We start from the raw sequence: 72,089 nt of genomic DNA, 5'->3' as shown, positions 1-72,089 counted from the left end.
AATTGAAGAGGCTGTTAAGTCAGGAGAACTCACCCATTTGGTAAAAGGGGTTCGAGACAAGATGGCTGAAGGCAAAGGGAAGGAAGTAAACATGGTATATTCTGACGAAAAGGTCCCTTACAAGAAGCGACGGTTGGAAGATTGGGAGCTTCAGTGTGTCTGCTTCCCCCCAACAAGGAAGGACCCACTCCCTGGTCCCCTTGTGGTTGAAGCCACCGTGGGCACCTTACAAACGTGTAAAGCATACATAGACACGGGAGCAGCCACTGAAATTATGTTTGAGAAATTTTTCAACCAGTTGAGTAATGAGGAACGTTCAAGGCTTCAACCCTCCGGGACCTCCATAAAAGGTATCGCCGATGTAACCCTGAAGCCTTTGGGGCAAATAACCCTTGATGTCTGTCTTAAGGAGGGATCAAAGGAAAGAACCCGATCACTAACCTTCGTGGTTATCAACATCCCTTCCAACTATGACGTAATCATAGGGAGGCCCGGACTATGTGCATTCTACATGGCAGTGTCCGTTGGCCATGGCACTGTCAAATTTCCCACCGAAAGAGGGATTGCAACCCTTCAACCCTCTCAGGAAGCTTATCTAATCGAAGGGGAAAGTTCGAATGGTGAGAAGGACAAGCAAGGGTTAGTCATCAACCCTAAATACCCCGAGCAACGAATAAGGGTCAACCCCAACCTTTCTCAAGAGACCCTTTCATACCTTGAAAAGCTGCTGAAACATCACAGCGATGTATTCGCCTGGTCTTCCGAAGATATGACTGGGATCCCTCGAAGCATTGCTGAACACGAGTTAAGGATACCACCCAATGTAAAGCCGGTGGTTCAAAAGAAAAGAAGCTTGGCACCCGAGAGAAGCCTGGCAGCTTGCCAGGAGGTTGAAAAGCTTGTGTCAGCTGGCATTCTCCGAGAGGTCAAGTACCAATCATGGATTGCAAATCCTGTTATGGTCAGAAAACCCGACAACTCTTGGAGAATGTGCATAGATTTTAAAGATCTTAACAAGGCTTGTCCCAAGGATTGCTACCCGCTCCCAGAAATTGATCTCAAGGTTGATTCTCTCACAGGGTATCCGTTTAAATGTTTTCTCGATGCATACAAAGGTTATCACCAAATCCTTATGAAGAAGGAGGATGAAGAAAAGACAGCCTTCCACACAGACAAGGGCATTTTTTGTTACCAAAAGATGCCTTTTAGCCTCAAGAATGCGGGTGCCACCTACCAACAACTCGTCGATAAAGCCTTTGAAAACCAAATTGGTAGAAACATGGAGGCATATGTCGATGACCTGGTGATCAAAAGCAAAACGGAATACCAAATGCTTGACGATATCCAAGAAACCTTCAAAAACTTAGAAAGATTAACATGAAGCTCAACCCGGAAAAATGCTCGTTTGGATTTGATGAAGGAAAATTCCTGGGTCACATCGTTGGAAAGCAAAGTATCAAAGCCAACCCAAACAAGGTAAAAGCTGTCCTCGAAGCTAAACCACCAAGAACCAAGAAGGAGGTTGAAAGCTTGAACGGGAAGCTTGCAGCCTTGAAGCGTTTTACCTCGAAACTGGCCGAAAGGTCTCTACCATTCTACAAAACGCTCAAGAACTGCTCAGATAAAAAAGATTTCAGATGGACCGAAGAAGCCGAAGAAGCTTTCAATCAAATGAAGCAGCACTTAGCTTCCCTACCTGATATCGCAGCACCAGAAACTGGGGAGCTCATATCGGTGTACCTTTCAGTTGCCGACGAAGCCGTCAGTGCAGTTCTCACTATCGAAAGAGACAAGGCTCAGGTACCCGTTTATTTTTTCAGCAAGACTCTAAAACTAGCTGAAACAAAATATCCTCCCCTTGAAAAACTCGCTCTAGCCCTGGTCCAAACAGCCAGAAGGCTTAGAAGATACTTCCAAGCACATCCTATACAAGTGGTCACTGACCAACCTGTCAAGAATGTGCTTGAAAAACCTGAGAACTCAGGAAGGTTGGCAAAATGGGCAGTGGAACTAGGTGAACATAACATCACCTACGTCCCACGAAAAGCCATCAAAGCTCAGGTCCTGGCTGATTTCCTAGTCGAAGTCCCAAGCCAAACAATTGAAGAAGTGAACACCACAACCGCTGAACCCTCCAACCCTGAAGCCTGGAAATTATTCACTGACGGGGCTTCAAGCGTTGAAGGGTCAGGAGCTGGTTTAGTCCTAATCAACCCTGAGGGGCTGGAATTCACGTATGCTCTCCGTTTTAATTTTCAGACCACCAACAACGAGGCTGAATACGAAGCACTGATCGCCGGTCTACGGCTGGCCAAAGAAATGAAAGTCAAAAAGCTTGAAGTGTTCACTGATTCACTACTAGTATCAAGCCAAGTTAATGACAGCTATGTCGCCAAGGAGCCAAACATGAGAAAATACAGAGAAAAATCTAAGGAGTTAATGAACACCTTCCAGGCATGCAACATCAAACAGATTCCGAGATCCCAAAATAAAAAGGCCGATGCCTTGAGCAAATTGGCATCTCTCACATTCGCCCACCTCACGAAAAAGGTGTTGGTTGAAGTGTTGAAGGCCCGGTCGATTGATGAATTGGAAGTACAAGATGTGGTCACCGAGGAAGATCCAAATTGGATGACTCCTATCAAAAAATTCCTTCAAAACAATGAACTGCCTAATGATCAAACGGAAGCTGAAAGGGTAAAGATCAAAGCAAGACAATATGTGTTGCAAGGAGAAACTCTCTATAAAAAAGGTTACCTTGCACCATTGCTAAGGTGTGTAGGCCCTGAACAAAGCAAGTATTTGGTTAAGGAAGTGCATGAAGGAATATGCGGAGCTCATTTTGGAGCTAGGTTGGTGGTTGCAAAGCTCATGAACCTGGGATATTTCTGGCCTTCAATGCATCGTGACACCGTCGAGCAATTGAAGAAATGTGATGCCTGTCAAATCCACTCCCCAATACCAAAAAGTCCCAAACATGACTTGGTCCCCATAACCTCAGCATGGCCATTCCATAAATGGGGAATGGACATTGTTGGACCATTCCCTCCAAGCAAAGGGGGAGTAAAATTCCTGTTGGTAGCAATTGACTACTTCAGCAAATGGCCAGAGGTTAAACCCCTTGCCAAGATCACATGAAAGCAAATCATAGACTTTGTTTGGGAGAATATCATATGCCGCTATGGGCTGCCAGGGGTAATTGTCACCGATAATGGGAAACAATTCGCTGAGAAACCCTTCAGCCTTTGGTGCAAGGAGTACAGGATCAACCAAATCTTCAGCTCAGTGGCTTACCCGCAGTCAAACGGTCAGGTTGAAAGGACCAACAGAAGCATAGTGGAAGGCATCAAAACAAGATTGGGGAGGTATGAAAGTAATTGGCTGGAAGAATTGCCCAGCGTCCTATGGGCAATCAGAACAACAGAAAAAGCAAGTCACAAAAAGACACCTTACAGCTTGGTATTTGGATCCGAAGCCGTAATCCCCGCTGAAATAGGAGTTGTAACCCAACGAATTGTCAACATGGATCCCGAGGTAAACACACAAGAGACCATGTTGAACTTACAACTCCTAGAGGAGGCCCGAGATCAAGCAGCAATACAAGAAGCCAAATACAAGCAAAGGATGGAAAGCTACTACAACAAGAAGGTCAAGAACGAACGATTCAGGCCAGGGGATCTAGTCCTCAGAAACAACGAAGCAAGCAAAAAAGAAAATCAAGGGAAACTAGGCCCGAAATGGGAAGGTCCATACACCATCCTCGAAGCACACAAAGGAGGGTCCTACAAGCTGGGAGATCTAGAAGGCAAAAGGCTCCCAAGGCACTGGAACGGAAAAACCTTGAGAAAATTCTATGTTTAGAAAGTTTGGTTTGTAGCAAAACAAAAACCTTTTGTAAAAGCAGATGTTGCTTGAATGAATGAAGTTACTTTATCAAACTTGTCTTTCTATCCTAATATCAGGTTGAGAACCTAGCAAAAAACTCCATGGCAAGGGCCATGTAAGGGGATGAGCTCCCAGGCCATATCGCTCAATAGGTTCAAGGGTTGAATGGACCTATATAAGGGGTGAGTTCCTAGATCAATACAACTCCATGAGACTTATCAAAGAAAAACAACAACGTCTCATAGACAGGTTTGAACAGCCTACACCAATCGTTCCTTAAGTCTAAAAAATGTACTCAATAAATAGACTTACGAAATCAAACAAATTACAACGAAATAAAGAAAAGGATAGATACTACGTCTTGATGATAAACACTAAGGCAAAGTGACTGCAGCACTGAACCCTTTAAAGTGTAAAAAACATAAAGACAAAGTAAATAAAGACAAGACAAGAAAATAAAAACAAGGGACAAAAGATAAACGAACTTATCAACTAAACATGCAAACCAAACCAAAAGCTACCCAAATTTCAAGCCAACAGAAAACAAGCTTGAAAGGTTAAAGGCTTCAACCCACTAACAACTACACAAAAAGCCTGAAGGGTTGAAACCTCACAAGGCAAACCAAGCAAATGGAGCAAACAAAAATAACACCAACAACAACCATCATGTCATAGTTAGGAAGGCCATGAAAGACCTTCAAAAGATAGTCAAAGCAAGCCCTAGTGACTTGCAAATAAAACTAGTGTTCAATGGCCATACAGGCCTAACCAACCACAGGAACCTTAAGGGTTCCCAAAAACCTAACATTGTTTAAAACATTACAGACATTAAAGTGTTTGCTAAGAAAGCTACGAATAAATATCAGTTAACAGAAGGCTTGGAACCTTCAGCTTTAGACTTCTTGGCTTTCTTAGTCTTCTTCATCTTAGCACCTTCTTCACCACCAACCGCAGAGGTCTCTAAACCAGCATCCTTTGAAGCCTCAGGCAAACTCGAGAGGGTATCATCACTATCCCCAGAGTAGGACCTTTTCCTTGACAAGGAACCCAAAACCTCAGCACAAACTTTCTCATTCAACCCCTCAGGCTTCAATTCCTGTAAAACAGACAAAGGCTTACCAAAGCAAGATGATACCTCATGAATAAAGGGGTAAGTTAGCCTTCCCATCTGCTCAACAGAAGCCTTGAAGATATCAGAAGCCTCGGGGCGAAACATGGGTGACTTCTCCAAGGGTTGTCCAGACTCATGAAGTTTGTAGCCAGCAGTAAGGCCTTGATGCTTCCCCAAGTTCAAAAGCTTGGTGTAAACATCACCAAGGGCAGAGTTAAATTCCTTGGAATGCAAAAGATAAGTCACAACCTACTGGAAACCATGCTCGATCAACCATTGATTGTCCGCAGTCACTTGACCAAATGAAGCTTTCAACCCTTCCTTTTCTTCACGAAAAGCCTGTTGCTGGACAGCTAAGGCCTCTCGATCAGCCTTCAACTTCAACAAGTTAGCTTCAAAGCTCTTCCTCAGGTCACCCATCTCAATATCATGCATCTTCTTCAAACCATCAACCTCCTTCTTCCACGCTGCCTCCTTCTCTGCAAACCCAGCTATTTCCTTCTTCATTGATGCTAGGGAGGATTTCATCTTATCCTTCTTCTTAGAGAAATCCTCATACTCCCGCATCCTTTGGCGAAACCGAGTAATCCCTTGGGGAAGCATGGCAGCAAGGTTACAAGTGGTTAAAACCATGCGAGATAACATAAAGTCATCGTCCATCTCAGCAATGGTTTCACGAACAGAGGGAGGAGCAAGATGACTAAGAGCATCCTCACAAACGGCAGCATCCTTGAAGGTATCATCATTCTTCACTTGCCAAGCAGGCACATAAACACCTTCAGGGTCCAACCCTTCAGCGTCCCTGCTTGAAGATTCCTGAACAGGAACAACCTTCTTGCCTCGAACCTTCTTGCCATGAACAACCAACTCCTTATCTTGTTCAACACCCGCTTCAACCTGATCCTCCGAAACCTCAATATCATCAGTCAAATCCACTGGCTCAGTGGAAGTGGATTGAGGACCAGCTTTCAGCAAACGACGAGAGGATCGGCGACTTGACGACTTGGGGGCAGTAGACTTGGTAAAACCCTTAACGTTGGCAACACTAACATAACCCGTGCCCTCAAACCTTTGCTCGGAAGTCCTAACAACAACATTCTCACCCGGAACAGACGGGGCATCTTCAAACACAACGTCGGACGTATCGTCACTCTTGATGAAGTCCAAAGCAGACATAACTGGTAAAAACAAAACAAAAGAAAATAAGGCATAAGCAAAGTAAAATAAGAAAAGGCATAAGGGAAAAAATGCATACCAACGCCATTTCTCATTAACACCGGATCCCGATCGGCTTTTCCCCAAATATTACTAACCCCTAAAAGCACTAACAAATGTTCGGGAAAGGGACGAACCCTCGAAGGGCACCCCCGAATGGCTGAAAGAAAGGCATCATTCAACTCTGACTCAGAAGGCTCCGGATCATTGAGAACAGCATCCGGACGCCTCCACACCATTTTGAAAGGAATGATAGAATCAGAAACCCAGAAAAACTGATCCTTCCAGGACCCAAGCGTTGTAACCATGGATGAAATAAGACAAGTATCAACCTTTGATGTCTCAAAGGTGAACCAATCACCATTTTTGGCTAAACGAAAAAATCTCCGAAAAAGCAACAAAGAGGGATCATACCCAAGAGCACGACACAACATTTCAAAGTGCAAAACCCTAGCCATCCCCTTCGGATGAACTTGCCCAAAAGAAACACGATAATATTCAAGCAAGTTCAAAACGAAAAACGAAAAAGGGTAACGAAGATTAGACCACTGAAAGTGACGACAATACAAAGCAATCGAACCAGGATTTGGTTTGTCAACAGAAACATCGCAAGCAGGGGCAGTTGGATTAAATTTCTTATCAATACCATATTCAAGACAAAACAGGTCTACCTCCTCTTGTGTCATTCGAGAGAATGACCTCGCTAAATCCTTAAGGGCACCCATGATTGAACAAAGTAAAAGTGAAAATGGAGAAGAGAAACTAACCTGAGGAAGGAAACTGTGAATGATTGTAAATAAAATGAAGAAATTTTACAACTTTAAAATAAATATGAGAGTAAAGTAGGGGTAATAAAGGTAAATAAATAATTCCTGCAAAACCGCCGCCTGACACATGTCAATCAAATCAACTGTCAAATCATTTCAAATTCAAAATTCAAAAAAGTAACTGCCTCAAACCTTTCAAGCCTCCAAGTAACGAACCCTTGAAGCCTTTAAAAGACATGCATAAAAGTCAGAAGTCTTTGAGCATACTACCCCAAAAACCTCTGACTTGGGGGGCTGACGACGGGGATAGCCCAAGGATAAACAAAATGATTAATATGCAAAGAGCTTAAAAGGTTGAAAGGTTCATCGGATGAAAAGCTGTAAAATGAGGAAATCGAGAAACTGTAATCAGTCATGTCTAGAAACTCGTCCCACCAACTCATGCTCACCAACTCACAAAGTCAGAGCAGGTCTGCACAAGCACACTCTATTAACCAGGGGTCCAAAGCCTTCAACCCCAAAAGGGGAAACCCTCCATTTGCAAACAGGTTTCGCTAGTATAGTTTATGCTATTTTAGGAGATGTCTTCCACTATAAGAAGACAGCTCATGTACACTTCTAAGACATTCCGAAAAGGCAGAGATTCCTTAATCTCTAGTCATTCAAAGAGTTCTTTGTCACCTCCAAACAACTCTTCATCACTTTCATTCTATTTGCTTTCTTTTCTGGATTCGAGCTGGCCTCGGAGAAAGAACCTCAAAGCAAATAACAAGAACATACTAGTGAACCTCCTTCCACGTTTTGCAAACGTGGGGGGACCCCGCGACCTGCGTTAGGCAAAACTGAACCCTTCAGCCCTTTTGCCTAACCAACTTAGCTACCATCCTTGGTCCCGTGTTTGTTGCATCAACAATAACGATCTTGTATTTTTTTTTTCTTTAGTTTCCCCTCTTGTTGCATTCTTAGGTTTGGTTCTCAATAAACTGAACAGTATAGTTTGTGATGGATTTGGGATTTCGGTGTTTAAAATTGAATTTCAAACCTTTTTATGTAGTTCTTTTATAAATTCACTCTAATGACTGAGATCATAAAGAGTGTGTGTGGAAATGTGGCGTGTAAGCTTTTTTACGCCGGGCACACTGGCCCAAGAATGGCGTGGAGGGCGGCGTAAGGGAGGATATTTTTCACCGGCGTGGAGGGGTTTATGGGTTATGACATGGCGAGATTTGATTTGCTTTGGCATTATAGCCGTTGAACGGCTAGTTTGAATAAAAAAAAGTTTTTTTTTTAATTTAAAATAAAAACATATATATTAAACCCTTTTAACCCAAATTTTTCAAAAACATACAACATATCCAACCCATTTCTCTATACTCGGATATATTTTCACTCCCAATTTTAACATCATTTTAAAAAAATGGAAGGCTCAAGTTCGTCATTTTCATCTTCATTGTTTCATCTTCGCTTAAAAACCTACTGTTATTCTCACCCGATGACGAGAGATTGGCACTAATAATTTAGCGGTTCAGAAAGTTGTTGAAACTATATTGGAACACGATCGAATCACCGCACATAGTTTACTATAAGTGATTATTTTTACCCAACGAGACAAATATTGATAGTACTTTTAGGCGTCGTTTTCGTATGAGCCGCGGTTCAATTCTAGGAATATCAAACGATTTATCAAGTAGATGATATGAATATTTTCAACAAAAAACGGATACGTGTGGCAGTCATAGATTTAGCACGTTGCAAAAAGTCACAACCGCGATTAGACAATTGGCTTATGGCACGACTTCTGACATAATTGATGAATATATAAAAATGTCGGAATGAACGGGGAGGGAAAGCCTCCGTTTTGTTTGTGAGTATGTATCTACATTTGAAAAAAATTTGAGAAAACTTATGTTTAGTGACATACTAACAAATTTTGGAGGCTCATGAAGTGCGACATGGTTTGCTCGGGATGATTAGTAGTTTAGATTGTATAAAATAGAAGTGGGAAAATTCCCCAACTGCGTAGCACGGGCAACACACAAGTGGATATCATATAAAACAGCTATGATGCTTGAAGCGGTTGCATCACAAGATCTTTGGATTTGGCATGCATTCTCTGGTATGCCTGCTGCAAATATCGATTCAAAAAATCTTAATCAATCTTTCATTTTCAACGACTATATAAACGGTGAAAGTCTCTTTTTTTTAAACGATACGGAGTATAAATACAGTTATTATCTAACGAATGGTATGTACCAAGAATATGTCATGTTTGTAAATCATTTACAAAGCGTACAACATTAGATGAAAAGAGGAAGAAGTTTAATGGTGCTCAAATGGCGGCATGAAAAGATATAAAACGAGCCTTTGGTGTTTTCCAGAAAAGATAGCACGTTTTGAGCATACTGAGTAGGATTATGGAAAAAAAACCTAGAATTTGAAATGTGATATACGTGTGCGTAATTTTACATAACATAAATTTTGGAGGATTGGAGACGCGCAATTTGCTAGTACTATGAGGAGGGGATCCAAATACTATAGAAATAAGTGATGAAGCGAGACAAGCGTCAAGCGAACCCAAGGGATATTTATAACAATATTACACATCACAACCTTCGAGCGGATTTGGTTGAACACATAGCGTTCCATGGAACGACACTGACAAAGATGATAATTAGAAGTTTATGTTATTTTTTTAGGTTTAAGTAATTTTAATTTTAACTTTATGTAATTTTTTTAACTTTATGTAATTTTTTATTAATGTTATTTATCTAATTAATATTAATAATTTTGTTTTAAACTTAATAGATTTCTTTGTTTTTTAAATATAAAATAAATACAATAAAGTGTATGTTATGTGTTACACTATGTCACCCTTTCACGCACCATCTTATCCTGTCTCTTTTTGCACCACGCCACTTTTCTGAAAAGTGCTGACGTGACTGTCACATGGCGCTTTATGCCCTCTTTTCAAGCTCTCACACTCCGTGTAATTTTAAAACTATTTAGAGTTTTTAAACCAAGCCAGGGTCAAGTCAAGGTCAGCTTGAATTTTAAACGAGCCAACTAGGCTAAGCTCAAAATACTTTGTCAAGCTGATTGGTGCCACGTGTATGTCCTTATGTACCTTTTTGTCTCCTGTATGATTGTCCATCATGCAGTATGATTAGATACAGCATGTTGAACGCTTATTAGTCACTGCTCTGCTACTTGTACCTTTCGTACTTGTCCGATGTTTACCTGCGCTTCTTGCCTCCACGCGACCCCGGGTATATCCCACGCAATTGGCGCAAGGACAAGGAAGCCAGGTCCTTTGTCCAGTGAGTTAAGTGTCGAAACTGACCTTGTCTTGGTCCTGACCTTGTGCGCGACTTGGAACACATCTGTTTAGTTGGCGCAAGGTCGGGAAAGTTATCAAGTAGGTTTAACTTGGGTATGGTCTCGCGCACGATCTGAGGCTCACTCGTATGGTCGGCGCATAATTTAGGACCATACCCCTTCATAAACCCGCGAATAACTAAATAGTTAAGAACATATCTTAATTTTGAAAAGTTAGAGCTAGATGTCGAATATAGTATGTGATCATAGAATGAGAAAAAACAAAAAACATTTTTATTGGGATAATTAGAAAAAACAAATACTATTTAGGGAGGCGGTGGCGCCAGAGACAAGATCGGGGTGGTAAGGTGGCACACTCCCTCGTCAGGAACCCACCCCCCCCCCACTTGCAATTTCGATGCCCACGGGAACTCCTCGTTCTCCCCGAGCTCAAAAAATCTGACCGTTGGCTCTTTTGACCGTTGAATGGTCATCAAAATAATTTTTTTTAATTCTATTTAAATTCTTTCTCCATTTAAATATCACACACTTCAAATCCTTTTCCAATATGTTTAATAAATCTTCATTCTTAAATTTATACTAAACAAAATCATGGATCCGAGCCGACCGAACCCGCTTCCATGCTTTCCCAACACACCCGCTACTCCCTCGACCCAATCCCCACTCGTATACCCCACGATACCGACGGATTCGTATTCGATTGGTGGTTTTAGCCAAGCACAAAACGCGTGGCAAATGCAATACCAACAACACCACCGTGCTATGCAATGTAAATACAACCACAACCAAGCCAAATGCCACTGTCCCAACCATTGAATCAAACTGAACCCGAGCACAATTTTTCTTTAGGCATAGACGATTGATGTATTGTAAAATACATAGTTTATTCGTGTATAGTTTGTATAGGTTTTCGTTAGTTATAGTTTAGTTTTCGTTAGAATTTGCGTACTTCTGATCCAATTGTGTTTTGTAGGTCTTTGCGTTTGAAACTGCTAGAAAATGCATAAAACGTATTAAAACATGGAAAAGATAAGTCCTGGAACGTGTTGGAGAGCTCGGGAGCTGAAACGGAGTTAAATTACTGGAAAAAGGTTCTCTGGCGGGCCGCGATACAAGAAAGGGAGTCTCTCGTGGGTGGTGAGAGACCTAAAGATTTGAAGACGTCTATTACTCGGTGGCGGCCCGCGATCCATCACCACATCTCTCTCGCGCCCCGCGAGAGAGTGTTTTCACCAGAATTTTTCGAGCTGGGCAAAGGGTTTCAGCTGCAAATCATATATAAACATATAAAACATTCAAAGAAACCTAACTTACGAATTAACAGTCTTTTGGGCGAACTTGGAGCTGTGTTTGAAGCGTTTTCGAGCATTTGAAGCCGTCGGTTGAAGGTTGGAAGTTCAGAGAATCATTCGGGTCGTCTACCTAACATCCGGGTGTTTTCACTTGTGTTTCTTTCTCTTCAACTATGTCTTGTTTCTCTAAAAATACTTTGTTAATGCTTGTTTCCATGACTTTGATTGGCTTGATTTCATTGACTACCTAGACAAGATGAATGGTTGCATAAAGTTTGGATTTTTATTATGAACTTATGATATTTATGGATTTATTTATGTATTGTAGGCGATTTGATTATTAGCTAGGTGTGTATGCATACTTGATTGTGTTTGAATATTGTTTATTGCTTTACATAATTCTTGGTGACGGTCATTATAACATAATAGAGTTGTGTTAGGTTCTAGATTTTGGTGAATGTCTATATCACATAATAAGTCGTGAATCTTTCGGGTTGAATACGTAATAGACCTTAAAAGCAATATTCGGTAATCTTATAAAATCTAGTGTTCTACTAACTCTCAATAGCTGAAAGGTGCGAGGTTATTGTTAGGTCTAAGCGATTAAACCGTAAGGTGGGTCCTTCTTAGGAAGTAAACCTATTAGCTGTTGTCTAACAAGTCTAGTTAAGAACCCAAATTTATCCTTGACTTGAGTCCCGAAACGGAGATAGTCTTGTAGGGTACTTTCATAAATCATTAGAGGTCTTGAAAAGGAGTCTAATTTACCGGTGAATATAACATCCTTTAGGGTGCCCTAATGTACTCTTGAGAAGGGTTAGGAGGCTTAGTTGGTAACTCGAGAGGTTTAGAATCTTATGATCCCGATCCATAATAATCAATCTTCAAATAAAATCCATAACTAAAAGCAACCAGGATTTGAGTCTAGGTAGTATTTCCACCGTCTGAGTAAAAGCCCAAAGTAATTCGTTCTAGTTAAATAGTTCTTAGAACCCCCCCCCCCCAATCAGAAAAACAAAATAGTTCAGTCCGTGTCAGTCTAGTCTAAATAGAGTCATTAGCGTAATTCGATAGAGTCTCGTGGGTTCGATATCCAGACTTACAGTAGCTATACTAGAGTCAATCGGTACACTTGCCGGTTAGTAGTTTAGTGTGTCTTAGTGAGTTTAGAGTATTACTTAGGGCCTAGAATTAGATTAATTTAGTTAATTTTATTAAACTACTTTTTAGCACATCAAGTTTTTGGCGCCGTTGACAGGGACTTCTTGGCAATTGCGTTGATTACTTTGTTTGGACTTCATCTGATATCATTACGTGCTATTTTGTGTGTTTTCGAGTCGTAGGAGTCTAAATAGTTCTAGTGTCTTTTTATTTTCATTTGAGAGTCTTTTGTTAGAGTTCTCTTACTTGTTTATTTTTGTTTTGCAGTGAATGCCCCATACACGTTCACAGGGACCACCGAAGCCGCCGATCGACAAGTTTGCATTCTCGTCTTCTAGTTTAAAGGTTAGTAAATCTTCTACTTCATCTTCAGCCACTTCTGACTCTACACTCCAATCTAAACCACCAGACTTTGACTTCACCCCGAAGTCGTCACCCCACAACTCCCCACCACCTTCCCGTTCCCGTACACCTAGTCCTACACCCAATACCCAAATGGCCAATAACCGCACCGTTTATGAACAAGCCACCACCGATTTCACCAGTGCTAATTCACCCATCACCCTTCCCAACATTGCTAATGATAGGTCCTGGCAAATCCCATCCTACATCATGACGGCCATCACTAATTCGTGCCAATTCCACGGCCGTGATGATGAGGATGCTCCCACCCACATTAACCGAATTACCCGCCTTTGTAGCACCTTCTCTATTGAGGGTGTTAATCTAGATGCCCGATACCTTCTGGTTTTCCCATTTTCTCTCGCTGGCCGCGCAGCCGTCTGGTTCGATTTGCAGTCAGCGGGAACTTTCACCACCTAGGCAGGTTTACGAGATGCTTTCTTAGCTAAATATTTTCCACCCGCCAAAGCATCTCGTCTACGCGATCAGATCCATTCGTTCCGGATGGAGCCTGATGAGCCTTATCACCTTTCCTGGGAGAGATTCCAAACCTTGATTTCTCGTTGTTCTCAGCATGGTTTGTCGGATTGGGCACTCGTAGAAAAGTTCTACAATGGTCTCACCCCCGAGATCAAAGCCAGGTTTGATACTTCTGCTGGGGGGCAACTCATGGGTAAAAAGACAGTAGTTGAGTGCAATGATTTATTTGAGAGTTTTGCCTATTCTGACATTGACTATAGCACTACCAGCAGGACTTCCATTCTCGTGACTAGTACCTCCTCGGCCGCTCGATGGGTAAACCAAGTTGGCTTGGATTCATCGGTAGCTACTGCTCTAGATAGGATGGAGAAAACTTTTAAACAAGAGCTTAATGAGATTAAGAAAAAGGTCGATAGGTGAGAAGTGTGTAGGGGAGGCCACGATACGATAGATTGTCCCACACTTACACTCGAGTAGGTAGAGTACATTGCCGGTCAGTCTAGGGGTCTGTTTAATAATAATAATTCTAATTATAACTCCAACTGGCGTAGTAATAATAATAGCTTCCGCTCTTCCGGTAATCCCCCTGGTTTCCCATCCGATCAGTATCAAAATAGGGGGCGGGTCTATACACTAGTGGAGGGTCAGGTCAGGGAGGTCAGTTTGGGAGTTCAGGTTCGGGTGGCCATTTTTCTAGTGGGGGGTCAAATCAAGAGGGTCAGGTTAGTGGTAAAGGTTTAGAGGGTAGTCTAAGTAGGATTGAGGAGATGTTTGCTCAGTTGATGGTGAGAGATCAGGTTACTCAGAAAACTTTAACCGAATTTGGTAACTTCGCTAAAAATCAAGAGCAAATAAATAAAATTCAAGAGCTTCACAATAAGAATCAACAATCCGCACTCTTAAATCTTCAGCGACAAGTAGGTGATATAGCTAAACAACTACTAGAGAACCCCTTGGTCAATTTTCGGGACATACCTACCCAAACCCGGCTAACCAATCAGCTAAGGCTATTAATACCCGTAGTGGAAAGAGTTTAGGGGAGGTAGTTAGAGAGAAAGTAGAGATAGAGGATGAGGAAGAGGTAGATGAGGAGATAGAGATGGAAGCTCCTGGTAAGGTGCAACATAGGCTAGACCCAGCAAGTACCGCACACACCGAGGAGCCTCAAGTAGAAAAGAGTGTTGAAAAACATCCCATAGGGGTTAGGCCTTCACTGTTAGTTGATCATTCTCACATCCCATACCCCGCCCGCCTTAGGCGTCAAAAATATGCTAAGGAATATGGGAAATTTCTCGAAATGTTCAAGCAACTAAAAATCAACCTTCCTTTCATCGAAGCCTTACAATCCATGCCTAAATACGCCAAATTCCTTAAGGACCTTCTCAAACGTTAGGATAGGTAGGTGAGTTATCTAACATTCCTTTGACCGGAGGTTGTTCCGCGGTGGTCTTGAATAAGCTACCGGAGGAACTAACCGACCCGGGTACATTCACCATTCCATGCTTCTTTAGGGGTGCCGTTAACCCCACCCATGCCTTAGCCGACTTAGGTGCTAGCATCAATTTGATGCCATTATCTCTTTATGAGAAGCTAAGGTAAGGAGATCTTACACCTACGTGTATGTCATTGTCCTTGGCCGACCGCTCGGTCAAGTATCCTCGTGGAGTCATAGAGAATTTGCTTTTTAAGGTAGATAATGTGACAACTGTGCTCTGTAATCGATGTACGATGTAAAACAATGTTGATTATTAATAAAACAATGTGCTTTGGTATTATTATATGTGTTTTGGTGTTATTTTGTGTATTTGTGGTTGGTGATTTTACAATTCGATTCAATTCCAATTTCAAGCTCTAAATCGCTTTCTGGAAGGTTATACGTGCACTAATGCGTAAATATAACCAGTTTAATGCAACAAACACTCCGGAATAGTGAAATAGGCTTAACATACCTTAAATAACCTCCACATAACTTAGAAATAAGTTTTGGATGGTTTGGTGTGTTGAAATCAACTTTGTTCGATCGCAGGGACTATTTGTGTCAAACTGCGAAACTATACCGATTTGTATAGTAACGAACACTCCGGAACTTGATCATAAGTTAAACATACCCTAAATAACCTTTACATAGCTTAGAAATAGGCTTTGAGGGGTTCGGTATGCTAAAATAAACTTTATGCTCATTCAGAGTCGTAAGTCAAGCGGAATAAACACCCGCTTAGACTTTCGAACACGACCCGTTTGGTCGATCGTTAGGATCCGACCAAACATGTTTAGTGACCATAGTAAGCATAGGGAATAACCTTCCGAGGTTATACCTTATGGTCACTTAGGTTTGATTAGTCGCATGATAAGTAGTTTATGTGCCTTTGGTAAATTACCAAAATACCCTTTTAATACGTAATTGGTAATTAAGCATATGTAACCTAAATTTTTGACATGTAACTAATTATTTAACATAATTAAACATGTATGGGCATATAATACTTGTCATAAGGACTAGTTAGACGTCTCGAATGCGCTTTTGCGCGCACGACGCGTTAAAGTAGCGTGAGCTACCTTAATGGGTCACAATGGGTCGAAAGCACTTAGGCTAGGTTCCGATTTAGAATATAGGCCTTGCTAAACCATATCACATGAGTTCCAACACTCATTTGGTTTACAAGTCCTCATTCTGTCCGATCTTCCGATTTAGGCGTCTATTGTTTGACTAGTGATTCGATTACTAGGTGCTGTTTGATTTCTTTGGTTTGCTCGAGTTTGTTGAAGTTCTATTGATTGAGGATACTTTGCACTCCATGTGAGTACATAGTTCCCCTATTTTACTATTTTTAAATGTTTTGGGGTGATTCATATGTACGAAATGTTTTCAAGGTTTAAACGATGATTTTAAAAACGATTAAAACGATTTTTACTAAACTAATAACGATTTCAATAATGTGAACGAGACTTGATGGTTGTAGTTACATAACAAATGACATTCATTAGCATTGATCAAGCCGACCAGTATTAGGTTATGGTACCATAGGATCTGACAAATCCCGTTACTTTACTACACCCATGGTTATGTGTGGGGGTTGTGGGTAGCGACTGAATTTGATGTTTGTTAACTTACCCTTTGGTGGTTTGTTAATTCGAGAAGCGAGAAGCGAGGTGATCGAGTCATGAAGGTTTGAATGTTGTTAGCGAGACGACCATAAATAAGTTTTCACAATTAAAACGAGGATGATTTTAAACGATTAAAACGAGTTAACGATTTGGAAACGATTTGAAAACGATTTGAACAAGTTATACGAATTGGGTAAACGATTGGTTTTTGACTAGTGTTTAGATAACGGGACGGGTGTAATATGGTGAAAACATGGTAGATACGCCACTGGTACTTCTTATATATAAGTGTTTTCAATATATTACATACCGTGGCGTTATTTAGTTCACTTGGGTAAACGATTTTGAAACGATGTCACACAAACGATGTTTTCTAAAGGTTATAAACTATACGAGTTTTTAACGAATTTTTACAAGATGTTTTACAAGTTGGTTTTCTAAATCAAATGTTTTTGGGTTAAGAAGCATGGCTATGGGATTTTACAAACTATAACCCACTTGATTTGAGTTGGTTAACTATGTTGCAATACACTTTTCAAAACAAGGTTTGTATTTTGACTCTTGTAGTCTAATAAAGTACTGCAACATATAAACGAGCCATGATTCTGATACTCTTATAAAACCTATGTACTCGCCCGCATTTCTTTGCTGACTAAGTTTTTACATATGTTTCGGGTGTTGATGCTTGATTGATTTCTAGGATGCATGCGTCACATAGAATCTGGACAAGGCCTTAGTGACATAACAACTATGATAGACGATATAAAACTAGTTTGTTCTATGTGTTAAGACAATGAAATGATTAATTTTATCAATAAAACAAAACTATTTTGTATCCATGGTTGTGAAACAATAACTTCTGTTGCAACACTCCCCGACGTTTCCGCCACGGTTTGTTGTCCTACGTGGTCGAGGTGTGACAGAAGAAGTTGGTATCAGAGCCAATGGTTATAGGGAATTAGGTTATTAGTAATGCTTTGACCTAGACTATAACTTTTAGGACCCCAACGCAAGTTTACTTGCGTTTAGATTTTAAAACAATACCGTCACCTATCCTTAGGTGATAACCACAATGGGAACGCTAAGTTCGAATCCGCTTTGAAAACTAATCATCTGTTCTAGGATGATTGATTACTAGGTTTTGAACCCTTTGTTATAAGGTTTTGAACCCTTTAAGTTTTCAAATCTCGTCAAAGTTTGGATCGAAATAATGTGAACACGTGGAAACTGGAAGAGTGAATGCCTGTACTCTGAGTTTTCTGTCTAAGGCTAGAGTGTTCGTACAAATCCACATAATCGGACCAGTCACTCTTACCTGGGAACTCTTGGGGTGAGTGTTCACTTATAGGCGAGCATGTCTTCGTTGATACATTATATTGACCCATTTACTTTGATTAGTCACTGCGTGTCGTTTGTTTGTTCGAGGTAACGAACAAATGATCACCTTTCTTGTGTTTTGTCAATGTTTTCAATGCCTCTTTTGTTTTTCCAATGATCGATCCCGCTCGTGGACGAGCATTCAATCTGAATGCAAACGAGGCTCGAGTTGACAACCTCATTGTCAATGGTACCTTTGTTGTCAATGGTACGTTTCTTGTTAACAATCGACCCGCATCTATTCTTTTTGATTCTGGTGCCGATAGAAGTTTTGTTTCGTTATCTTTTGAACCTTTGCTTGCGATACCTAGAACTAAATTGAGGAAACCCTTATCTGTCGAAGTTGCTACTGGTAAACCTCTTGTCCTCGACTCTGTTATTCATGATTGTCAGTTGAACCTCGATAACCATCTTTTTCCTATTGACCTCACGCCAATGCAACTTGGGAGCTTCGACATTATCATTGGAATGGATTGGTTAACCAAACACCACACTGAGGTAGTTTGTTTCGATAAGATTGCTCTTATTCCTTTGTCTTCTGGCGATGTTCTTGAGATACGTAGTGAGAAGCCATCTGGCGGTTTGAAGCTTATGTCATGTACAAAGGCCCAAAGTTATTTGAGAAAAGGATATGTTGCTTTTCTAGCACATGTCACCGAGGAGAAAGACAAGAGTAAGAGTATTCATGATATTCCGATTGTTCGGGATTATCCGGAGGTGTTTCTTGATGAACTGCCTGGTTTGCCTCCAGTTCGTCAAGTTGAGTTTCATATCAACCTTGTACCCAATGCCAACCCGATTGCGAAAGCACCTTATCGTCTTGCACCATCAGAGATGCAAGAGTTATCAAAACAGCTTCAAGAGCTATCTGATAAAGGATTCATCCGTCCGAGTTATTCACCTTGGGGAGCTCCTGTCATCTTCGTGAAAAAGAAAGATGGGTCTTTTCGAATGTGTATCGATTATCGTGAGCTTAATAAACTTACCATCAAGAATCGATATCCCCTACCTCGAATTGATGATCTCTTTGACCAGCTGCAAGGTGCTTCATGTTTTTCTAAGATCGATCTGCGTTCTGGGTATCATCAACTTCGTGTTCTCGAAGAAGATATTCCCAAAACTGCTTTCCGCACGAGATATGGGCATTACGAGTTCACAGTCATGCCTTTTGGCTTGACAAATGCTCCAGCTATCTTTATGGACTTAATGAATAGGGCATGTAAACCTTATTTAGACAAGTTCATTATTGTGTTCATCGACGATATTCACATTTATTCGAAGACTCGAGCCGATCACGAGCAACACTTTCGCTTAACGTTGGAACTCCTTAAGAAGGAACAACTTTTCGCTAAATTCTCCAAGTGTGAATTCTGGCTTAAAGAAGTTCAGTTTCTGGGTCATATAGTCAACGAGCCGGGTATTCATGTGGATCTATCCAAGATTGTTGCTATTAAGAATTGGAGTACGCCGACGACACCTACAGAGATTCGATTTTTTCTTGGTCTTGCTGGTTATTATCGTCGATTCATTTCTAATTTCTCGAAGATTGCGGTTCCACTCACTGCTTTGACTCAGAAGAATAAGCCTTTTGAGTGGGGACCCAAACAAGAAGAAGCGTTCCAAACACTGAAGCAGAAGTTATGTAATGCTCCTGTTCTATCTCTGCCAGAGGGAAGGGATGATTTCATTTTCTATTGCGATGCGTCCAACTTAGTCCTTGGTTGCGTCCTCATGCAACGAGGTAAGGTTATAGCATATGCATCTAGACAGTTGAAAGTTCACGAGAAGAACTATACGACTCATGATCTTGAGTTAGGAGCTGTGGTTTTCGCACTTAAAATCTGGAGACACTACCTCTATGGAACGAAGTGTGTGGTCTTCACGGACCACAAAAGTCTCCAGCATATTCTTAATCAGAAAGAGCTGAACATGAGGCAACGACGTTGGGTTGAACTCTTGAACGATTACGATTGCGAGATTCGCTACCATCCTGGTAAGGAGAATGTCGTGGCCGATGCGCTTAGTCGAAAAGAGCGAGTCAAACTTCATTTTGTTCAAACGTTATCTGATCTTCAAACTCGTGTTCTTCAAGCTCAGCAACTTTGTGTTTCACAAAATTTGATAGGTGAGGAGTTGCCGCTTCAACTTGAGCTTAAGCTCGAAAGGAAAGGTGATGGTTTACTCTACTTCAAGGATCGTTTGTGGATTCTGAAACAAGACGATCTTCGCACCCTAGTGATGGACGAATCTCACAAGTCTCGATATTCTATCCATCCTGGTGCTGATAAAATGTACCAGGATCTTCGTACTAAGTTCTGGTGGCCTGGTATGAAGAAAGATGTTGCCTTGTATGTATCGAAATGCCTAACTTGTCTTAAAGTCAAGGCTGAACATCAACGACCTTCTGGTTTGCTTGTACAACCAGAGATACCGGTTTGGAAGTGGGAGAACCTTGCGATGGATCTCATCACTAAGTTACCCCGTACATCTAAAGGTCACGATGCTATTTGGGTTGTTATCGATCGATTAACGAAATCAGCTCATTTTATTCCGATTCGCGAGGATCTATCTGCTGATAAACTTGCAAAGATTTATGTTGATGAGATTGTATCACAACATGGTGTGCCTTTGGATATCATCTCTGATCGTGATGCTCGATTTTCATCTCATTTTTGGAAAACCATGCAATCTGCTATGGGAACCCAATTAAATCTAAGCACTGCTTATCATCCCCAAATAGATGGTCAATCTGAAAGGATGATTCAAACTTTGGAGGATATGCTTAGAGCATGCGTGATAGACTTTGGTGGTAATTGGGATTCTCATCGGCCATTGATCGAGTTCTCTTACAACAATAGTTATCATGCTAGCATTAAAATGGCACCATTCGAAGCTCTCTACGGTCGAAAATGTCGTTCACCTGTCTGTTGGAACGAGAGCGGTGAAGCTCAGCTTACTGGACCTGAGCTCGTTCTGGAAACAACGGACAAAATCAAGAAAATCCACGATAATCTTGTGATAGCTCGAAGCCGTCAAAAGAGTTATGCGGATATGCGACGCAAGCCCTTAGAATTTCAAGTCGGAGATCGTGTCCTACTCAAGGTTTCACCTTGGAAAGGATTCGTGAGATTTGGAAAGAAAGGAAAACTTGCACCTCGATATGTGGGACCATTCAAGATTGTGGAAAGAATTGGGAAGGTTGCCTATCGACTAGAGCTACCTCCAGAGCTTGGAAATATTCATCCGACTTTTCACGTGTCCAATTTGCGAAAGTGTTTAGCTGACGCTGATCTTCACATTCCTCTCAACGAGATCCGAATCGATGAAACGATGCACTTTGTCGAGAGACCCGTGGAGATAGTGGACCGTACTTTCAAGCAGTTGAAGAACAAACGGATTCATTTGGTTAAAGTTCGTTGGGAGTCCAAACGTGGCCCAGAATTTACTTGGGAACATAAGGACCAAATGATGACCAAATATCCGCATTTGTTTTCACAAGCTTCCTCTAGTTAAAATTTCGGGACGAAATTTCCTGAAGTAGGGGAGACTGTGACAACTGTGTTCTGTAATCGATGTACGATGTAAAACAATGTTGATTATTAATAAAACAATGTTCTTTGGTATTATTATATGTGTTTTGGTGTTATTTTGTGTATTTGTGGTTGGTGATTTTACAATTCGATTCAATTCCAATTTCAAGCTCTAAATCGCTTTCTTGAAGGTTATACGCGCACTAATGCGTAAATATAACCAGTTTAATGCAACAAACACTCCGGAATAGTGAAATAGGCTTAACATACCTTAAATAACCTCCACATAACTTAGAAATAAGTTTTAGATGGTTTGGTGTGTTGAAATCAACTTTGTTCGATCGCAGGGACTATTTGTGTCAAACTGCGAAACTATACCGGTTTGTATAGTAACGAACACTCCGGAACTTGATCATAAGTTAAACATACCCTAAATAACCTTTACATAGCTTAGAAATAGGCTTTGAGGGGTTCGGTATGCTAAAATAAACTTTATACTCATTCAGGGACTAAAAGCGTCAAGAAGTGCATAAGTTTGCATTTTCGCGCATAACTTACGTTCTGAATACATCCGGACATCCAAAAATTATGTAAGCATTAAAATATTTTATTTTAGTGTTTGGCATGATAAAACTCCATTCATCGCTTAATTTGGATCGTTTTTGCGTTCGTTACGACTTCCGTCGTAATTAAGCGAATAACGCAACCGTACGACCAAACGAACCGACATCCGAGATGTTTTTAAGCACATTTTAAGTTCTCTATACTTTAACTTTATTTTAGATCCTTGAAATGGGTTTACCGGGGCTTAAAAGTGCCAAAAAATCAAGTTTTACAAGTGTAGGGACCATTTTTGAAATTTCTGGCAGATTCAATGAACCTATTCCATTTTGAAGTGTTGATGGTTTTCACCCATGGTTTTGCAAAACCATGGGCTGGTATTCAATGAACATAGTCCACATTAGGGGCTCCCATGGTTTTAGAAAACCATGGGCACACATGTAAGGTCCAGATCAAAGCTCAGTTTTCGAGGAACGATCTTAACGGTTCTAGAAATCCTATATATACCCCATCCATTTCACTTTAAAACCCACAATTTGAAATCTGATTTATGCTCTCTAAGTGGAAGTATATGCTTCCTACCTGAGAGAAAAAAAGGAATCAAATCTTGCGGGGACCTTCTGTAAGCGTTCTTTCGTTCTTTTCATTCGTTTTAGCGTTAAAGACAAACTGCGTTTGACTTTCTGCTTTGACCAGTTTATGGTCAACGCGAAGTTCGTTTGAACTTCATAACGTAAGCGTAATCACGATGGTTATAGTCCCTAAGTGACTTTACCTACTGATTTCCACGTTATCTAGGCTCAGTGACGAGTCGTAGTTTCGGCCAAAATGCGTTTTCTCGCGTATTTTGTAACCAAACTACTCTAGGATGTCAAAACTGGTTGTTTTGATATCAAAACCTGTTTTCTAACTTAACTAAACATGTTCTAGCATGTTTAGCTCGTCACTTTTTAGTTTGGTGCTTGTGTAGAGTCGTAAGTCAAGCGGAATAAACACCCGCTTAGACTTTCGAACACGACCCGTTTGGTCGATCGTTAGGATCCGACCAAACATGTTTAGTGACCATAGTAAGAATAGGGAATAACCTTCCGAGGTTATACCTTATGGTCACTTAGGTTTGATTAGTCGCATAATAAGTAGTTTATGTGCCTTTGGTAAATTACCAAAATACCCTTTTCATACATAATTGGTAATTAAGCATATGTGACCTAAATTTTTGACACGTAACTAATTATTTAACATAATTAAACATGTATGGGCATATAATACTTGTCATAAGGACTAGTTAGACGTCTCGAATGCGCTTTTGCGCGCACGACGCGTTAAAGTAGCGTGAGCTACCTTAATGGGTCACAATGGGTCGAAAGCACTTAGGTTAGGTTCCGATTTAGAATATAGGCCTTGCTAAACCATATCACATGAGTTCCAACACTCATTTGGTTTACAAGTCCTCATTCTGTCCGATCTTCCGATTTAGGCGTCTATTGTTTGACCAGTGATTCGATTACTTGGTGCTGTTTGATTTCTCTGGTTTGCTCGAGTTTGTTGAAGTTCTATTGATTGAGGATACTTTGCACTCCATGTGAGTACATAGTTCCCCTATTTTACTATTTGTAAATGTTTTGGGGTGATTGATATGTACGAAATGTTTTCAAGGTTTAAACGATGATTTCAAAAACGATTTTTACTAAACTAATAACGATTTCAATAATGTGAATGAAACTTGATGGTTGTAGTTACATAACAAATGACATTCATTAGCATTGATCAAGCCGACCAGTATTAGGTTATGGTACCATAGGATCTGACAAATCCCGTTACTTTACTACACCCATGGTTATGTGTGGGGGTTGTGGGTAGCAACTGAATCTGATGTTTGTTAACTTACCCTTTGGTGGTTTGTTAATTCGAGAAGCGAGAAGCGAGGTGATCGAGTCACGAAGGTTTCAATGTTGTTAGCGAGACGACCATAAATAAGTTTTCACAATTAAAACGAGGATGATTTTAAACGATTAAAACAAGTTAACGATTTGGAAACGATTTGAAAACGATTTGAACGAGTTATACGAATTGGGTAAACGATTGGTTTTTGACTAGTGTTTAGATAACGGGACGGGTGTAATATGGTGAAAACATGGTAGATACGCCACTGGTACTTCTTATATATAAGTGTTTTCAATATATTACATACCGTGGCGTTATTTAGTTCACTTGGGTAAACGATTTTGAAACGATGTCACACAAACGATGTTTTCTAAAGGTTATAAACTATACGAGTTTTTAACGAATTTTTACAAGATGTTTTACAAGTTGGTTTTCTAAATCAAATGTTTTTTGGTTAAGAAGCATGGCTATGGGATTTTACAAACTATAACCCACTTGATTTGAGTTGGTTAACTACGTTGCAATACACTTTTCAAAACAAGGTTTGTATTTTGACTCTTGTAGTCTAATAAAGTACTGCAACATATAAACGAGCCATGATTCTGATACTCTTGTAAAACCTATGTACTCGCTCGCATTTCTTTGCTGACTAAGTTTTTACATATGTTTCAGGTGTTGATGCTTGATTGATTTCTAGGATGCATGCATCACATAGGATCTGGACAAGGCCTTAGTGACATAACAACTATGATAGACGATATAAAACTAGTTTGTTCTATGTGTTAAGACAATGAAATGATTAATTTTATCAATAAAACAAAACTATTTTGTATCCATGGTTGTGAAACAATAGCTTCTGTTGCAACACTCCCCGACGTTTCCGCCACGGTTTGTTGTCCTACGTGGTCGGGGTGTGACAGATAAGTTTGTGTTTCCCGTAGACTTCATGGTTTTAGACATGGAGGCTGATGAGAGAGTCCCGATCATTCTTGGTCGTCCATTCCTTAGTACCGCAAAGGCATTCATCGATGTCTTTGACGGTAAGATTTCACTTCGTGCGGGGGATGAGATAGTTACCTTTGAGATAGACAGAGCCATGCAACACCCTAGTGGTAGTGATGATTCTAGTGGTCCGTGTCTCTCCGTTTACTTCCTAGATTCGTTCAACTCGTATGTTGATAGGTGCATAGATTTCATTAGTGGAGCCGATCTAGTTAGTGAGGGAGTAATTGAAGAGGAGTTGGTTGATGGGGGTGAGGAAGTAGATTTGACTTGGGTCCCCGAAACCTTAGAGCTTTGTGAGATTAAGGAAGAGAGTGAGAGTAAACCCGTAAATACTCCACCCTAGAGCTAAAGGTCCTTCCGTCACACCTAGAGTATGTTTTCTTAGGAGAAAATTCGAGTATGCCCGTTATTATCTCTTCTAGATTGACGGAGGAGGAGAAGGGCAAATTAGTTGAGGTGCTAAAGGAACACAAGGAGGCGATTGCTTGGAAGTTGTCCGATATTAAGGGGATTAGCCCCACTTTTTGTACCCACCGTATTCTTATGGAGGATGAATTTAAACCGGTGGTGCACCCTCAAAGGCCCTTAAATCCCAACATGAAAGAGGTAGTTAGAAAAGAGGTGTTGAAGTTAATGGAAGCCGGTTGAATTTACCCCATATCTGATTCTTCATGGGTGAGCCCTACTCAAGTCGTCCCTAAGAAGGGGGGATGACTGTTGTCGTGAACGAGAAAAACGAGCTCATCCCTTCTCGTACGGTCACCTGTTGGCGTGTGTGTATTGACTATCGCAAGCTCAATGATGCCACCTGAAAAGACCACTTCCCACCCCCATTTATCGATCAAATGCTAGAGAGTCTTGCGGGGCAACAATTCTATTGTTTCCTTGATGGTTTTTCCGGCTACTTCCAAATCCCTATCGTGCTGGAAGACCAAGAGAAGACGACTTTTACATGTCCATATGGCACATACGCGTACCAACGCATGCCTTTTGGACAATGTAACGCTCCAGCTACATTCCAACGGTGCATGATAGTGATATTTCAAGACATGGTTGAGAGCTCTGTGGAGGTTTTTATGGATGATTTCTCGGTTTATGGCGATTCGTTTGACCAATGTTTAGGTAATCTAGCGAGAATGATGAAGAGGTGTGTTCAGATGAAGTTGATGCTTAATTGGGAAAAGTGTCACTTCATGGTTACGGAGGGGATACTTTTAGGGCATACGATTTCTAGAGCCGGTATAGAGGTATATCGTGCCAAGATAGATACAATCCATAGGCTTCCTCCACCAACTAGTGTTAAGTCCATTCGTAGCTTCTTAGGTCATGCGGGCTTCTATAGGCGCTTTATTAAGGATTTTTCCAAAATCACTTGCCCTATGACTCGACTCCTTGAGAAGGACGTCCCGTTTGTCTTCAATAAGGAGTGTCTTCAAGCATTTGATTTCCTTAAAGAGAAACTTGTGAGTGCACCCATTCTTGTATCCCCCGATTGGAGCTTACCTTTTGAGCTCATGTGTGACGCGACCGACTACGCGGTCAGGGCGGTCTTGGGTCAAAGACGGGAGAATCACTTTCGCCCGATTTACTATGCGAGCAAAACCCCAATGACACCGAAGAGAATTACACTACTACCGAGAAGGAACTTCTATCGGTCTTCTTTGCTTTCGATAAGTTCTGGTCATACCTTGTGCTTTCAAAGACCATAGTTTTCACCGACCATGCGGCTTTGCGCTATCTTTTCCAAAAGAAAGATGCTAAGCCCCGTCTCATCCATTGGATTCTACTCCTTTCCAAGTTTGACATAGAGATTAGGGATAAGAAAGGAGCGTAGAATGTCGCGGCGGATCACCTTTTGTGATTAGAGGATCCGAGTAGGGAGGAGATTTGTGAGGAGGCGATAGGAGATAGATTCCCTCACGAGTCCATAGATTTTGTATCGGCGGAGAAAGAAGGGTTGTCGTGGTTTAGTGATATAGCGAACTATCTTGCCAATGGGTATGTGATGAAGGATATGAATACCCAACAAAGCAGGAAGTTGTTTAGGGATGCGAAGAAGTATATATGGGATGATCCTTACCTTTTTAGGATAGTAGTAGATCGTATTCTTAGGAGGTGTGTTAGCAAGGAAGAGGGTATAGATATTCTTAGACACGTGCACGAGGGGTTGACGGGAGGTCATCATGGAGCACATACTACCGCACAAAAAGTCTTTGATTGCGGTTTCTTTTGGCCTACGGTAGTTGAGGATGCTTTAGAATTCGTTAGGACGTGCGATGCTTGCCAACGTACCGGCAATATCTCATCCAAGAATGAGATGCCTCAAAATCCCATTCAAATTCTTGAAATCTTTGACGTTTGAGGCATTGACTTCATGGGACCTTTTCCCCCTTCTAGTGGAAATAGGTACATCCTCGTGGCGATAGATTACGTTTCGAAGTGGGTTGAAGCTCAAGTTTTGCCTACAAACGATGCCCGGGTGTGGTGAAATTCCTAAAGAAGTTGTTTACTCGTTTCGGTATACCCAAAGCCATCATTAGTGACCGAGGATCACATTTTTGTAATACCGTGATGGAGAAGGCATTAGAGCGTTATGGAGTTACTCACTGTTTGTCCACTGCGTACCATCCACAAACAAACGTTCAAGTAGAGAATGCAAATTGGGGAGTGAAGAGAGTATTAGAGAAAACGGTAGGCAAGAGTCCTAAGGATTGGTCGGATAAACTTGATGATGCTTTGTGGGCATTTCGTACCGCCTACAAAACACCCTTAGGGACCACACCATTCATGATAGTCTATGGCAAAGCTTGCCATCTCCCGGTTGAATTAGAGCACCGAGCGCTTTGGGCTCTTAAAACCGTCAATGTTGATCTTACTCCCGCGGCTAGGAGGAGGTATTTCCAAATCCATGAGTTAGAGGCCCTTAGAGATGCGGCGTATGAGCGTTCTTGGAATATCAAGGAGAAAACGAAAGCGGTTGCATAATAGGAGGCTTAAGGGGCTGAAGGCGTTCAAAGTTGGTGACAAATGTGTAGGATCGGTTTTGACACCGTTCGATTGCGTAACGAACGTTCGACGTGCGGAATCCGTGAACGTGCGTGACCGAACACACAATAACGTACTAGAACCGTGATTTTATTGAAGAATATGACGTGTACGATACAAAAATCACGTAGAGAGAGCTTTCTCTCTCTAGACTTGAATCTCCAAAATCACCAAATGAGCAAAAAGTCTTCTAACTTATGTCATAACTCTCCTATTTATAGGTCAAGGCTTTAATGAAACTTTTCATTAATTACAAGATTGCCACCTTGCCTTTTAACTAGATATAACACTATAAAGACTTGATTTCTTCGGTTTCTCGCTACGACTCGGATTGACGAAGGCGATAGACATTAATGCACTAACAATCTCCCCCTTGGATATTGTCGCAGTCAATCTTGTAGCGTCTTGTCTTTCTCTTTCTCGAACAGAATCCCCGTGGATCTGTCTTCGAGCTTCCGTTGCTCTTCCTATCGATCAGACTTCTTTTCTTCAGGCTCCCCCTTTCGTCAAGCTTCCGTGCTTTTAGGATCAACACCTGGCTTTCCGTAGCAACAGAATAAGAAACCTACACATCTCAATCTCTCGTAAGACAAAATAATTTTGACTCTAAAAGAATTCACTCAAAATTCTCAAACATATAACACACAATATTGTGATTCAAATTAATGAATCATCAAACATTTGAGACTTTACACATTTAAAACTTTTCAAAATTTTAAACATTCCAAATTCTGGTTCAACTTAAAGAATCATTTTAAACATTTCAAACCATTTAACCAACCTGTCTGTTCATCATGTTTAGCCTTTGAGATTTTGAATATCAGTTTTCAACATCAGTTGTCGAAAATCTTTTTGGATTTTTCAAAATAAGAAACATAAATGCAATAGCAGAAATTAAATGCAGAAATGAAATATGTACAAACATACTTTTGTGAGTTTGTGCAAGAGGATCATATCAGTTTTTGAGACATATCACCAACACCGTCAAGCTTTTAAACATTTCAAGTTTTAAACAATTTATCTAGATTGTCAGTATATTGGTCCACTTTAAATTTTCACACAAATTTTAATTGATTCGAGATACGATATTAATGTTTTAGAAACTTGAACTTAAATGTGTATCACTCCACTTGAATATACTCCCGTATCCAGATCCCAATGTTCAGTCTTACAGGTGCGTATACCACAGATGATATCTGTTAAGGGGTAAATTACGAGGGCCGTGAGAGCTCAGGTCGATACTTCCGCATACGCAAAGAGATGACAGCTTTGACTTTCGGTGGGTCCCCTTTAGAGGATCTTTTGTTACAACAGCAGTGACTATCAATTTTATTGTTTTATCAACTTGCTGAGGGCTGCGCTTATATTTCAAAGCATTTTGCAGAAAGTATTATTCGGGGACTAGGTCAGTATTTCCATACAGCAGAAGTCCCAGAATAATACCCCAGATATCACTGACTATAAAGACCTAGTATCTCAGAAAGAAGGATCTTTCAAACAAGATTTCGGGGGTTACCCATATATCCAAGAATAGTTACCCACGAATTAAGCAAGTTTGAATTTAGGTTTATATCTCATTTCAATTTACTAAGTGTGCAAAAATCTACCGACACATCCGTAGTAAGATTGTTTATCACTTTTAAATATTACATATCTTTAGCGTGTTGTGATAGACCACTGATATACTATCATTTCCTCTTTTATGCAACAAAAACTCATTTTTGATTTTTCAATGTTTTTGACATTTTCAAATTTTCAAATTTTTTTTAAAATTTTTCTCCCCCTAAAATCAAAATATGTTTCAATTTTGATTTTCTGAGAAAATTTGAAACAAACTGGACAAACTTCACAACATGATGAGAATCACTTCAATTCTCTATCCACCTGGCATAAACAATCAGAACTCCCCCTCACAACAAACTATAACGTACTAGAACCGTGATTTTATTGAAGAATACGACGTGTACGATACAAAAATCACGTAGAGAGAGCTTTCTCTCTCTAGACTTTCTCTCTCTAGACTTGAATCTCCAAAATCACCAAATGAGCAAAAAGTCTTCTAACTTATGTCATAACTCTCCTATTTATAGGTCAAGGCTTTAATGAAACTTTTCATTAATTACAAGATTGTTACCTTACCTTTTAACTAGATATAACACTATAAAGACTTGATTTCTTCGGGTGGAGAGACTTTCTCTCTCTAGACTTTCTCTCTCTAAACTTGAATCTCTAAAATCACCAAATGGAGCAAAAGTTTTCTAACTTATGTCATAACTCTCCTATTTATAGGTCAAGACTTTAATGAAACTTTTCATTAATTACAAGATTGCCACCTTGCATTTTAACTAGATATAACACTATAAAGACTTGATTTCTTCGGTTTCTCACTACGACTCGGATTGACGAAGGCGATAGACATTAATGCACTAACAAAATGCTTCTTTATAATTCGAGGTTCAAGTTATTTCCCGGAAAGTTGAAGTCAAAGTGGACGGGACCTTATGTGGTGAAGGAGGTGTTCCCGTATGGCGCGATTGAGTTATTTGATGAAGTTACTAAAGGATCTTGGAAGGTGAACAACCATAGATTGAAGCATTATTTAGGTGGCCCGATTGACAAGACCGAGAGGGAGGAAACTCCTCTCGAAGACATTCCAAACACCACCGTTTAGTGTCTTTAGTGATCTCAAGTGTAGAGTTTGTACCGTTTGTATTGTCGTTTATTTTGCTTATTTTTCGTAGCTAATGGTTGTTTTCGGTAGTGTTTCGGTCTTTGTTTTTGTGTTTCGAGCCATTTGCAGGGATTCATTACTGAGGATATGCAGGGATTGGCGAGAAAAACGAGTTTTCAGGTAAGTTCCAGTGTTAGAAAAATTTTGGGTTGAGTTTTGGGAGGTTTAGTAATGTTTAAAAATTTTTCTAAGGCATGAAACTGATCAAAAAACGAAACATTCTGTGAAAAATGGCTTCTGGCGGGGCGCGAGAGACTTAAGTCTCTTCGTCGTGGCCCGCTAGAAACTCATGATTCCTGAATTCTTTCACTCGCTGGCGGCCCGCGATAGAGATGCTTATGGTTGTCGCAGGGCGCCAGAGACTATATCTGCAGCCGAAAGTTGTTTTAATCCCAATTTCATCCATTTTAACCTAATTCCTCTTCTCCACTCTGCCGCAAACCCCCTTACACCACCATCTACCACCGTAAATCCACCATTTTCACCCAAAATTTCACTCCCATTTCACCTATAATCATCCTACAACCGATTTCTACCATAATTTCCACACTCTTCACCATAAAAACAGGATTTTTCTTTGAGTGAAGAGAATATTAGAGAAAACGGTAGGCAAGAGTCATAAGGATTGGTCGGATAAACTTGTTGATGCTTTGTGGGCATTTCGTACCGCCTACAAAACACCCTTAGGGACCACACCATTCATGATAGTCTATGGCAAAGCTTGCCATCTCCCGGTTGAATTAGAGGACCGAGCGCTTTGGGCTCTTAAAACCGTCAATCTTGATCTTACTCCCATGGCTAGGAGGAGGTATTTCCAAATCCATGAGTTAGAGGCCCTAGAGATGCGGCGTATGAGCGTTCTTGAATATCAAGGAGAAAACGAAAGCGTTGCATAATAGGAGGCTTAAGGGGTTGAAGGAGTTCAAAGTTGGTGATAAATGCTTCTTTATAATTCGAGGTTCAAGTTATTTCCCGGAAAGTTGAAGTCAAAGTGGACGGGACCTTATGTGGTGAAGGAGGTGTTCCCGTATGGCGCGATTGAGTTATTTGATGAAGTTACTAAAGGATCTTGGAAGGTGAACGGCCATAGATTGAAGCATTATTTAGGTGGCCCGATTGACAAGACCGAGAGGGAGGAAACTCCTCTCGAAGACATTTCAAACACCACTGTTTAGTGTCTTGAGTTATCTCAAGTGTAGAGTTTGTACCGTTTGTATTGTCGTTTATTTTGCTTATTTTTCGTAGCTAATGGTTGTTTTCGGTAGTGTTTCGGTCTTTGTTTTTGTATTTCGAGTCATTTGCAGGGATTCATTACTGAGGATGTGTAGGGATTGGCGAGAAAAACGAGTTTTCAGGTGAGTTCCAGTGTTAGAAAAATTTTGGGTTGAGTTTTGGGAGGTTTGGTAATGTTTAAAAAAATTTTCTAAGGCATGAAACTGATCAAAAAATGAAACATTCTGTGAAAAATGGCTTCTGGCGGGGCGCGAGAGACTTAAGTCTCTTCGTCGCGGCCCGCTAGAAACTCATGATTCCAGAATTCTTTCACTCGCTGGCGGCCTGCGATAGAGATGCTTATGGTTGTCGCGGGGCGCCAGAGACTATATCTGCAGCCGAAAGTTGTTTTAATCCCAATTTCATCCATTTTAACCTAATTCCTCTTCTCCACTCCACCGCAAACCCCCTTACACCACCATCTACCACCGTAAATCCACCATTTTCACCCAAAATTTCACTCCCATTTCACCTCTAATCATCCTACAACCGATTTCTACCATAATTTCCACACTCTTCACCATAAAAACAGGATTTTTCTTTGGGTTTCAAGCTTCAACCGGATTTCTTGTAGTTTCTCTTGCTTAACTCGAATCCAAGGTATGTATTCTTGTAATCTTTGTACTATGAGTCCGTTATTTCAGTTCTTACTTAGTTTGGTGTTAGTTTTAGTGTCGGGTCTTGTTTTAGTCATGTGTTTTGCCATGGTTAGGGGTAGTTTGAGGTTGCGGTTGGCTTGGTTTGGGTATTTCAGTATGATGCAGGTTGCGGGTGGCTCGGTTTGGTGTGTTCTACACATATTTATGCTAACATGATCTAGGATTTGGTAAAAAATTGAGTGTGGGGATTCGGGTTGGTTATTTTTTAGATGAACTTGAAGTTTATTACATAATTTTGACCTGTTTTCACTAATGATATCATAAAGTTTTTAACTTTAATTCATTGGACACTCAATGTTGGTTGGTTTTGGCACTTGGATTTAATTGCGAACAATTAAAGTGCCGGGAGGAGGTAGTGTACACTGAGTCTTGTATTTTGAGTCGAGTCTTAGGTTTAAGTTTGGTCTTGGGTTTACTTATATGCACGTACAGGTACAAAACACTTCGCCCGTACTGAATCTCCATTCGGGCGAGGTTGTTTATAACTTATGCTTTTGTAAACGGTAACCCGATTTTGTTTTTCAATTATTTTCGGTTTTAACCACGAATGAAATGCTATACGGTTATGCCATTTTCTGAAAAATTGTCAAAAAAATCCAAAAAAAATTATTAAAAAATTAAAAAAATACCAAAAATAGTTCGTTACTAATAATCTGCTTTGCTTTGTCTTGTCAATCTTGAATTGTTTAGCAGAATGTCAAGTGAAGGTTCATCTAGCAGAGCTGGTAGGAAGAGAGGTCCAACCACTCGTCAAATAGGAGGCCCGGCTCAGCCGAAACCGGTGAAACAGCCAGAGTATGTTAGGGTGGTTGAATATATTGGACCGGGGGTTCCTTATGGTCAGAGTACGAGGATTTTGGATAGCCCTTTGTTGCAATTTGAGTTGGATTCGGGTAAATCTCAAAGGTTGGCTACTTTATATACTGTGGATCTGCTACCGTTTAGAAGGAATGATTGGGGATTGATAGATCGCCTGGGGGTGAGAGCTAGGGTCGAGCAGTTATTGGGTCCGAAGTTTAGGAGGGTTTTAGACTGTGATGCAAGGCAATATAAAGAAATTACTTTGGAGATCCATTCACCTTTGACTATAAGCAAGGGAACTTTAACGAGAAGGATGCAGTTTTCTTTGCCTTGGGTAGCAGTCATACGAGATGACGATCCGGGAATTCGCAGTGGCCACACAGTTTTATACACAAGAAGAGGTACGAACACCCGAGTTTCTTACAAGTTTGCAAGGAGTGTTCAAGAAAAAACGTAGGCACAGTGTTCAGGTTGATGAGTTGGTTAGATTCTGGGGTACTATGTCGACAGTTTCGTACTCTACTGGTGCGGTTGCGAGTGATATCATTGATCCGGTTTATCGATATATCCACAAGATTCTTTCAGCTACATTGGTAGGTAGGGGGCAAGGAGATAATAAGGTGAATCAAGTTAGCCTGTTTTGCTTGATGTGTATGGTTGAGAGGAGGCCGGCGAACTTGGCTACTATATTCGCATGGTCCATGAGGAGACTTTGGAGAGGTGGCCCAAGGGCTCGTGTGTATTGTGGGCCGTTTGTGACTTGGTTGGCTGAAAGCTTGGGTGTTTTTTAGAGGTATCCAGCGGATAAGATGAAAGAGGGCCCATGCCCTTGTTTCATGAGTGTTAGGGATCTACAGAATGCAGGGATATTGACATACACTGATCCAATTGAGTGGGAGCCCATTCGTCAGGGTCCACAGGTTCAGCCTCCTCCTGGTTCAGGTGCTGCAGCAGTTATGCAGGGGGCATTCCTCCTCGTTACTAGAGACCCCTTACACGACATGAGATTCCAGCTAGGCAGTATCCGTTGAGGCCGCCACGACCTGATCCACTTACTTTAGAGTCTTTATATGATTCGATGCAGACAGGTTTTGGGGATTTGCGTGGGTATGTTGATGAGCAGTTTGGTGCAGTTAGGCAGGTGATGCAGGAGAGTCGTAAAGCTCATGAGCCGGGTCAGCAGAGGTTGGAAGATGGTATGAGGCACATGATGGAGGGTCTACGTTTAGGAGTTCCTCATTATTTTCTACAGCCACAGGTAGGACCCAGTGGTATACAGGGAGTTGAGCCATATCAGGTCTTTGAGCAGTCTAAGGAGGAGTCAGGTGACGAGGACTAGTGTGGGGATAGCAGCATGTGGAGTTTTATGCAGTATCTTTTATTTTTCTTTTATGATATTTTTATTATATCCGGTCGGTACTCCTAATTTTTGAATACTTGGCTACTTGGTTGGATGGGTTGGGGTAGATTGGATGACTCATAGGTATGTTGGATGTTTTGAAACACTTTTATCTATCATATGTTATTTTGGTATGTTTATTTTGGATGTGATAGGTATGGTGTTGGTTTTGCTGCTTCCGTTAGTGTGAGAGAGTTAGGAATTGCTTGCTGAGTGTTTTCGGATTGGAGGGCATATGTGGAATTGACTGGCACTTTGACAGTCTCGCATATTAAACTAAGTCGTTTCACTTGTATACTTTGTATTGTTTATTTAGTTTTTAGTTTTTATTTTTTAGGTAATTAGTTTGAGTCGTGTTCTCGTTCTTGCATCAGGGACAATGCAATCTTTAAGTGTGGGGATGGGATACATAGTAGTAGTAGTAGTCGAGTCGTGAAAAAAAAATTAAAAAATTTAAAAATCGAGAAAAAAAATTGAAAAATCAGAAAATGTCTTTTGAATAAAGAAGTTTGCAAAATTGATATAGAAAATGATAGAAAAGATGGGTTTTTGTTCGGGTTCAAATAATGATAATATGGGATTAATTAAGTCGAGCTTGTGTCTAGTTTGGGATATGTGAATAGGCCCGGGTCGGTTTTAGGTTCCTTTGATTTAATGTTACCTTAATTGTCAGTCTACTAGTAGGTACTCATTTGGGAAAAATGGGAAATTGAAACCACCAATAATAGTATAAAGAATGCCGTTATAAGCCAAAATTGTTAAAATTTTTAATCATGAAAAAGAAAAGGAAAAAAATAGAATAATTGAGCTAGAAACTAAGAAAAGTAGCACATGCCTACGTAATCTTGGTTGGGGATAGTGACTCTGACCCGGAATGCCTTTGGGATGTGGGAAATCAAAATTGCAAAAAAATTACCGACGCTCACGTTGTCGCTCACGGGGATGGTGACTCTGGTTGAGACAACCTCTGGGTTAGGTAAAGAAACGTCTAAGCTCAAAAAAATGAGAAAAAAATGGTTTTAAATTCTCTTGATTTTGGTATAAAACAGTTGGGAATTGGTCCAGTGATCGTTCCTTTTGTTCTATAAGCTTGAGGTGGGATTGGGTGGACTGTGGCTTCTGGTGTGAGACCCTAGGTAGATTGACCGCACTTGAATTAAATTTGCATGATAAGGGCTAAGAACCGGGTTTGGGCTTAAAGGGACAAGTATATTTGCAATCGCGGCTAACACAAGTTTTGATTTTAACAAGTATAAATAGTTTTGACCCGAGTATTTATCTATCTCTGATTCCGTGTGCATAGATTCTTTTTCGAGGACGAAAAAAAGAGTAAATGTGGGATATTTGATGTATTGTAAAATACATCCTTTATTTGTGTATAGTTTATATAAGTTTCCGTTAGTTGTAATTTAGTTTTCATTAGAATTTGCGTACTTCTGATCCAATTGCGTTTTCCAGGTCTTTGCGTTTGAAACTGCTGGAAAATGCATAAAACGAGTTAAAACGTGGAAAAGACAAGTCCTGGAACGTGTTGGAGAGCTCGGGAGCTGAAACGGAGTTGAATTACGGGAAATAAGTTCTCTGGCGGGCCGCGATACAGGAAAGGGAGTCTCTCGCGGGTGGTGAGAGACTTAAAGATTTGAAGACGTCTATTACGCGGTGGCGGCCCGCGATCCATCACCATATCTCTCTCGCGCCCCGCGAGAGAGTGTTTCACCAGAATTTTTCGAGCTGGGCAAAGGGTTTCAGCTGCAAATCATATATAAACATATTAAACATTCAAAGAAACCCTAACTTACGAATTAGCAATCTTTTGGGCGAACTTGGAGCTGTGTTTGAAGCGTTTTCGAGCACTCGAAGCTGTCGGTTGAAGGTTAGAAGTTCAGAGAATCATTCGGGTCGTCTACCTAACATCAGGGTGTTTTCACTTGTGTTTCTTTCTCCTCGACTATGTCTTGTTTCTTTAAAAATACTTTGTTGATGCTTGTTTCCATGACTTTGATTGGCTAGATTTCATTGACAACCTAGATAAGATGAATGGTTGCATAAAGTTTGGATTTTTATTATGATCATATGATATTTATGGATTTATTTATGTATTGTAGGCGATTTGATTATTAGCTAGATGTGTATGCATACTTGATTGTGTTTGAATATTGTTTATTGCTTTACATAATTCTTGGTGACGGTCTTTATCACATAATAGAGTTGTGTTAGGTTCTAGATTTTGGTGAGTGTCTATATCACATCGTGAATCTTTAGGGTTGAATACATAATAGACCTTAAAAGCAATATTCGGTAATCTTATAAAATCAAGTGTTCTACTAACTCTCAATAGCTGAAAGGTGCGAGGTTATTGTTAGGTCTAAGTGATTAAACCGTAAGGTGGGTCCTTCTTAGGAAGTAAACCTATTAGTTGTTGTCTAACAAGTCTAGTTAAGAACCCAAATTTATCCTTGACTTGAGTCCTAAAACGGAGATAGTCTTGTAGGGTACTTTCATAAATCATTAGAGGTCTTGAAAAGGAGTCTAATTTACCGGTGAATATAACATCCTTTAGGGTTCCCTAATGTACTCTTGAGAAGGGTTAGGAGGCTTAGTTGGTAACTCGAGAGGTTTAGAATCTTACGATCCCAGTCCATAATAATCAATCTTCAAATAAAATCCATAACTAAAAGCAACCAGGATTCAGTCTAGGTAGTATTTCCACTGTCTGAGAAAAAGCCTAAAGTAATTCGTTCTAGTTAATTTAGTTTAACTGCTTTCTTAGGATTCTTAGAACCCCCCCCCCCCAATTAGACAAACAAAATAGTTCAGTCCATGTCAGTCTAGTCTAAATAGAGTCATTAGCGTAATTCGATAGAGTCTCATGGGTTCGATATCCAGACTTACAGTAGCTATACTAGAGTTGATCGGTACACTTGTCGGTTAGTAGTTTAGTGTGTCTTAGTGAGTCTAGAGTATTACTTAGAGTCTAGAATTAGGTTAATTTGGTTAATTTTATTGAACTACTTTTTAGCACATCAACGATGATGTTGTTACCCGAAACGCAACCACAAACCACGAAGGCTAAGAAAGGGAAAAATGAGCACAAGGAGGAAAGCACGCACAAGCACAAGAAGATGGAAGCGGGAAGGCGCAATGCCTTCCTTGGACCGCAGACGGGTTGGAAGCGCTTACACGAGCGTGGGTTAATGTTTCTATCGATCCGATTAAAGGTAGAATTTTGTATTTTATTTTTAGAAAAAGTATTTAAAATAAAGAGTTAACTGCCATTTTCGTCCCTGTGGTTTGGTCACTTTGGCCATTTCAGTCCATTTTTCAAAAATGCGCCATTTTCGTCCCCCACGTTCTCGAAAGGTGCCATTTCAGTCCAAAAATCATAACCCAGTTAAGTTAGTTTGTAAATAAGGACTGATTGTGTAAATTTGTAACATAAAGGACTGATTGTGTAAATTTAAAAAATGGACTGAAATGGCAGTTAACACCACCACCACTAGCCCTGCCACCACCACCACTCCGCTGCCACCACCACCATCACCGCCACCACAGCCACCACCGCCACCACAGCCACCACCGCCACCGATGAACTCCGAACTCCGAGAACGGTATACCGAAACGAAAAGCTTGCGGGTTACGGGGACGTCTTCGTCTTCTCCGGTCGTCTTCTCCGATGAACTCCGAACTCCGGCGAGTTACAGAAATGAGCAGGGGTGGAACTAGTAATTGATTTAGCCCATGTTTCTCTATCATCCTGTAATAGAATCAACTGCAAATTTAATTAAGTTCGAGCGAATCAAGAACTCTTGTTATACACGAAGCAATATAACATAAGCACGAATCTGAGGTGTAACAGATCTGGAAATTGATTATTCAAGAATCAGCAAATATGAGGAATGGTTCTAAATGTCCGGATGGGTAACATGGATGAACAATTTTTTCAGCGAATGGAGAAAATCTGCGAATGAACAATGTAACAGCGAATGCAGTTCTGTGGATGGAACAGATTCAGCGAATAGATAGAACTGCGAATGAACACTTCTGTTGATCTGTTCAAATTCCATATCTGCAATAAAATATGCTAACTTCAGATCTGCAATTAACGTAACTGATTGATTGATTATTTCTGATATGTAATAAACCTGTGACAACTAACAACCAGTAGATTCGTGATAACTATCCAATCCAGGTTCGTTCGAATGAACCAGTGTGTAAACCTGTGTAAACCACTTTCAAATCTTGAATGTATAACTTGCTCTAGATTTGTGAAACTTTGCTGATTCTTGAATAATCAATTTCCAGATCTGTTACACCTCAGATTCGTGCTTATGTTATATTGATTCGTGTATAACAAGAGTTCTTGATTCGCTCGAACTTAATTAAATTTGTAGAAATGAACATGGGCTAAATCAATTACTAGTTCCACCCCTGCTCATTTCTGCAACTCGCCGGAGTTCGGAGTTCATCGGAGAAGACGACCGGAGAAGACGAAGACGTCCCCGTAACCCGCAAGCTTTTCGTTTCGGTATGCCGTTCTCGGAGTTCGGAGTTCATCGGTGGCGGTGGTGGCTGTGGTGGCGGTGGTGGCGGTGGTGGCAGCGGAGTGGTGGTGGTGGCAGGGCTAGTGGTGGTGGTGTTAACTGCCATTTCAGTCCATTTTTTAAATTTACACAATCAGTCCTTTATGTTACAAATTTACACAATCAATCCTTATTTACAAACTGACTTAACTGGGTTATGATTTTTGGACTGAAATGGCACCTTTCCAGAACGTGGGGGACGAAAATGGCGCATTTTTGAAAAATGGACTGAAATGGCCAAAGTGACCAAACCACAGGGACGAAAATGGCAATTAACTCTAAAATAAATGTTTTATCATATTTTTTTAATCAAAGTATTAAAATAAATTTTGTATTTTATTTGGAAACAAAGGTTATATTTTTAAATTTTAATGTGTAGGCACTAATCGAAAACGAGAAGGTTTTTGGAACCAATTTGTAAAGAATATTTCCAATTGATGCAACGGCCCCATATCAATTAGTCCATTCCTTTAGTTCAAAATTTAGAGAGATGAACGGGAAAATTGGTTTGTTTGCGGGCATATATCAACATGCATGGAACTATGGTCCAAGTGGTGCAAATGATGAAAATGTTTTGTTGTTGGCTAATGAAAGATACACCAAAAAACATGGGCTGTGGAATTACATGAGGCCGTATTAAATATTGAGAAAATGCCAAACGTGGCAAGTGATGCCTAATGAGGTATCACAAGCGAAAAGATCTAAAACGAGTGCGCCGAGGAGTCATAGTGTGGGTGGTTCTGATGCATGTTGCATCGATATAAATGATGACCCCGAGTTCACAGATGAAGCTCCAACTCCTGAATCAGAGCGGCCAATTGGAAATGATCGTGCTAAAAAAGTAGCCGCTGCAAAGGCTTCGGGTTCAAAGGGAACGAGCTCCAACGATGTATCAAAACTTAATACAATTCTACAAAACTTCAACCATTTTATGGAAGTGCAAGAGGAGAATTACAAAAAGAGAGAGAAAGAATGATATTCCAGGAACCGGCGAGTTTGACGGAGCCTCGGTCCCGATACGACGTATTCGGTGCGTTTATTATTACTAAGAAATGAGTAGAAGATAGATACGACACCGAGCAGTCACTTATAATCTGGTATCTTATACATATCTGAAAGTTACAGCACCGTGAGACCAGTTGGACAGCATGTCCCCTCTGGGATCCAAAAGCTTGTCCAAATGGGAACCCCGCATCCCTATTTAATGGAGTTTACAATATGAATACCTATTCGACCAGATGGGGTTTGGGCTATTATATTGTCCATTCGTTTGGATGGACTTGTCTATCCATCCGGATGGACTTTGACAATACTAAAACCTGTCCAACTTATACTATTCTATATATTCAACACACGCTTTATCTAGTTATCCGCACAGTGGCAGACGTACGAAATATGCACCAACAGATTCCCCCTCGGCTGTCACTGTCGAATTGTCACTAACACTTTAAGAACTTTGAGCCGTATTTGAATATTCTGCAATCTTCAATTATTCTCCAACTTCAATCAGGCATCTTGAAACTGACAATAGATTCCCCCTCGATTGATGATTCGGGTTTGCTTTGACAGAGTAAAGCACCAATTCCCCCTTAAAGAATCTTCAGGTCTTTTGCACAGTTCATGACTCTCCTCTGATTTGCTAAACTGCAACCTTCACGAACAATCACCAACTTGAAACTAGTCAATGCAGCATCCTCTGTTTCAGCTTTTACCACATCCGAGCTCAGTTTTTGATATATCATTTCAGCACCACGATCTCGCATTCCGCTTGCTCGATCTAAGAATGTACAAAAACTCAACCGAAAATTGATAGAAACTTCAAACACCCCACTGGTTAACTTCAAATCCGTGATTCTCCATGAAGATCTGATATCCCGTTTTCCATGATCCACGCTAACGCACCGTAAGAATGACGGATCCATGTAAACGGTATTCTCCAGAATCAGTAAATCTTCATCGGAAAACAAATCATCTAGTAATGTAATCCGATCTTCGAATCATTCATCCACAGTCAGATTCATCTCCTCGGATAATCTAGATCTCAGAAACTATCATCCACGATCACTCTCAGATCTCCAATGCTTTCGTCCACGATCAGATATCAACACCTCGGATCATCTTGATCTCGGAAGCTTTCATCAACGATCAGATTCACATTCCCCCTGACAATCCGAAGTCGAAACCACCCGAATACTGTTGCAGTGTCACGAATTTCAAAAATGCTGGAACATCTGAAAATTTTTATTCCCCCTCATTTTTGCAAATTCTGACGTCTCTATTACTGAATTCCCCCTCAAACAGAGCAATTCAGTCTTCTTTTATCTGTGAAAAACTCGACTATGCCGAAAATATAACAATTTTCCTCAAAACGCCAGTTTTTCATCATTGCGGATTTTACGTTTTGGCCCATAAATAGTCAGATAACCTGGAAGATAAACATTCTACACTAGTATCATGACTACCCTACTAATTTCCACAATCCATGATCGCATCATCAAATCTGTTCACTGAAGCCCCAGACGGTGTCCCCGAACAACCCAGCTTGGTAGTTAAAAATCTGAAAAAAATTTCAATCACCAAATTTTTTCTGGAGACTCTCCTCGTCGTTGCGATCAAAGCATGCCTTTTTTAGGCATTAGTTCATCCGTTCGAAGGGGATAGGTCCATTCGTCCGGATGGACTGATCTTGGATCATATTGACAATTTGCCACCAGAGTGTCTTCATCTTTCCGAATGACTATATGGTTCGAATGAGCATTCGATCGAATGGGTTCACTTGTCCGCTCAGACGGTCATCTGGGTGATAGTCACTTTATATGGTTCGGATGACCATCCGCTCGGATGGTCATCCGGGTGACAGTCACTTTATATGGTTCGGATAATCATCCGCTTGGATGGTCATTCGCTCGGATGGTCATCCTAAGGATTATGTTCTAACAGCTCAAGAACACTCCAAATCACGTTTTTTCGATCCAGAATCTTTATATGTGTGAATTCTATGATGAAACTTCACATGATTGTGCGCGAATCAATTCTGAACAGAATGATGTCTTCAATTCCAAAATCCATCCGTGAATTGACCTTTATTTTGATGACTTTCTCTATTTTAACGTCAAAATTCCCATTTAACCAAAAATTGATGAGCTTGGGTGATTTAACCAACTATTAGATCAATTAAATCGATACCGTAGATCTGATACCACTTGATATTCCAGGAACCGGCGAGTTCGATAGAGCCTCGGTCCCGATACGACGTGTTCGGTGCGTTTATTATTACTAAGAAAGGAGTAGAAGATAGATACGACATCGAGCAGACACTTATAGTCTGGTCTCTTATTCATATCTGAAAGTTACAGCATCGTGAGACCAGTTGGATAGCATGTCCCCTCTGGGATCCAAAAGCTTGTCCAAATGGGAACCCCACATCTCTATTTATAGGCAACGGACTATCTAGTCCGAATGAGCTAGTGTCCAGCTATCCGGATGACCATCCGTCCAGGTGGACTTTACAATATGAATACCTATTCTACCGCATGGGGTTTGGACTATTCTATTGTCCATCCATTCAGATGGACTTGTCCATCCGTCCGGATGGACTTTGACAATACTAAAACTTGTCCAACTTACACTATTCTATACAATATTCAACACACGCTCTATCTAGTTATTCGCACAGTGGCAGACGTACGAAATATGCACCAACAAAGAAAAGGAAGAAACAACAACGACAGAAATTGAGAGGTTTGCACACGATAAGAGACGACTCGAATTTGATCTACAAAATCCAGAAACTGAAGAGTTCTGACTCATGAAAACCGACATCGAAGGTCTACCAGAACGAGATTGTGCGGTGCTCTCAAGAATGAAGAACAAGATCGCGAAGAAATGGCTAGAAGGAAGTGGAAGTGGAATGTAGTTTTTTTTTAAATTATGTCTTTTTTTAAATTATGTTTTTTTTTAATTATGTCTTTTTTTCTAGGCTATGTAATTTTTTTAATTAATGAAAACTTCTTATAATTTTTAGCATTTAGGTATTTAAAAAAATAAATAACAAGAGTTAAGTGTCATTTTCGTCCTTATGGTTGGTCTAATTATACGACTCCAAATCAAATTACAAATTTGTACCATTTTCGTCCCTGACATTCTTGAAACATGCCATTTCCGTCCAAAAAACTTTGAAATTTGACCTGAAATGGCATAATTTGAACAAACCACACGGACGGAAATGGCAGATAATTCTATCAATTATGGACGGAACAAACATGTTTCAAGAATGTTTGGGATGGAAATGGTACAAAATTGAAATTTAGTCTGAACTAAGCCTAATAGAACAAACCAAAGGGACGGAAATGACAATTAACTCTAAATAAAAAAATGAAAGGGGGGGGGGGGGGAGGGGAAGAAGATGGAACCACACTCCATGTTGGAGGAGAATGGTGAGGTAGAAGGAGGAAGGTGATGTAACGTTGATGTAGACTTAGGGGAAGAAGGAGAACCAGACCCCCGTAACCTCCCCGTAACCTTATATAGTATATAGTAGTGAAGTAGGAAGATTTTGTTAAAAAGTGGGTGGGGTATGCGGAGGATATGTTGTTGGAAAATGGCAATACGCGGACCACTCCTATTTTGTTGCTACTTTACGTGGGACACATAGAACACTTTCAAGTTTCAACCATCATGGGCTACACTTCATACATCAAACCTTGATTTAAAAAGATTAATCAAAGTTTCTAGTAGTAGAATAAGCAACATGAAATATATTAATAATTTATCAACTAGCTTTAAACAATAACAAATAAACGTGCACTTGTAATGATCCAATGATGTTAATGTGAACTCATCACAAAACAAACAACAAAACGATGAAAAAATTAGTAATAAACAAAAAACGAATTGCGTTGGTATGAATAACAAAATGGTGTTTTGATGATACTAGTAACCCTCGCCGGGTGAAGATGCATGACCAGGGTTGTATATAAAAGGGCCTACCGAAGACAAACAATATCCGTCGCGGTTGAGATGACGAGAAAATGTAAGACGAGCACCAGTAAGTCCTCCGTTGGTATCTTCGGGAACCTTGCAACTGGCCCATGGTGATTTTTCGAGGAAAGCTTTGCATTCGGTTATCTTCCATGCATCGTCTTTTAGTGCCTTTGATGATTGTATCTTGGCTAAGAAATAACCCTTTTCATCTGTTGGGCAACTTGAGAATGAAAATGATGTCGATCCGTATCCGCTCTTATGCACGGCCAAACAAGTCACTTTTGTTGTCGCTCCTGTTTTTAACAACAAAATAACAACTTGAACATGTTATTAAATAACCCAAAAAAAAAAAAACAGACCAAATAAATTACCAAAAAAAAAAAAAATCAAACCAAACATGATACAATAAACTAACTCATAGCTTTTAGGATTTTTTTTTTCATCATTCAAAAGGTTTTTGATCGAAATTAAAATAAATAAAACCTCACTAATCATGACATGTAATGTTCTTTTTACATCCATGTGACCTAAATTAAACTCTCATAGCTTTTAAGTTAGGTAACGTAAATGATAAAGAAAAAGTCACCTAAATTTTAGTTTTTGATTTGGTTAGGAACTAAAACAGACCTAAAGATTACTTTTATTTTATCGTTGACATGTATAAATATAACACAATATAATTTTATATAAACCAATATCACATAGTATGTACCTTTGAGTGGGATAAGTTTGGAACCATTTATGCAATAAATAAGACCTTGCACTGCAATGTTCTTCGGGTGCTTTGGCACCTTGGGTACCAATGGCTTTTCGTGTGTTGGTATCATCGGTTTTGACGGTAACTTAGGATCAATCTTCTTGTAGGATACATATTCCCCTTTTGGATTCACCGGCTTTGTAGGTATCTTAGGATTGGGTTTTTCATAGGCGACATGCTCTTTTGGTGTAGTAGTCTTCGGTGGCACATATCCCTCAAGCTGCGACTTTCCATAACCACTATCTGCCGAAGCAGAAGCAAGCATTGCGAACACCGACAACAAAAGCAAAATTGAACCAAACCATGCAGTATTTGCTTCCATCTTGCTGGTTATGTATTAAAATTTTCAAATGAGAACAATGTTTGTGCTGTCTTTAAGGTCTTCCTTGTTACCCTATTTATAGATACGTTATTTATATATTTAATTGTTGAGTCACTTATTAAAGAAAGATTATTTTGCAAACATAGTGGATGATTAATTGTTAGCACGATGCTAAGTTGACTATTCACAACAAATGGTCATAATAACGTGGTCTCCCAAATCCTAGATTCTCTTGCATGGACCTAAGATGCCCCGAAAGTAGACCCATTAGATATTGGGCTTATATACGGTCTCATATATCTTGTTTTAAGGCCCAAAAATAAGACCATTCACATTCACATCATAAATATATCTACCGTTTTCTACCTTATCATTCCATTAAAAACAACTATATTTTTTTTGTTGTTTCAATTAAATAATATTTTTATATTTTTATCATTACATTTTCTCTCTCCTCCACCCACAATCAGTTTCAAAATATATTAAAAAATTATAAAGGGTGTTCAGGAGATAAACAGTAATATGTTTTCTCTCTTCCACTCATAATCACTTACAACCACTTTATATAATATAAAAACCTCTGAATTTGATGGATAAGATATGAATGCTCTAAGCCAATACTGTAAATCCTTTTAGGCCATATAATGGCTGTTATGTTGTTTTCCAACGGTGATAAATGACTACCATCATTTAAAAGAATCCCGGTAATTGGCATTAAAAATCGTTTAAAACTAACCAGTTATAAAAAACCGGTTCCTAGTTAAAAATCTCAAACCGGTTTGAAAGCTTTGGTTATTTATCAACCCAAACCTTTTTTTGGTTACGAAAAAGTTGTGGTTACTGTTATTAACCGGTTAGGATGTGCACCTCTCAAACCGTTTTTTTTTTATAATTTTTGTATATAAAATTACAGTATCATTACATAAAAATATAAAATTGATCATTTTTTTCTACCGGTTTGTGTAAAAAACCGGTTCAACCTGGTTTTTGACGCGAGGAAGGAGAACCAATGTGGAACCTACGTTTGGATTACAAACCGAACCGGTTTGGCTTGTTCCGGTTCCAAAGTCGGTTTTCCGGTTTCGATCCCCGAACCATTTTTCCCACCTCTAACACCTCTACTCTACAGTCTTGTATGGGCCTAAGATACCCTCAAAGTAGGCCCATTATCTATTCGACTTTTATAATGTCTTGCATCTTATTTGAAGGCCCAAACACAAGCCCATACTCTAAACCCTTTGTACACAAAACAAACGATATAAAAGGGGTATTACTCCATCCAACAAACCCTAGGAAGTACGGATCGAGACGAAAATGGTGTCATTGAAGCTACAGAAGAGGCTTGCCGCCAGTGTCCTCAAGTGCGGCAGAGGCAAGGTTTGGCTGGATCCTAATGAAGGAAATGAAATCTCAATGGCGAATTCACGTAAATCTTCTTTCTGTTTATGTTTTTTGATTCGTTATCATATCCGGTGATTGTTAATTGTATTTGTTGTGATTATATTGTGTTGTTACGGTTTTAGTTGATTGATTTGATATGTTTAGCTGTTTGAGGTGGTTGTTTACGGTTGTTTGGATCTAGTCGCTGAATTTTTTAGCTGAAATTGGTTGATAATTGTGTGATTTTTGTTAGGATTTGATTATGTGTTGCGTAACACGCGAATCTAGGTCTAATATGAAAGTTTGAAGTTATTTGTTTCAATCTGAAAATTGGAGGTTGTTTGGTGTGTATTTTGAGTGTTACAGTGAGTATGTGTAGGGGGGCAAACGAGCCTAGCCGAGCTGCTTTTGAAAAACTCGAATCAAGCTGAGCTTAAACAAGCTTCAGATCTAGCCCAAGTTTTTATTGAGGCTCATTAAATAAATGAGCTTGGGTCTGAGTTTCACATATCACCTGCTGGCGAGCCTAAACAAGCCTATTTATATAATTTTTAGTTAACATATTAAGTGGACATTTGTATAGTTTTTTTTGTTTATTATAGGCTTGTTATATGATAAAATAAATTAGATAATGTATATTGTAATTTACATCAGAATTATATTTATACTTATATATCAATATATGTAAATAAGTATAGATATGTCTAAATATTTTATTTTTAAATTGCATAAATAATAAACGAGCTGACACTGGGGCAAGCTTAAGCTTAAAAATTTACTCACAGGGTGAGCTTGAGGTTGGCATTGCTCATTAACACCCCCAAAGTCTGTGGTGAGTAATAGCTAGCTACAGTTGTTGTATTGAGTGTTTCTGTATGCAGCATTGGGTATGTTGTTGTATATGACATGAAGCTTATTGTTTAAATTTGCATCTATGGCTGTTTTGATCCAAGACACCTTTTGTACGTCTTGATTTAACTTCTAAATCTGAAAATGAATAAGAAATGTTGCGAATTTGCTAAATCTGAACATTTATTGCATAACACGTGAATCAAAATGTGAAATCATAATTTGGAAATTATACATTTCAATTTGAAAGTTGGACGTTGTTTGGTATGTATTTCAAGTGTTACAGGGATCCTGTGGCAAGAAATTGCTAGCGACAGTTATTCTATTAGAATGTATTTGAAAAGAAACTCATAGTTTGGATTTTGATTGATGTCTAGACTTTGAAACTACTCTTTATTGTATTGCTGTCATTTTTTTCCTTAAAATATAAAATATAAAATTAGATTGTTGATGTCATTATGTTGATATTTTTTTTTTCATGATGACTGCAGGTCAGAACATCCGTAAGCTTGTTAAAGATGGGTTTATCATCAGGAAGCCTACCAAGATTCATTCGCGGTCCCGTGCTCGTCGTATGAAGGAAGCAAAAAGAAAGGGGCGTCACTCTGGATATGGTAATAACTTTCGTGTATACTTTTTAAAAAATAATCCACTTTCGAGGCAAAAGGAAGTGCTGTCTAGTTGATTTCAAAGAAAATGTGTCAAGTCAAAACGATCTTGTTTTGAACTTTAGGTAAACGTAAGGGTACCAGAGAGGCAAGATTGCCAACTAAGATCTTGTGGATGAGGAGAATGAGAGTGTTGAGGCGGTTGCTTCGCAAGTACCGTGAGGCTAAGAAGATTGACAAGCATATGTACCATGACATGTACATGAAGGTGAAGGGTAATGTTTTCAAGAACAAGCGTGTGCTCATGGAAAGCATTCACAAATCAAAGGCTGAGAAGGCTCGTGAGAAGACACTCTCCGACCAATTTGAGGCCAAACGAGCAAAGAACAAGGCCAGCAGGGAACGGAAGTTGGCACGAAGGGAGGAACGTTTTGCTCAGGTATTTTGTTTAGAGACATGATTGATGTCTCTATTTGTGCTGTTATATAATCATGTCTTTATGTTTGTTTTCGTTTTTTTGTGTAGGGCCCACAAGAAAAAGCACCGGCAGTGGCTGCTCCAGCATCACAGCCGGCTGCACAGTGAGTGTTCAATGTTCATTATGTTTGTTAAGTTGGATGAATGGTTTAAATAACATTTTTGTGTTTTTTGTTGTTAGGGCACCAAAGAAATCCAAGAAGTGAGGACTGTATGTTGGAGATGAAGAACATGTTGATGTTTTTAATAGCCGTGCGGTTTAGTTTTTTGATATGTTTGTCGTTGTCGTGGTTTTATAAAACAGTTTTTATTAAATGGTGCGTTTTTGTCATACTCTTGTTTAATGTTGGTTATACCAGTAGCACTTGCAGTAATTTTCTTTTTTTTTTGCCCCTTGTTGTTTGAAAAAACCCTCCACTTCAATTGGTATTTTTTCACGAAAAGCAGACATTAGATAACAAATCCAGTGTATTTTGTTGTCATGTCTTAACAAAAGCCTTGTTTAGCAAGGTATCTAAAGCCCTGTCATGAGACTATATATGCCCTGTCAATAGGTTGTGGACATGTCGTCTCAGTTTTTGTCTTTTTTGCGACTACCATCATTAGACGACCCAAAAATTTTCATATCTTATACAAATAAGGCTAAACTGCACTTTATGTCGCGGTGTCCTTTAACTATGAAAATAACACTGGATCCATCAGGCGGTGTCTTTTTACCCTACCCTAACTCAGTTGAATTATTTTGTTCACTCTCAACACATGCCACTCAAGTAAGGGCATGACGGTCAGTTGAATTATTTTGTTCACTCTCAACACATGCCACTCAAGTAAGGGCATGACGGTCATTTCACTTGATAAATAAAACAAAACAATTTAAAAATAAATATAACAACAAATAAGCCTTTCTTTGGCCAAACCACTGCCGTTACCAAGTTGTCGGCCACCACCTCTAACATTCTCTCCTATCTCTTTTCCGGCGACCTGAAACCACCACCCGCCACCAAAACCATCTCTCCTTATGTTGTATTGTTTGTGGATGGTGTTCATCCGTGAAGGAGATGTAGGGTGGTCAGTGGTGGGTTTGTTCATGGATGATCTAGTGGTCTATTGTTGCAAAGAGACGGAGATGGAGAGATTTATAGAGACACATTTATCTTTATCTAGTTTCTAAATGGGGTTGTAAAAAGACTATTTTTATGCCCTCATGTGACTGGTACATGGGAATATTTAACATTAAAAACTAACTAGGTTAAGCCATAAGGATACCGTATGACGAGAATTATTAGTAACATAAAGGACATTCAGTGTAATTTTCATAGTCAAAGGATACTGTCTGTAATTTCGTTCAAACATAATGGACATAAAGTGGGATTTAGCCTACAAATAAAAATTAACACAAAACTTCTAAACTATCTTCATCCCAAACTTCAAATATCTATTGAAATTACAACATAATAACAACCTTAACTTATATAACCATCTTCAACTTAAACAAAATTAGATATCAAATTAACGAATTTTTGATGTTGTATTCTTTGGTGAACAAAAATTGAAGTGCTTCTTTATCATTCATCTCCTGTAACGATTCTATTACCGACCTGGTTACCGCAGTTCTAAGAAACAAAAATGCAACAGATCTAACAATTAAAAAAATAACATACATAAAAAACAAAGCAACCACTAACTCTTAATTTTTCTGCTTTTCTCTTTTTTGATCACTTTAACAAAGCGTTCTTGAGGATCTAAACGTACTTCTCGCTGCATATTTTCCCATAACTTATCAAATTTACTCTCAAATCCCTCCTGGAACCAACTCAAAAGTTCATCATACAATACTCCTGCATTTTCATCCCATACCTTCCTTAGTATCGCGCAGCTGTCAATATTCCCTTTCCTCAACTCATAAACAAGTTTCCCGTATCTCTTATGGCCCGCCACCTCTGGCTTCAAAACACTAACGGGCTGGGCTGCCATGAACTCACGAGCCCGTTTCACACATGGCAGCACAATCCCGTCAAGCAAAGAGTAACAGAACACGTTGACCTTAATCTTCTCATCTTTCACAGGTAAACTGTGCAACGGTAGCTGCCATAAATGGTCACCAAACGCCGCACTCACCCAGTTATAAACCATGTCGGTTAGAGGATCGTAATACGGTTTTGGGTCTGCAAGTGGTGCGGAGAAAGTGCAAAGATAGCTCGATTGTTTAGCGAGCCACTCCGGTTTTACTCGCGTGGCGCCATGTATATACGGACGTTTTCTCTCGACAAGTTCGCTGAAAACCAAAAACTCGGGGGCGGTTCGGGAAACAGATGACCATCGATGAAGGAACACGGTTTCTTTAACTCTGTGAGCTTGATATCGGGGTGCGTTCACTTTCCGATCTTCTTCGGATAAACCCGAAACTCCTCTGACCCGTTTAGCAACCCGATCAGCCCAGCCTGCGCATATAGCTTGGCCTAAAAGCTCCTCTTCGGTCAACATCAACGGGTGCTTGTTGGAATAAACCATCCAAGCCCGTTCTACATCGTCGATCGTTCCATAACTCCACACGAGTTCCCGCTGGTTAAAAACCAAATGCAGAAGCTGTTTTCTCAACTTCGACATTTCCTCCATCGTTTTAAGATGCAACGAATTCTCGTCACAAAATTCCACTCGGTTTTCCGACAATTCAAAGCACTGCAATGCGTATGCTATGGTTAACGCGTCACTAGTAGGGTTTGAAAACCTCACAAGAGCCGTTTTAGATTTTTCTTTTAGTTTTCTTTTTTTAAGCTTTTCGTCCTTAGTGGTGACGTCTTCACTTTGATCCCCTTCAAACTGCATTACGAAAGGATTTGACAAGCTCAAAGCGGAAGCAGCTGCAAGCGCGTATCCTAGAATTAAGTTTTTTCTTGCGAACCCGTTACCGTTTTTCAGGATCTGGATAACTGTAATTAGCATTCGTGAATGGCGTGGACTCATTGGATAGTGTGACATTGCCTTCCCTAAGGGCGTTAAGTTCCCGTCATGATCAAGTGCTTCTAATGATTTTAAACAAACTTCTGCTTCACACAAGGCTTTAGCTTCCGGAGGTGTCGGAAACGGGAATTTTGTAATCTGAATCAAGTTAAACAAAAATATTATTAATCACAAACACGACATTATTAGACGAACTAGTGGGTTATCACCCACGCTCAGAAACGTAGATAAAAATAAGCAAAAATCTAAATAGTAAACTATCATAAAGTGTAAGGGTAAATAATGAAAATTAAAAAATGGAAACCTTATTAAAGTTGAGGGGCTAAACATGCAGTTATTAAAGTTGAGGGACTAAATATGTCTTTAGTAAAGTTGAGTGGTTAAATATATATGTCATTACCAAAGTTAAGGGGCCAAATATGCCATTACCAAAGTTGAGGGCATAACATATCATTATTAAAGTTACGGGGGTTAAATATGTTATAACCAAAGTTGAGGGGCCAAAGTTGATTGAAGCCAAAGTTGGTTGATGTTGACAAAATAACATTTTAGAATTTAAAAATCATACCTCTTTAATACCCATGGATTTCATGAGCAGAACGACACCATCAACAGGTGTTTTTAAAATTTCAGCAGTTGAAAAGTCTGCAAATATGTTGTTAAAGACCGCAGACGAATAAAGACGATAACAATGGCCCGGCCCAGTTCTTCCCGCTCTTCCGGCCCGTTGGGCCGCAGATGCTTTACTTATCCACTGTACTTCATATGTTTCCATTCCATTTGACGAGTTATAATTTTTAACCTTTTCTCGACCCGTATCAACCACATACTTTATCCCAGGTATTGTTAAAGATGTTTCGGCGACATTAGTTGCAACCACCACTAACCGCTCTCCTTCCTTAATATCCTCAAACACACGAAGCTGTGCAGATGCAGGAAGCATGGCGTATAGTGGTAGAACCGACAATGCACCAGGAGACGCATCCTGTTTTAATTGTTGTTTTGAATCGTCATCCGGTTTACTGTCTAACGTAGTTTTTCCCGATAAAGCTTCAAAAGCGGATTTTAACGCGTCAAAATTACTGTTTCCCTTTAAAACATTATCAAATTCATTATCTTGAGTAACCGAATCTTTGACTTTATCATCAACTTCTTCCAAATCACTTTCGTCATCAGACCCAATGGAATCAAAAGACTCGTTTTCCGATACGTCACAATCATCTTCGTCTTCACCTTCACCGTAAGAGCTAAATCTGTCTGTCTGTCGGTTGTTTTCCATCTTAAACGCTTCGTCGATCTCCTTCATGTCAAACTCTTTACACGTGTCCTCGTTGGTGACAGCACCATCTATATTTGACTTTCTTTTGGTCAACTCAAGAGACGCTTTGCGAAGCTTGCGGCACAAGTATTCTACTTCCCTTTGACCTGTCACGAATACAAGTATTCCACCAGGTGGAAGTCTTTTATGAATTGATAATATTTTTTTATACGCTTGGCCAATGTAATCCACAATATCGGTTCTTTTTGAGAAATGTGTTGTTACGGGATATTGTCGAGTTGGAACTTCGATTATAGGTGGCGGATTTGAGAAGATTTTAACACCCGACACAAAGTCTTCAACGCGCATGGTCGCACTCATTAATATCAGTCGTAATGGATGTATCTTCTTGTCAGCGGTAATCGTTTTTCCCGTTGAAACCTCGTATGCGGTTTGCTGCTCGTGTATTTTCTGACATTAAAACACAGTAAGTCAAATATACTGTCATCTAAGTGATAAACATTACTTACAATAAATTAATAAAAAATAAATAAAGCACGCTTACCTGGCGTTCTACTATAACGCGAGACAACATCCCAGTAAGTATGTCGGTATTCAGACTCCTCTCGTGAGCCTCATCCAATATTATAGTTGAATATCGCTTCAACAAAAAATCATTCTGCAACATAAACATGATATCAACACTCAGTGATCCTTAAACTATGAATTTCAGTTAAAATAAAAGAAAACAAAAAACCTGCAATTCTCGAAGCAATATTCCATCGGTCATGAACTTGATTGAACAGCTGTCGCCAATCCTCTTGTCATGCCTAACTTGAAAACCAACCTCCTTCCCTAGACCAACACCAAGCTCGAAAGCCACACGCCTTGCAGTAGCAAGAACCGCCACACGACGCGGTTGCGTAACACCGATAATCCCACTTCGACTGCTATGATTTTTGTTACCAAATCCAGCCTCATACAGAAACTGCAAAATGCCACTCAAAAATCACAAAAAAAAAACATATAAATCACAATATACAGGGGAGGGTTATCTTGAGAAAGCTAAATATTGCGAGAACCGTGAGAACGGATGACAAAACCAATCAAAAACAACTTTTTTTAATACAAACCTCATTATAATTAAAATACAGCATTAAAAAAAAAGAATTTACTCTTTAAATAATTCATCTCCCCTTTCAAAATCACTCTTAATACACGTGTAAATACAACAAAATTACACATGTGTAATTGACAATCTCACACGTGTAAATTTTCTTTATTTACGAATACATGTAGATTTAAACGTGTAAATTAATTTATAAAATTGTATTCGAATAATAATGATAAGTGTAAGAAGAAATTTGTTTCAATTGTTTTTGACCAAGTTCTCGTGGTTTTTTCATCGTTCTCACAGTTCTCGCAATATTTAGCGTTCTCATTTAAACCCTCCCCTATATATATAGGATTAGGATCATGTGAGAATCACTAGGGTAATTGAGAACTGTAAGAACAATTTTGGACCACACATTTTTCCTAAGCACAAAATGCAAAAAAAAAAAAAAAAAAAAAAAAAAAAAAAAAAAGTGCAAAGAAATGCAAAACATTTTATTTATTTACTTTTTTTGGAAAAATCGCACCTTTTTATTTCAGGTTTATTTATTTATTTTTGGATACATACACATGTATATTGTCAATCTTTAACTATAGTCTATACATATATGTATGTACGTGTGTATACATACACGTGTATAATTAAAAAAAAATTTAACAATATACACATGTGTATATACCCAATAGAAAGCTCTTATAAATGTGCAATTAAAAGTAAAAAAAAAATGTTTTTTTTTTGTTTTTTTGGCTTACGAGAAAATGTGTGGTCCAGTTCTCAATGCTAAATTAGCATGTGTTTCTCTTAGGATCCATACCCCATATATATACACACACACATATTTACATCCATACACACACGCACATATATGTGTGTGTGTGTGAAAAATGCAAATGCAGTAATGCAAGTATAGTAGTATACCTGAGGAACTTGTGTGGTCTTACCACACCCAGTTTCTCCACATATGATAACACTAATATTCTCATATATTGCTTCCATAATCTCTTGCTCCATCATGACTATTGGAAGATCCATCCGCTTCGACTCAACATCCTTTGGCCTTGATACACGAACCACCGTAGGGGTAGCCACAGGTTTCTGTGAAGAAACCGTACTCTTTGTAGAGACGATTGCTTCCTGTAACATATTAACCCCTGTATTAATAAAACTAGCTTACAAACCCGTGTACTACACGGGTTGAATATATCCAAAAAAATGTAAATCATATATTTGTACATAATCCTTATCAGTGAAATGACTTATTACATAAAATAGTGGAACAAAAGAAGGTTACATTTTCAACTATCCAAATATAATTTTCTAAGTTTTCGCTTGTCTTTTGGGTCACTATAGTCCATCTTGTTATATACGGCTGTAAAACAGTAACACTAAAAACGAAAAACAATGATGATAAGACCATAAGTGTTTTCAAAAATAAATTGTAACTTATGAGCTAGGTTGTTGCAAATGAATTGCAATTTATGTATACTAGGTTATAACTAGGGCTGTAAACGAACCGAACGAACACGAACAAGGCCATGTTCGTGTTCGTTCGTTAAGGAAATTAACATGTTCGCGAACTGTTCACGAACGCATACCGAACATAAATTTGTGTTCGTGTTCGTTCGTTAAGCAAATTCAGTTGTTCACGAACAGTTCGTGAACACTGGTCGCGAACACAAAGAATGAAAGCAAATAAAAACGAACGCAAACAAACATTTAACTTGAAAATAAAACATAAAAACATTGTTATCCTTAAACATTTGATATAAGTAGTTAAATACAACCATCAAATGATAAATCAAAACACAAGAAGTCTACTACACCACCAAACGATGAATCAAGTTTAACTAACTTAGACATAATTATCCCTAAAAAATGTCTTAGAATGTCCAAATTTTAGCTAACTTAGAAAAAAATATGGTTTAAAGTTTTCAATATGTTTAGATAAAAGGTTTATTATTTATTATTTTTTAATATAAAGAAACGAACATGAACGAAAGTAAACCGAACATATTACTGAACGTTCACGAACGAGACCAGTGTTCGTTCGCTAAGCTAACCAAACGAAATTTTTTGTTCGTGTTCGTTCGTTAAGCTAATCGAACGAACATAAACGAACTTCCCGCCGAACGGTTCACGAACTGTTCGCTGAACGTTCGGTTCGTTTACAGCCCTAGTTATAACCCCGTGTATTACACGGGTTGAATAAATAAATTTAATATATCAAATAATAAAATATTATCTTTTTAAAAGCCTCCTTTATTGCACGGGTTGAAGAAATGTAATTTTATATATTAAATAATAAAATAAGTTATATCTATAAGAACCATATGTATTGTACGGGTTGAATAAATTTAATAATATATACCAAATAATAAAAAAAATTATATCTTTAAAACCATTGTATTACACGGGTTGAATAAATGTAATATTGTTTACCAAATAATAAAAAAATTTATATTTTTAAAAACCCCTGTGTATTACATGGGTTGAATAAATATGATTTTATATACCAAATAATAAAAAAAAATATATTTAAAAAAACTAACGGATTTTTTTATATTTAAAGTAGGATAAGATTGAATATTTAGCTTTATTTATTTAGTTAATATAAGATTGAAAAATCATATGATTGAATAGGTGGGAGGTTGTATGATGATAAATCGGTTAACCGTACTGAATGAAAAAGATAATAGTGATTGTTGAACAAATTAATTAATCGAATTTAACAGAAACATTTGTGATGTTAGGTGGATTTTTTTAATTATTTGAAAGTTAATATCAACTTTGGAATTCGTATGAATTCTTATTAGATTTGATTAAATATTATTGATAATAAAAATTTGTATTAGATTAGAATTTAGATTTGATTAAATATTATTAATAATAAAAATTTGTATTAATTTAGATTAAATTATTATTATTAGTATTATTAATAATTTTAATCAATTAAATGAGAGAATGACAAGTGTCCCAAAATCAGGTTTCTTTTATTATATAGTATAGATATTAATGATATAATGCCGTTACAAAAATAGAGATAACGAGACGAGACACGAATATCATCCTAGTATAAAAAATATTACATATAAAAAAAACATATTAGAAATAATATATGTCGTTTAAAAATAGGACTAAACCTTTTACAACTATAACTTTGAGTGTCAAGACAACCTCCTTAATTAGTACTCGGCATTTAAATATTCAAACTAAAATTATATAATACTATACAACGTTTTTGTCTAGCATGATAATAAGTTACTATAAATGATTAAAATTAAGTTTAATATTTAACAAACATGTTATAAGGAAGTTTGACCAATTTTAGGGTGAAAATTAATTGATATAGTATATTAATATGTTAAAAAATTAAGAGAAAAGATCAATTATATATATAATATTAAAGTTAAAATTAAAACTAAAATTAGAAGAAAATATTTGGTGATGACATGTGTCATTATTTGGAATCATTTATTAGAGTAAGGATATTTTAAAAAAGGTATACATTTAATAAAGCATACCGTTGATTTCTCCATGGGTTTACGACTACTAGATGTCGTTTCTGAAGGTTTTGGATCTTCTAGAATGGATGTATCAGTATGCTCATTTTCAAGTTTGGTAACAACTGAAGGAGGGTCTAATGCACCAATGGCATCAGCTCCACTGTTACATGGTAGTTCTGGAGAAGATCTTAATGGAGAAAGTTTCACATTTATGATTTCGATATCTACATTCATTGGTTGACTAGAAACATCCTCTATGTTGACTGGATCGGAGTAATCTTCAGTCGAATCGGTTTTATTGTCTCTTCTTTTTGAAGGCCGGTCATTATGTTGTAGTACCAACCCCGTTTTAGCAAACTGCACTTCTCGCCTGCGTTTCTCACGTGCGGTTTCAACCTGGCCCAGATTGCGTGAAGACCACATGAGTGAATAGGCGTCGTCATGAATTTTGTATTTCCTGACAAATTAAAAACCAAATAGATGTCAGAAAAAAGAAAAAGAAAATCCACACGGATCATGTATCCAACACAACTTCACGTCTTCACATACTCTAATGTTTCGAGGCTTTTGGATAAAAGAAGCGATTTCTCCTTGTCCTCCTGCATGGAATAAGAGAGGCTTTAAAATAAGTGATTACGCTAATGCAGGATAAATTATTTATATACGCAAAAAAAAAATAATGAACGGACCTCGAGCTTCTTCAGCTTTCTCTTCTGGGAATTGCTTGGTTTAGCTTTTTCTTTTTTCTTTGACTTTAGAGATCCCTTTAAAAGAAAAAAAAACAACATAAAGTAGTAACACGTTAAGACATTGAACAAGAAGATGTAACAGTGATTCGAATCCCGTGTAATAGCGGGAAGTACCTGTTTTGAACTTTTCTCTTTGGATTTTTTCTTTTTCTTTTGCATCATAACTAGTACATTGCTATCATCTCCATTTAAGCTACAAAAGAAAGAAAAGAGGCAGTACGTATAAGTAAATTAAGCATCGGAAACTCAAAGATAATGGCTAACAAATAAAATGCAAAGGATACTTTGCAAGTTCAACAAAGTGGTTAACCCGATTTGAAAATCCAAGGTTTAAAAGAACGGAAACGAGTTTCGAGGCGTTTTCCTTTCGCCTCACGAGGCGTAAGGCCGAGGCGGTATTAATAAATAAATATAAAAATTATATATATTATAAATTATAAAAATAATAATACTAACTAATTTCATCATCAGATTCATCAAAAACATGCATAAAAAAGACATGAAATGCTTGAAATTGACACAAAAAGTCAAAAATAGTAAAAACAACTATGAAAATCCCATGAGGCATACCTGAGGCGCAGCCTTTCTTAGCGCCTCAGCCCCTCTGAGGCGCATATGCAGTAAAAACCCCATGAGGCGCGCCTCAGACTCGTTTTTGGCCGTTTCGCCTCTAGGCGCGCCTTGAGGCGCATGCCTCAAGCGTTTTTTAAAACCATGTGAAAAACATAATGCCAACATTCCTAGAAAAGCAATACATTTGATAAAGATGATGCAATGTAGCTTAAAAGTATAATGCATCTTATTTTACCTCGAAAAATGGGATCCATTGTCTACACCGTCCAAGGACTCCATTGAATCCTGCTAAATCATATCAGATAATGGAGATGTATTAAACTATGGTAAAAACAGTCATGGAAATCAGTTTTAGAGGCTTGCGTGGTAATTTTAACTACTGGCACAAATGTGATCAGCTAATATATTAAAATCCAAAAAAGAATAAAACTGTTCAAGTACCTGGAATCCAGGAATTTTCATTAAGGGAGACAAAAAGAAGAATCGGGTAAACAAATGCAACCAAATTTCACTTGTTTATAGTTAACGGAACTATCAACTAGTGGCAAATATAAACCAAATTTGAATCATACATATATATTTTCGCATTACAATATCACCAACTTCAAATAAAATAATTGCACATTATACATAATAGGGCTCACAAGATAAACTGAATCGCTACTCAGTGGTGGATCTAGAAATTTTTTTCACTGGGTTCACTTTTCTAGATGTTCCAATTTCATATGACTGAACGCTATGAAGCACGGGGACGGCATCTTACATCAAGTACCCGTCCCGGGGATGGCTCGGGGACGGAAACGCGTAGGGGACGGCTCGGGGACGTTTCCCAAACGTACCCGGATATTGGGGACTTCTACAAAACCGTACCCGATATTGGGGACTTCCAAAACAGAGTATCGGGGACGTTTTGGTTCGTCCGATCCAATTCGCGGTACGAAAACGATCCGGTTTCGCTTGGGATCGCGTTTCCGACGACCATAATGGCATTCCGAAAAAACAATTCAATCGTAGTAGAGAAGAAATGGTGGCTAATCGAAGTTGCTGATCGAACCTTACATTCCCTGCTGAATCGTAGAATGAAAGATCTGTCGGCTGATTTTTAGCTTTAGATAGAGCTTTAGATGAGCGAACAGGGAAGAGAGAAAGAGGACGGCTGATTTAGTTTAGGTTTATACGTAGGTTATAAAAAATCAACTCTTTGTTTTCCTTGTTTACACCTTTTCTTTTAACTAAGTTACGATTTCATCCTCCAATTTATAGATTTATCAAAATTAACCCTAGACTATTATAAATTAGTGCATAAAGATGTATATATAAGGGTTGTGTTAAATATACCCATAAGTCAACTGTTAGAGGAAGAAAAAGTAGAGAAAGGAGAGAGAAAAAAGTAGAGAGAGGAGAGAGAAAGATGGATAAGGTCAGGAGAGAGAGGGTGGACAGGAGAGAGAATTTCACAAGAATTTTGTTGTTGTTTTTTTTTTTTTTTACTTTTCTCCTCTACTTTTTTACTTTACCACTAACCCACTTTTCTTAATTACTAAACCCATTAGTGAAATTGGTGAAAATAATGATTCTATATTTTCCATTGATTCAAAAAATTCAAAACAGTCACCGTTTGAAAAATACCTTCACCGTCCACAGGTTCACTAAGTGATGGCCATTTTGAAAACATAGGCAAAAAAAAGTGCGGAAACACGCGCCAGATAATAACATAGACGAAAACATACCCCTACTTTAAAATTACGAATATACCTCATTTAAAAATTACGATTTTGCCCTCAATTAAAATTTACAATATTACGATCATTTTAACTTTTAACAAATTACGATTTTACCCTCAGTTAAAAATTATACTTTTTCCCTTAGTTTAAAATTATAGTCTTCCAGTCATTTTGGTTTTTTTTTTCTTTGCAAAACTATAAAGGTGTTTTTTTAAATAAGTTGCCTTTATGTAAATTTAATTCGTGTCCGGCAGCTGCTGGCACTCGTTTATTGGTCCTGATAAATTCAGTTTTGCCTTCATTTAAAATTACAGTCTTGCTATCATTTTAGTTTTTTTTTTCTTGCAAAACTATGGTAGTGTATTTTTAACAAAATAAAAAAAAAGTAACAAAAGCATTATAAAATAAAATAAGATAATTATTGCTTTTGACTTTTATAATAAAATAATGTAATAAAGTAAATAACATAAAAACATAATTATTATTTTTAATTTTTATAATAAAATAATGTAATAAAGTGGTTAATTATTACCTAGTTTGACTAATGGGTAAATTTATCCTTATATTGGGTGTATTTATCACACCCCATATATAAGATATATATTAAATAATAAATAAAGCTTATTTGTAGCTAAATATTAAGTTTAATATATTTTTATTTTTTAATATTATTTTTTTGCCGTACCCGTATCTTGTATTTTTGAGTTTTACCGTTCCCGGTACCCGTATCGTCCCTGTACCCGAGTCCCGTACCCGTATCCGTGCTACATAGACTGAACGTAAAAAAATCGGGTCGGTTCGACGGTTCGGATCAGGTACATAATAAAAATACGATACAATAATGAAAAGAACACCGTCACTAGAAATTTAAAAACACATAATATACAATACGACGGTCTTTACGAATAAAAAAACTATCTAGAGTTTATGAAAACGTTGCATATAAAAAATCAAACCTTTTAAGAAGCACAAGTTAAGATTGCATATAAAAAAGCAAACCTTTTTAGGTAACTATACTTTTAATGCTGCTTCAATTGGTATTCCAGTGGCTACATAACCATTTAGATTTTTCAATGTCTATATGATTGACCAAAGCAACAATCTTTGCAATCGTTTGAAGGTTAGCACCCATAGTTTCAAGTGTATTCTATTCAAGATTAATTGATATAAAAAAGCAAACAAAATGTTGTATCAGCCATCTGTGAACATTTTCCACCCACAACAACAATACTTGTACATAAGGTGATAGCAATGAGTTAGAAACAATATGTGGGTATTTTGAAATGGGTGGGTCAGTAGCCCAAGTGTCACGATTGACACAACTGGAGGTTCATGAAAAGGGTTAGAGGAGTTAAAAAAAAAAATTAATATTCCATGCATGTTAAACTACCCACGTCGCCAGGGCCGGCTCAAGGGGGAGTAAAATAAAGCAAGAGCTTTAGGCCTCCATTTTTTTAAGGCCTCAAATTCTAACAAAATATATTATATGTTGGTAATTTTGGCTTTGAGATTGTTAACATTGAGGTTTATGATCTACAATTATGCGTATACAAAGATGATATATGAATAATAGGATCCAGAGCAATTTTTTTCGTTTACAAAAAGGGCCCCAATTTTGCTATTCGCTTTGGGCCTAGAAAAATTTAAAAATTTTTGAGCCGGCCCTGCACGTCGCCACCACCAACAATTTCTTTTAATTATTTCCCTATTTTCATACAGTTAGTTTCTATGCTTTTGCAAGTTGTATTTCTAGCTTATTAGGTAGTACTAGTTGATTTGTTTTGAAAAAAAAAAATTATTCTCTGTGTTTCTCTTTGTACGTGAGTAACCAGATTCCTTTGCTAATCTAAGTTTGGCAACTTGGGTGGTGTTCTTTGGACCCTAATAGTGAACTAGGTGGTATTTCTGTATCCTGGTTCAGTTTTAGGTTTGCCCAACGAATTCGATTGAGTGGTGTTTCTGTATCTTAATCGATCCGTTGTTATTCGATTTCATACTTCATATCCGTTACCTACTCTGATTCCTATCATAAGGATTGCTTACAAAAATCCTTGAACTTACATAAACATTATGTATATGCAACAAAGTATCACTAACACTAATAGCAAAACCAATCACTTAATAGAAATATATAATATAAAACTATCACTTACATAGCAATCAATTAGTTTGACCACCAACACAAGATAAACCGGTAAATGGCATCAAATACTACTTTCTCCTCTATGAACCATGTTTTCTGCTTAATATTGTTGAATAAAACTAATCAGTGGACGTCATTATACAAAATAAATAATAGAATTACAAAGAGCAGGAACTTTGAAAGAGCTAGTCATTTTATCAAGCATTTGGTGGGCAAAATCTATGAGCTTTGTTTACATAAAATCAAAGCAAAAAAATCATACCAGTTTGGATCGTTCTCCAACAACCCCTTCAAATTACATCCAAAACTACTTTTTATACACACAAGAACATCATCAGTTTACCCAAAATCAGAAACAAAAAACATAAACTTTTAGAGAAAAAAAATATCATAATACGGAATGCTACATCAAATTGAATGTCAAAATCAACAATTGATTACCTAGAAATTAAATTGAATGTCTAAAGTCTAAACAAACATGTAAATCAACAAATTGAAAGTTAAAATCAACACCGTATACTCTTATAGGGTTTAAAATAACCTGAAGGCTGAAGAGAGTGACTGAGTGAGGGACTAAGGGAAGGCCGAAGAAGGGGCTGCGTGACTGCTCCGGCGAGCGGCTGTGTAACGGCCGACGGTGAGCTGGTGGCGGGAGAGTGGAGACAGGGGATGAGTGGTACCGACGTATGTGTTCTGTTCTTCTGTTTGGGTTTCAGAGTAAACACTAAAACAGTAAAGGGTGACATCTAATGAACTAAACCCTAATTCATTTTTTCACTTAAAAAACGCAAAAAAAAAAATGACTTAACCGGACTCGAACATGGAACCTCAAGGTAATCTGCACGCATATTAACCAGTGGACCACGTCATATATTTGTTTATGGGGTTCCCTACAAAATATTACAATGTTCATCTAGAATATTCTATATAAATTAACACTATAAATTACGGATCGAACAGGTTCCTGGGAACTCCCTAAGTGGCTATAGATCCGCCCCTGAATTACTTTTCAATGTAACAAATGTAAGAATCCTTCATGTATCCATCACCCATCCAATTACGCGAATTCAAGTTTCAATATATTACAATTTAACATCACTGAAGCAGATTAAAAGAAAATACGTTAGAAACTAACATCTCTAAATGGCGAAATTCTAAGTTTCAACACATTAACAACAAAATAATCTAAGTTTAAGACATTAAAACACAACACAATAGTAATTAACAATATGATACCAACAACAGATTATAACAATTATTTAGTTAACACACCTGAGCCAATGACACTGTGATAAAGATTTAAAGTGGTGGAAACTGTCAAAGTGGATTCAGCTGCTAGAAAGGTCGGAGGAAGAGCGTGGATGGTCGGAGGTAGAGCGCACACGGCCGAAGGTGGAGGAGTGGCGGTTCGCTGGAGGTGGAGTGTAAGCTGTGTGATGTTGTAGAGGGTGGTGGAAGCAGGAGGCAATTTGTGTATTTTAGGTAACCCTAAATGGGTTTCACAATTAAAAAAATAGAGCAAAAAATAGAAAAATAGAACAAGAAAAGGCGCGGATACAATGACGTCTAGTTTAGAAAGAGCGCTATTAACCAACCAATGGAACACTAGAGATTTTTGTTTATGGGTTCACCCATAATTTATTTATAGGTTCCTTTTCAATTTTCTATATACGATTTCATTAAAAACTATAAATAGGCTGGGTTCCTAAGAACCCAATGTTCCTAGGAACCCAATGTTTGAATATCACACTACTCAATTATTTGAACGCTAACTGTTTCGCATGTATTACGTGACTAAATGAATACTTGTTGTTATGTTTACACGTGGAATGCTGTCTACTTGCCTTAACGACGTAGTACTATAGTTTGGACTCAGCACCCGTTCCCACGGGGGTTGTTAAGGACAATTACTTGCATGGATTACAGTGGTAATCATGTATTGCGAACTGTCCCAGACAGTCAACCCGCAGTCATTGGTATCGATAGATCCATGTCGATAATTAACATGCTTCGTTTTCCTCTGTGTACGTGCTGGTTATGCGTAAACTATTCAAACTCTACTATGCTATTATCAAACTTGTATGCTCACCTTTACATTATATGTATTGACTTTATTTTAACGTATGTGACAGGTGTTTAAGATGTTTGCTTGCTAGGAAAGCGAGGCTAGAATAAAGCTCTAGAGGCCCCCAACAAATAGTTGTCTGTCAGGAACAAACGTCTAGAGCATAGTTGTCTGTAGATCTTGTCCGACCGGGTCTTTAGGAGCATTTGAACAATATTTATTTGTTTTATTTAAATCTGAGTTGTCGGAACAGAATTACTTGACTAGTTGTTATCTGTAATAATATATTGTATTATTTGGGATACGGTATGGGACGTATCATTTAACTAAATAGTGATGATAGTTGTTATGGAAACATCTGGACAATCTGTTTCGCTCAGTGCCATGCCCCGATGATTCCGCCATCGGTTGGGGTGTGACAGTGGTCGTGGTCGGTGGTAGTGATTGTGGGTGGTTATAGGCGGCGGTGGTGGGTGTCGGTGGCGGCGATGGGTGGTGGGGGTGGGCGGCGAGTGGCGGTGCGGCGGCGACGACGAGTGGTGGTGGCGGCAAGGTGGCCTTTGGTGGAGGGTGGCAGCAGAGGTGGTGGTTGCTGGCGGCGGCGGCGATTGGTGGTGGTGGTGGTGGCGTCGACGATGGTGGTGGGCGGTGGCGGCGAGTGTCGTTGGCGGTTGGTCGCAGCTGTGGGTGATAACGGTGGCGAGTGGGTGGCGGCAGCGGCGGTGGCTGTCGGGGTGAGGTGGTGGCGGGTGGCGGCGATGGCGTCGGTGGTGGGTGGTGGTGGTGGTGGGTTGTGGCGAAGGTGGTGGGTTGTGGTGTTGTTGATGAATGGTGCAAGGGGGATGGAATGGAAAAAAATCATGGGGGTGGAAGGAATGATTTTGAGGGAATGGGATGCATTTTGGAATTGGTGATTCCATTCCATTGACCAACCAAACACTCTTTTCTTTATTCCCTCATAATCATTCATTCCATTCTACCTCTCATTCCTGTATATCAAACACTACCTTAGTTTTGATTCATAATCCGGTTCTTGTGTGCACATTTAGAAAAACATTAAGACAACTTTTTGTACAAAATTAAACTTTTATTATTTTTTTATAACTTTTATTAATGTGTATGTGTAGAAACCGGTTTATACATTTTAGAGTGAATTGCAAGAATTGTCCTTTATCTTTATGCCTCTTTGCAGGCGGTGTCCTTTATGTTTAAAATTGACGAGTTTTGTCCTTTATGTTTAAAAATATTGCACGTTATGTCCTTTAGGCCTAACCTAGTCAAATTTTGCAGTCAAATTTTTCAGTTAAATCAGATCACCAACAACCGCCTCCATCAACCACCAACTGCCGCCCACCACTGCCCCACCTATCAGAAACATTTATCGAGCTTTATCTTGAGATCTGTGCTGCACTCACCAAAAAAAAATTCCATATGAATGCTTATTCTGAAACAGTTCGAACTGTTGATGAATCTTTAACATAAGGCAGAATGCACAGGGTAGTATTAAAATCATTAAAAGTAAAAATCTCATTCTGCAAATATCAAAGCGATTAATATGATGCTTCTTCTATACGGGTCGTATAACTTTATACGGCCTGTATACACCATGTGAAAATAAGTTACCTGGTCGTATACAATGTATACGAACATAGTATACAGGCCGTATAATCTTATACGACCCGTATTCCTCGAAAAGTGGATTTTTCTCAAAGTATATACCGGGTTTAAGGTGCCAATCACACGAGACAGTTCATTTGATAAAATACGTGGGAGAAAAGACCAGCACCGTTGTCGTTCCGTATTTTCTCCTTTTCTAATTCTCAAAGAATCTCGTAATGTATTGTCTGTTTCTCTAAATTGTCTATAAATTATAAAAAAAAAAAAAACAAACTATGCGGCCTTTCTGTTGGTGCATACATCTGTCGACTTCGTCTTGTATCGAGTCTAGTACTAGATATGTTAGATCAGGGCACATTGTACGGGAAAATAGAGTTGTAAAGTTGATTTCCCACGAAATGGTGATTTCCCACGAAATGTGTTTTCCCACGAAATGGACATGTCATTTCGTGGGGAATCAGAAGTTAGTCATTTGGTGGGAAATCAGAAGTAATATAAATAGGCTTGTGACATTGTCATTTGGTGGGAAATCAGAAAATCATACCGAGGTGCTGCCGGTTTGATTCTTGAAGGTACAAGCTGTAATATCAATCAAATCAGTGATTTAAGTGAATTGCTAGCTGTTTCTTCATCAGTTACTTGTTTTCCGCACCTGTAACTGATTAAAACTCCTCTGAACGACTCGTTCGGGTCTAGAAACGATCCTACAAGTGGTATCAGAGCTCAGGAGGAGGAGTTCTGTCGAATTCAGCTGAAAAATTCTTATTTCTACTCATTCTTTCACGGTTTTTTCTGATTTTTACAAAATCGAACGGGTTTTTACGGTCCAAATCGGATGATTTTTGGATATGTTGTGCGTAAACATGTATTAACAAATCCTTGAAAGTTTTAGCTTAAAATTCGATCTAAATCTTACAAAATTCGTAATTTCGCTTGAAATGTAACGAGTAAAGATGACGTCAGCAACATTTTGGGTCTGATTTCGCTTGAAATCACGTTTTTTTGTCTGATTCCGCTCGAAGTTTACGCTTGATTCCGCTTGTAAGTAAGGTTCCGCTCGAAATCTTGTTTGATTCCGCCTAAAATCGTGATCCCGCTCCAAGAATTGTTATGATTTCGCTCCAAATTAGCATTCCGCTTGACATTTGACCTTGATTCCGCTCCAAATCAAGATTTCGCTTAAGACTTTATCTTGATTTCGCTCAAACTTTTAGGCCTGATTTCGCTTGAACTTTATTGGTTGATTTTGCATGAACACACATTCTCGGTCTAATCATCAATTGAACTAACATCAATCTTGTCGGCTCATACATATCGATAGGTCCTTTCAGTAATCAATTGGTATCTCAATTTGTCGGTTCATAATTGTTTGCATGTGAACATTGATTGTTTGTGTCTCATGTTTATCGATAGAATACAAGTTGCATGTGATTAATATAATTGTCGGCTCAAAAGGTTAAAATCATATTGCATTTAAAATTTACGGTCCAATGGTTTTGATTGCATGTGTTTATTGACCCAATAAAAATCCTCGACCGATGTGATTCAAATTGGAGGTTCAAACAAAGTGAATTGAGTGTTGAGCCCATGTGTTTTTGTCAGACTTTGTAAGCGGCCCAATTGTATTTCGGTTTAGTGAAGTTGCTAGGCCCAATCATATTTGTTTAATAATTGATTGTTGTCGGTCACTGTTTGCAACTCATATGTTGATATCTCGATCCATGCGAATGTCCAGTAAAGGTCAAATAGGATTTCATTAATATCGTAATTGTCAGCCCACCTTATATTTGCGGCCCAATCAAAGTAAACCTCAAATTTCATATGAAAGATTAAGTTCATTAATTGATTGATGGTAATTGATAATAATTCATATGATGAACTAAATTGATAGTGCCTTGTTAACGGTGCAATCATAATTGTCGGACATCATTTACATAAATCAAGAAATTGCATATTAATTTTTAAATTGTCGGCATTGATTCAAGTTTGGATGGATTGAAAGTCAAGGTTCGTTGCATCAAGGTCATACGGTTCAAAGCAATTCAATCAAATCGCTGGAATTCAGTTCAGATTGCTTGAAACTGAACCAGTTCGTATGAATTGAACGTCTTCAGGTCGTTTAAATTTGATCCTGGTCATAGTAGTTCGCACGGTTTGACAAATTAAATCTCAGTTCACATCAAACTCTGTCCACACAAAATATTCACCAGTTCGAGTATCAGTTTGATTCAGTTTTTTTGATAGCATTTAAACTGATTGTGTTTTGTTTGTTTGTGTGTCTACAGGTGATACAGGTACTTTACAAGGTGAACCATTTCGTTTGAAAAATCTGTTTTGAAAAATTATCGATACCGAAAACATGGAAAACGAATTCTATAACACTGTCAGTAAAAATTCATTATTAAAGAAAGAATTTGAGTTGTTTACAAGTATGCCAGGTGAATCTACAAAAACTCTCATTGAGAGATATTGTCATCTTGTGTGTACCATGTCTCAGTTGAAAATTACTAAAACTCTAGCAGAATGGGTTGAAAAGTTAGCTGATGCTTTACCTCAGAAAGAATGGGGTACATATCTCATGATTCTAAAGAATACAGGAGTGTTTAGTAGATTGTCAATTGCTCAATTCATTGAAAAACTTGAAGAACAAATTGATAACAGTGATGATGATGAGAAAAGTCAAGATGAAGAATCTGTTTCATCAGAAAACAGTTCATCAGAGACAAGTGATGATGATGAGGAGATTGAACAGATAAATATTGGAAAAACTCATTTATCTTCTGACAGTTTTGAATTTTACTTTGCAGATAAACTGAAGAAACTCAAAGAGAGAAAAGCTGCAAAAGAGATAAAAGAAACCAAGATTGTTGAGAAGATAGTTGAAGTTGAAAAGATAATGGAAGTAGAGAAGATTGTTGAAGTCACAAAACTATGTCTCACATGTTTGGAATCTTGCAAACAGTGTGAAGTAAAAGACGCGAGATTTAGTGAATCAGAAAAGATGAAAGAAAAACTGCTGTTTGATGTAAAGAATTTGAAAGAATCATACGATGTTTTGAACAGAACAGTGAATAGTTTGCAAACGACAAACACTGAAAGAGAAAAAGCGATGATGTCGAAGCAGAAAGAGATAAATTTCTACATTGAAGAATGTGCGAAATGGAAGCAAGACTTGGATGGTGAAAAAGTTGAAAAATGAAAGAATCAGACGTTTGCTGAGAAGTTATACAAGTTCTGGTTACTTAATTGATAGAATTTACCCTACTGTTGCAGGTTTCGAGGCGTTTAAAGATGAAGATAAAGACAAGAAGTCAAAGAAGAAAACGGATACTGGTAAGATACAGAATGTCTGTTATAATAGGTGTCCGCCTCCGATTTGGGAAGGGTATTCGCCTAGAAAACCGAATGAGGAACAAGTCAAAAAGGCAGTTAATCTAAAGTTAGAGTCCGAGTTAACCGATGTATTGCCAGACAACATTGATATCACGTTCACAGAGTCCGACACACAGATTATGAGTCCGAATTAATAAAAAGAATGGTCGATCAGGTGTTGGATAAGGATGAGGAGTCAGATTAAAATCCGAGTCCGAAAGTTCGTGTTTGTTAGTCGGGAGTTCGAGTTCGTCCGAAAAGAGTTCAAAATCGTCGGGAAAACGGGCTTATAGTAAAGAATTTTTGTTGTCAAAATCTAATTTGAATGACGAAACGTTTGAAGTTGCATATACTTTGAATGATTCTGACAAATTATATTTTGATAAAGATTTTCCAATAAGAAGTGTTCGTTTTGACATGATTAAAAAGGTTTTCAAAATGACAGAAATTAATATTTCTGAAATAAAAGATTTAAATCTTATTGAAAAACCTAAAAGGTACACTTCAAGAGTTCAACAACGGTTAAACAAGAAAAAGAGTTACAGTTCTGGTTGTGGTTTTCAAAAGAAACCAAACCATAACCGTAATTTCAAAAAGAAAGGTTTAGGTTTTATTCCACCTGAAAATTATAAAAATGAAAAATTTTCTAAAACAAATACAAAATTTGTTTCAGGTCCGTCTGCTGAAGAAGAGAAGAAGAACTCATTCTGGAGACAATCAAATCAAGAATTTCTTGCTGAGAAAAAGAAGAATGAAGTTTAGAGAAAAGAAACCAGAACCTGTTTTAGATGCAATGAAGTTGGTCACATTGCATGGAACTGTCCTAATACAACCAACACAAAACAGGGAGTTTCTGAAAAACTGAAAGAAATTGTTGTTGATAAAACCGAACCACCTGTAGGATCAAATCGAACCAAAAATCTGATTTTGATATAACAATAAAGATGAACACACACAAAATGAACTTGAAAAATCCACTAGATTGATTTGCACAAATGATTATACAATATTAGCCCCCAAATCTCTAGTAAAGTGTGTTCCCAAAACCCTAATCATCACTTTCTATTTATAGCCTAAACACACTTAGGCTATTTACATTTAAGTCCCTAGGGTTAATAACTTGCCAAAACTAGTAATAAACATGAAAACTAATTAAATGAGCTAATAAATATATTTTGTGTAAACAAAATATATTTAATTATCCAAAGCAATAAAACTGTCATATCTCGAACTTCCATGCGCCATATCATTCTTCGATCTTCTCATGTCGACATACGCGTTGTCTTTGACTTGTTGGCGTTGACTTTGTTGACTTGATTCGTTGATAACATTAGACTACACGTTTTAGACCCAACAATCTCCCCCTTAGGCTAATGTTATCAACCTCTTGCATCATCTTTAGAACCGTCAACTTCATGTGTATTGTAATCTTCAATTTGGCAAGCTTCAGTCTCAATTTTAGACCCAACAATCTCCCCCTAGACTGATGCTTTCCAAATTTTGTTTACTAATCTTGGGGGCCGGGGTTTAAGATTTTATTTGAGGGCCTAGAGAATTGATATGAATAGGGCCGGGTTTTTAAAATTTTTATTTGTGGGCCTATAATTTTGATCAGTTTTAGGTTGGGTTTTCATAGTTTATTTTTGGGCCTTTTAAAATTAACTTGTGTGTATAAGCTCAGATGTTGAATCAGTGTTGAATGAAAGTGTTGGGGAGTCAAAGATCAAAAGATCATCTGAACTTATCGAACCTCACGTATGTCAACATGCTGAGTCAAGCTCAAAGCAATTCCCGCCTCTAGTTGCATCACACGGAACTGTAAAGTCTCAAAAGCCATTCAAGGCTTGTTTTAGGTGTGGAAAAGAGGGTCATGTGCTCAAACAATGCCCAGAACGACACGATCCAGACGGTAAAGGCAACCAGTATTGCTTCTCTGGATCAAAAGGTAAAAAGCACACATCTTTGAAAGATCAGATGAAAAACTCATGTAACGATCCGATTTCAGTTTCGGTTCGGTGAAAAATATGGAGACGGGT

At 38.6% G+C, this 72,089-nt stretch overlaps 4 protein-coding genes across 9 annotated transcripts; 2 read left to right on the top strand and 2 right to left on the bottom strand.

The window, feature by feature from the left end:
• The first annotated feature begins 27,682 nt into the window (after window positions 1-27,682).
• On the top strand, window positions 27,683-28,096 carry LOC110933317. The gene has a single exon (XM_022176546.1). It carries the CDS (start codon window positions 27,683-27,685, stop codon window positions 28,094-28,096), a length of 414 nt encoding a protein of 137 aa, XP_022032238.1.
• A 16,239-nt stretch (window positions 28,097-44,335) lies between these two features.
• On the bottom strand, window positions 44,336-45,680 carry LOC110936298 (proline-rich protein 3). Its single transcript, XM_022178646.2, has 2 exons — window positions 45,294-45,680; window positions 44,336-44,874 (listed from the first exon to the last, which is right to left on the bottom strand). The coding sequence occupies exons 1-2, from the start codon at window positions 45,658-45,660 to the stop codon at window positions 44,531-44,533; spliced, it is 711 nt and encodes a 236-aa protein (XP_022034338.1). The 5' UTR covers window positions 45,661-45,680; the 3' UTR covers window positions 44,336-44,530.
• Window positions 45,681-46,929: 1,249 nt separating this feature from the next.
• On the top strand, window positions 46,930-49,357 carry LOC110936297 (60S ribosomal protein L19-1). The gene is made up of 5 exons (XM_022178645.2): window positions 46,930-47,086; window positions 48,381-48,503; window positions 48,623-48,936; window positions 49,023-49,078; window positions 49,156-49,357. The coding sequence occupies exons 1-5, from the start codon at window positions 46,975-46,977 to the stop codon at window positions 49,178-49,180; spliced, it is 630 nt and encodes a 209-aa protein (XP_022034337.1). The 5' UTR covers window positions 46,930-46,974; the 3' UTR covers window positions 49,181-49,357.
• Window positions 49,358-50,455: 1,098 nt separating this feature from the next.
• Window positions 50,456-63,735, bottom strand: LOC110936294 (ATP-dependent RNA helicase DEAH13). Of its 6 annotated transcripts, none has more exons than XM_022178643.2 (11): window positions 59,574-60,448; window positions 59,368-59,417; window positions 58,674-58,752; window positions 58,500-58,574; window positions 58,360-58,409; window positions 57,829-58,267; window positions 55,226-55,441; window positions 53,951-54,181; window positions 53,759-53,872; window positions 52,504-53,664; window positions 50,456-52,073 (listed from the first exon to the last, which is right to left on the bottom strand). In XM_022178643.2, the coding sequence occupies exons 1-11, from the start codon at window positions 59,592-59,594 to the stop codon at window positions 50,655-50,657; spliced, it is 3,855 nt and encodes a 1,284-aa protein (XP_022034335.2). In that variant the 5' UTR covers window positions 59,595-60,448; the 3' UTR covers window positions 50,456-50,654. The 6 variants fall into 6 exon arrangements, with proteins under 6 accessions (XP_022034335.2, XP_022034332.1, XP_035835287.1 ...); XM_022178640.2 differs by lacking the exon at window positions 59,574-60,448 and adding an exon at window positions 63,541-63,735 and having other exon boundaries at window positions 50,509-52,073; XM_035979394.1 differs by lacking the exon at window positions 59,574-60,448 and adding an exon at window positions 63,541-63,711 and having other exon boundaries at window positions 50,509-52,073; window positions 59,368-59,420.
• Between the last annotated feature and the right edge of the window lie 8,354 nt (window positions 63,736-72,089).

This window comes from Helianthus annuus, chromosome 11 (genome assembly GCF_002127325.2).
Source record: "Helianthus annuus cultivar XRQ/B chromosome 11, HanXRQr2.0-SUNRISE, whole genome shotgun sequence".
Classification (NCBI taxonomy): Eukaryota; Viridiplantae; Streptophyta; class Magnoliopsida; order Asterales; family Asteraceae; genus Helianthus; species Helianthus annuus.
This window is presented reverse-complemented; position numbering and strand designations above follow the sequence as displayed.

What these genes read in the sequence shown, in the direction of transcription:
- LOC110936294 (XM_022178643.2), bottom strand. Translation starts at nt 59,594, where the DNA reads ATGAAAATTCCTGGATTCCAG. An exon ending in TGAAAATTCCTGGATTCCAG is followed by an intron (nt 59,418 to 59,573) that starts GTACTTGAACAG and finishes ATGATTTAGCAG; the next exon opens with GATTCAATGGAGTCCTTGGA. An exon ending in GCGTTATAGTAGAACGCCAG is followed by an intron (nt 53,665 to 53,758) that starts GTAAGCGTGCTT and finishes TTTTAATGTCAG; the next exon opens with AAAATACACGAGCAGCAAAC.
- LOC110936298 (XM_022178646.2), bottom strand. Translation starts at nt 45,660, where the DNA reads ATGGAAGCAAATACTGCATGGTTTGGTTCAATTTTGCTTTTGTTGTCG. An exon ending in CAAACTTATCCCACTCAAAG is followed by an intron (nt 44,875 to 45,293) that starts GTACATACTATG and finishes TGTTAAAAACAG; the next exon opens with GAGCGACAACAAAAGTGACT.
- LOC110936297 (XM_022178645.2), top strand. Translation starts at nt 46,975, where the DNA reads ATGGTGTCATTGAAGCTACAGAAGAGGCTTGCCGCCAGTGTCCTCAAG. An exon ending in AATCTCAATGGCGAATTCAC is followed by an intron (nt 47,087 to 48,380) that starts GTAAATCTTCTT and finishes TGATGACTGCAG; the next exon opens with GTCAGAACATCCGTAAGCTT. An exon ending in GCATCACAGCCGGCTGCACA is followed by an intron (nt 49,079 to 49,155) that starts GTGAGTGTTCAA and finishes TTTTGTTGTTAG; the next exon opens with GGCACCAAAGAAATCCAAGA.
- LOC110933317 (XM_022176546.1), top strand. Translation starts at nt 27,683, where the DNA reads ATGGAGAAGGCATTAGAGCGTTATGGAGTTACTCACTGTTTGTCCACT.